This window comes from Pistacia vera, unplaced genomic scaffold (assembly GCF_008641045.1).
Source record: "Pistacia vera cultivar Batoury unplaced genomic scaffold, PisVer_v2 Contig1132, whole genome shotgun sequence".
Taxonomy (NCBI): Eukaryota; Viridiplantae; Streptophyta; class Magnoliopsida; order Sapindales; family Anacardiaceae; genus Pistacia; species Pistacia vera.
Genome location: NW_022195174.1, coordinates 170,142 through 242,230, shown reverse-complemented (window position 1 = coordinate 242,230; position 72,089 = coordinate 170,142). Strand labels below are relative to the sequence as shown.

At 36.4% G+C, this 72,089-nt stretch overlaps 5 protein-coding genes across 5 annotated transcripts; all 5 read right to left on the bottom strand.

Moving 5' to 3' along the window:
• Window positions 1-16,232: 16,232 nt before the first annotated feature.
• On the bottom strand, window positions 16,233-19,537 carry LOC116143405. Its single transcript, XM_031428858.1, has 4 exons — window positions 19,527-19,537; window positions 18,690-18,982; window positions 17,813-17,992; window positions 16,233-16,907 (listed from the first exon to the last, which is right to left on the bottom strand). The coding sequence occupies exons 2-4, from the start codon at window positions 18,942-18,944 to the stop codon at window positions 16,233-16,235; spliced, it is 1,110 nt and encodes a 369-aa protein (XP_031284718.1). The 5' UTR covers window positions 18,945-18,982; window positions 19,527-19,537.
• A 17,912-nt stretch (window positions 19,538-37,449) lies between these two features.
• LOC116143398 (bidirectional sugar transporter SWEET4-like) lies at window positions 37,450-38,810 on the bottom strand. Its single transcript, XM_031428850.1, has 5 exons — window positions 38,788-38,810; window positions 38,387-38,606; window positions 37,937-38,098; window positions 37,707-37,826; window positions 37,450-37,584 (listed from the first exon to the last, which is right to left on the bottom strand). The coding sequence occupies exons 1-5, from the start codon at window positions 38,808-38,810 to the stop codon at window positions 37,450-37,452; spliced, it is 660 nt and encodes a 219-aa protein (XP_031284710.1).
• Window positions 38,811-40,664: 1,854 nt separating this feature from the next.
• Window positions 40,665-61,232, bottom strand: LOC116143387 (bidirectional sugar transporter SWEET6b-like). The gene is made up of 7 exons (XM_031428842.1): window positions 60,953-61,232; window positions 56,845-56,868; window positions 56,565-56,601; window positions 41,602-41,821; window positions 41,152-41,313; window positions 40,922-41,041; window positions 40,665-40,799 (listed from the first exon to the last, which is right to left on the bottom strand). The coding sequence occupies exons 1-7, from the start codon at window positions 60,969-60,971 to the stop codon at window positions 40,665-40,667; spliced, it is 717 nt and encodes a 238-aa protein (XP_031284702.1). The 5' UTR covers window positions 60,972-61,232.
• LOC116142966 lies at window positions 58,357-59,139 on the bottom strand. The gene is given in 1 exon segment (XM_031428385.1): window positions 58,357-59,139. A coding segment is annotated over 1 exon segment (612 nt). The 5' UTR covers window positions 58,969-59,139.
• Window positions 61,233-61,240: 8 nt separating the features above from the next.
• LOC116143258 (pentatricopeptide repeat-containing protein At1g77360, mitochondrial-like) lies at window positions 61,241-63,199 on the bottom strand. The gene is made up of 2 exons (XM_031428716.1): window positions 63,114-63,199; window positions 61,241-62,984 (listed from the first exon to the last, which is right to left on the bottom strand). Exon 2 carries the CDS (start codon window positions 62,950-62,952, stop codon window positions 61,459-61,461), a length of 1,494 nt encoding a protein of 497 aa, XP_031284576.1. The 5' UTR covers window positions 62,953-62,984; window positions 63,114-63,199; the 3' UTR covers window positions 61,241-61,458.
• Window positions 63,200-72,089: the final 8,890 nt, after the last annotated feature.

The following is a 72,089-nucleotide window of genomic DNA, read 5'->3' as shown; positions in this document are numbered from 1 at the left end:
CCACTCAATCTCCTAAAAGAAATATTCTCCTATCCTAAAATAACTTAACCTAATTTAATTCTATTGGAAATAAAATAAAATAGAGTCCTAATAAAATAGGAAGGTGGTGTTTCCAGCTGTAATTTTCGTGCAGCATGTATGTCTTCAAAACGTGCAATAAAAGACTGACTTGCATAACACGCTCCAGGACGTCGGTAATGCAGGTGCGTCAACTTCAAGCTCATTGCAACCTTGATTCAGTCAGTATCTCTAAAAACTCAAAACTGAAGTTGTAGATCTCTTTCTTAGCGTTCCACAGCACTTTGAATCATCTCAATCGGAGCTCGGATGAGAGAATTATGCCCAGAATACGAAGCAGGCGAAACTGTCCGAATTCCCCTAATTAATTCCGTTTTCAATTAACACCTCCATTTGCTTCCTAAACCAAAATAAAGTAATAATGAGTACAATTAGGAAACAAATACATATAAAAGACTAAACATTAAGGGGGTTAAATATGACTTTGCATTCCCATCACATAGCTTGATCAGAAAGCATGGAGAGCTTGATCGACAGCATTGCTCGATCAGAAAGCATGGAGAGCTTGTTCTAAGAGCATTGCTAGATTAGAAAGCATTGAGAGCTTGGTTCTGAGAGCATGACTTGATTAGAAAGCATGGAGAGCTTGATCTGAGAGCATTGTTCGATTAGAAAGCTTGGAGAGCTTAATCTTAGAGTATTGCTCAATCAGAAAGTATGGAGAGCTTGTCTGAGAACATTGCTCGACAAAAAACTTTGAGAGCTTAATCTGAGAGCATTGCTCGATCAAAAGCATTGAGAGTTTGATTTGAGAATATTGTTCGATCAAAAGCTTGGAGAGCTTGATTTGAGAGCATAGCTCGATTAGAAAGTATGGAAACTTGATTTGAAAGCATAGCTCGATTAGAAAGCATGGACAGCTACATCTGAGAGCTTTGCTCGATCAGAAAGCATGGAGAGCTTGATCGAGAGCATTATTTCTCGTCAGAAAGCATGGGGAGCTTGATTTGAGAGCATTGCTCTATTAGAAAGATGAAGAGCTTGATCTAAGAGCATTGTCGATCAGAAACGCATGGAGAGCTTGATCTGAGAGCATTGCTCGATCAGAAAGCTTGGAGAGTTGATTAGAAATCATGATGTTTGATCTGAGAGCATTGTTGATCAAAAGCTTGGAGAGCTTGATCTGAGAACATTGCTCGATTAGAACGCTTGGAAAGCTTGATTTGAGAGCATTGCTCGATCAGAAAGCTTGGAGAGCTTGAGAGCTCGATAGCTTAGGAGCTAGAGAACTTGAGAGCGATTTGGCCACGCGATCTGAGAGCTTTGATTTGGAAATACTTTAGTATTTTGATGATAACTTAAGCTGCAGACCTCGAATTGGATGATTCTTGGACCATCGAAAAGCTAACTCGAAGGGCTACAATTCTTATGTTATTGCTTAGCTAGATTCAGAGTTTATTCGCTCAGATTTATATTTGATAATGTGATTCTAGATTAAGAAGTTGAGACTTGTTGAAGAAGTTGGACTTGCTAGAAAAACATGGAGAGTTGCTATAAATCAGACCCTCCTTTAACGCCAAAAAATTGTACAGAAATCTGCATCAACCAGAGAATTCTGATTGACCTTGTCAGAACCGAATGGATGTGCGCGTGATTAAGATAACCAGCAGTAGATGAATAATAAATGTAATAAGTGAATGGCAGAGAGATTTTTAAAGTGGTTCGGCAAGTTAGAACTTGAGCATACGTCCACTGTTAGTTATTGTTTCTCAGAGCTTACAAAAAACAGTATAATTCCGAGGAAGTTTTGCTTGAACAATTTCCCAGCCCCCTTGAAAATAAGTTATGAGGGTTTATATAGCACCCATTTATGATAGAGTTGAGATAAGATTATGATGTGTTTATATAGCACCTATTATATGATAGAGTTGAGATAAGATTCAAATACATAGAATTAGGAAGTTGCATGATCTTCAGCTGCCTTAGTTGGAGTCTAAGTCAATATGAACATCTTCTTTCCAAATTGAGTCAATCTAAATATTTTTCTCCTAATAGGGAATTATTATCTCCGGATTGACTGCACAACGCATATATATCTCATTTATTTATTATTTCTAGAATAAGGTTCTATCCTCCACATAATTTTGTCTTTAATAGTAATCCTGTCCAAATTGGTCACAACTTTCTACTATGAATATATACCAAAAAAACCGGCTTTTTATTAACAAATATTCAAATTAGTGCAAAATTAAATTGTAAAATAAAAAATAAAAAAAGAAATCTAAGTAGGGCCTGTCGTTTCGAATGCTATGAATCTTTCTTTTGACAATCAAAGGCAATCAACAATAAACTATTGACACTGTTTATTTTATTTAATATATTTAGATTCCAAAGGATTTAATTTAGCCTTCAAGAGACTGAGTTTCACTTAATTAACAAAATTAATTAAAATACTCTTGATTGGCGGCTTTCTATAAAGCAGCAAAAATAAGAGCGGTTGATGTTAGTTTCTTGGAGATGAACATGAAGAGGTGAATTGTCAAAGGGGGTGATGATTCATGTCTCGGAAATTAAATAAGGTTGAAAAGATTGAGACATTTTGTGAGCATAAAGAGAAAAAAGTCAGTGTGTAACGTGACTAAATTAGAAAAAAAATTGGATCATTCTTTATTTATTTCAATCAATAATGAACTAAGACTTTTTTTGTGTTCATTGGACTCTTTAAGCTGCGGCTTGACCTTTGTTCTTTTTTTTCTTTTTGATGTAAAGTAAAGCCAGTGATTAGGAGACAAACCTCTGTTCATCCCACGCGTTTGCTTGCTTCCTAATGAAGAAGACTTCCTTGATCTTTGTAAATCAATTTGAAGAGATTTTGATTCATTCCGAATTAAAGGATTCAGAATACTAGATTGAAAGGTTTTGTTTTCGGAGTTAAAGAATTCAAAATGTTTCGCTTTATCCATTAAAAAATAAAAATAAACTATTTGATATGTATGTGTTGATATCTAAAAATTACCGTCAATACTTGATAATGGGTGACGTCTATATCAATTTTCACATGATCTTCGATATTAGACTTAAAAGAAGGAATTGATAACAAATTGCCTTACCAACTTTAATACAGCCCCAAAAGTAATGCAACATGAAGTCACCACTCACACATGCAACCCAATAAAGCAATTAAGAAAGGTTAAAGGTAGAAATGCACACAAATAGAAATAATATTAACTTGGAGCAACATCTGTTTTGACAAAGGAAAAAGAAGGATAAGCACGAAATTTCAACAATAAATGTTCCCACAAAGACAAATATTCAATATTTCTGTGATCTGTTGCTTCTCCGAACTTATCCAATTCTAGAGGACCCTATTTCATTTAAATTCTCCTTTCGTGACCTGATATTCATGTGAAAGAGACAACCAAATGATGACGACCCGTTACCAGATACAAATATTTTCAAATATTTGGTAAAACAATTAAACATTATAAGAAATGCGGGGATTAATTTATAGCCCAAAGAGTTATAGAACTTTTGTGAGAGAATAGGAGGTTTTAACATAAACACCTTAGTGAAAGAACAAGAGACTCATAGGTTTCGGAATTGAAGGCTTAAAATCATAATTATGAAGCTAATTTCACACAAATCTTGGATACAACGATGAATATACCTTTTTTTCTGTCTTATATCTTGCAATAAAAAGAGTTGATTTTGACATTTGTGAAATGATCGAAATATAAATAATAAAATGTTAAAACTTAACATTGATAAGATATAATGAACTTTTTATTTCTTATTATGTTGACAATTTTACTCTTATACTCATTATGTTTGACAAATATTCGTAAATTATAAGAGTGTAAATAATTCTTGTCGAAACTTCTGGACATATATATATATATATTAGAATTTGGTACTGGTACAGATGATTTCAGCTCCAGCCACACATTTATAGAGGTATAAACTATAAACTGGGCTGGACCGCATGGTGATAATATTAGTTCAAAATATCGGCGAATTTCAGGTACAAATAATATCTCTATATAAAAATAAAAAGGTTTAATAATACAAATAGAACAAATAATATAAAGGACCTTTCGGTGATTTGTTGAAACTAGATAAAATAAATTATAAAAATACACAAATTTCGACCGACAGGATTTATAGGGACTTGTGAACTGCGTTAGGTCCTATTAAATAATTAGCTGGACATTTTGACTCTAATTTTAAGGTCTACTCAGGATCTTGAAAGTCATGTAATTGAACCAGAACTTTGGACTAAATGTGCAACGGAAGGACGTTGGCCTCTAGAGGGCCTTAGTGTGGTCATATTTTATAAAAGATAACTGCTTATAAATCGAATCATATTAAAACTCGTCAATAAACTTACTGAAGACGAACTAAATAGGGGCAGAAGTGTAGTTATATACATCAATAAGAAGTACAAATTATTGAGAAACTTCGATATGAAAAGATAATACTTTGAATACATTCATCTCTTCGATAAGTTTGTAATGAGCAATACCAACCCTATTGTCGTTAGAGAGAAGAACTATGATAATTAAACACTTCCAATTTGCAAGGCAGATTATATAATCTATATTTGGCTATTGATCGAGATATTTCAAAATTGTCGGATTCTCATCTTTCATAACGATACCTTTCAATTAATATATAACATAGTTTTAAAAACACATTTGACATAATAATATTGTTTGGCTGGATTGAAATGGCAATGATATGTTTTCACGTAATCTAATGATCTAACATTGATACAAAATTCAATTGGTGAATTAAGTCTTTAACAAATTTTCTAATAAGATTTAAAGGATTTGATTACAAAAATGATCTACCCAACTTTAAATATAGCCCCTACGTAAGGCAACATAAAAGCACCACATGTCAACCCAAAAAAAAAAAAAAAAAAAAAAAGAAGTTATGATATAGAAATGAAAAAGCAAAGGTTAAGGTAGAAATGCACATGATTTGAAGGTGAACTCATGATTTTGAAGGTCATGTAATTGGAGAAGTATGAACTATCATGTTACCAAAACGTTTGGTGATTCATCATCGTATAAACAATGGCAATAATTAAGGCAAAGATGAAAGATCTCATAGGTTGTTATCCTCTTTACACCACGGAGTTTTTGCTCAAATTGCTAGTTTTCTTCATATTAAGTACTATGAAGATTGCAGAACATCTCTGTCCACACATAAAACCTGCATCACTCAAGTAACAATTACATCCAAATAAACTATAGACTGGAGTAAATCAAGTCTAAACATATATTTTCCATATTATAGTCTTCTCTGTCTAACGAGTAAAAACTGTGACAGAAAGATATTAACATTATACATGGTTGGGTGATTTCTAGGAATCAAGTAGATTAAGCTAGTTGTCCAGAAACCAAACCAGCTCATTGTCTGACCTACAAACCTGATGGTGAGGGGAGCCAACATGCGGGCAACTTTGGCAGTGTTGGGTATGTCAGTGTGCCGAGATAAACAGTTGAGACTTAATAAAGCGACGCATCAGAAGCAGGTTTGTTCTTAATGTGGGAGAAAAACTGAACAACGCTTTTCAGTGACATGCCAACCACTGTGAAAGAGCCACCACAAGTGGCATGCAAGGGTCTTCAGCTTCCAGATAATATTCCAACCAAAAGCGATAACACCGCACTAAAAAGAGACTGTGAAAGTGCAATTCCTCTCTGGTCAAGCACTTCATTCATTCCTATATTTCGTGGGATAATACCAGGTATATAAGAGGGGATGGATTCGCTGCTCGCTGCAATTCCAGTCTTTAAGATATTGAGAAATTCAGTATATTCTTGCTTTCACCTGCCAAGCATCTTTGTGCGTCATCAACTTGGAAGAAGAAGTCAGTCCTTAGATTGGATTTCCATGACGGAAACCCATATGAAATGCCATAGTTGTCAGCAGCAACGCCAACTTTTTGTCCATTGTCTTTGTCATGAACTTTAAACCCCACCCGTTCTTTACCACAAATTTCCTTCAGCTTGAAAAAAAAAAGTTGTATTAGAGAGGCCAACATGTCAAGTCAAGTTTAGAGGAAAAAAGATATAGAATACGAATGTAACACTATTACATTATCTATGCTATCATTCAGTGAATTTGTGTCACTTTTTAAGTTTTTTTTTTTTCTCGTCTATTTTTAAATTGGTGTCACTTTTGAGTTTTTGTTGTATATCATCTAACTTTAAATTAATTGTGCTTATAGTGATTAAATATAATAACTATTTTGCATATGTGCATTGACTTATTGTACCATGTCATTTACACATATTCTCCCCATTTTTAATTGGTAGTGGACACGTACAAATTTTAAAACTAGAAAAGCTATAACGGCCTTTCACATAATATATTAGTTGAATCACTAACTTAGATAATTTTGTGAAATAGAAAGACGAGTGGCAAGTAGAATAAAGGCCAAGAAAAGGCGCCGGTAACTTGGGGGATGTGTAAATTGTCGCATATGGCGCGCTCTATCCCACAGGAGCTGGCAGGCGCTTAAAGAAAATGGGCATTTTCCAGTTTGTCCCTATTGCTCTTTTCTATAATGCTCTTTCCTCTGATATTACTATCACCAATTGCTACGAAAACCAAGTTACAACACAACCCAATGAAATGAAAATAGCCCACCACCAACTTTTGTCTTTTGTCTCCACTATCTTATATCTATGTGGGGGGCAACGGAAATACGGCATTAGAATATGCCCACCAATGCTAAATAATTGTATTTTGTGTTTGGAAGGCAAGAGAATAGAAAAGCTGGAAACAACTTTCTGTGTGTGGCACTGCTTTGTTACCTTTTTCCAAGGAGATTTTTTTTCTTTGAATCTTGCACTACTAGTCTCAGTTTGAGGGGACACTCATTTCAGTTTGGACACTAGTTTAAGGTAAACAGAGTGTACGGTTTTCATTGAAACAGATTTATATACACATTGTATATGCCTGACAAGTGTTTTCCCTACATGGATATGCTGAATTGAAAATTAATGGGTCAAAAGGCCTAGACGCATTTACCTTTGCAAGGTGGTTACCACCAACATCAATAACCTTTGCAGCTCTCAAGTCTGAACAGGTTAAGATTATTGAAATAAGCCAATTTTTTTTAAATCACTAAAGCCCAATCTGGTCTTATTTTAAGTCCAATTTATATTAATGGACCAACATAGGCTCATTTCTGTGTTAAACCCCCCAAAGCTAAAGCCCATTTCAACGACCTTTGCTATCCAACGAGAGCGGAGTTCCATAAGAAGTAAATCATTGATGAAGTTATCAGTTTTTTAACGAATGTTTGCGTTAAAGGCTTCATTTCTTTGTCATAGAGAAGAATTGTTTCCATTGCTTCCTGACCACAAATTAAACAATCTCCTGTGTGATATAACTTCACTTCACACACCATCCAATAAGAGACTCCTTTTTCAACTACAACATACTGGACATCTCTTTTCTGCCCACAATCTTTCCGCCTTAAGTTAATTATATTATTTTCTCACAGTATCCTTTAACTTCTAGAACTCTCTATTTGATCTCCTAATTACCTGCTGATTATCTTTTCCTCTGTAATATTGTTCAAGGACAATAATCTTGTTAAAAAGTGAATATAGGAGCAACTGAGTCCAGAATGCAAGATCATAAAAGATTGTAAAGTTTAAGACCATAAAAGCCTCAACTCGTGAACTTTTAGTCTAACAGAGTCCAATACAACCAGAATAGTCGATGCCAAAATTGTAGCTTGCAACACTCAATCCACAACTTTGTGTAAATGGAACTCTCAACATGCAGACATAGCCATTACAAAGCTAAAATGATTAAATATTAAACAATGACATAAAGAACAGATGAAACAAACTCTACTTTTTTGGCCATGATGGGACTCATTTTCTAGTGCAGTTTATTAAATCTAACAAATTGAAATTCTATGTCAGATGAGACTCATCCATCTACCAAGAACAGAGAAAAAGAGAGATGGAGAAGAAAGAACCAAAAGTGTGTAGTTCATACAAAAATGAAAACTGGGAAAACTATTTTAAACACTCTTAAGTTTTGTTTGTTAGCAAAGAAATATATACATATATATATATAATTAAATTGGAAGAACACCACCAGTCCTGATATGTAAACCCGGTCAAAAAGGAGAAAAACATACTAACATAATCAAATAATCAACATCAATTCTAGAGTTAGACAAATCCATATAAATGACTCGTATAGAAATAAAATCCTAAAACTGAAGCAACCTGGACCACCCTGAACAAAATGAGATACGCTATACTAAACAGACAAACTACAGCCCCCTGCTTTCCTGAAATCCTCATTGCTGCCTCTGATGTCACACCAAACTTGTCTGTAAATCAGTCAAAATCACACTAACAAATAGCGATGATGTGAGGAAATAAGCTGCATGGGATTTAGTCCAGCCATTCGTTTAAGTTCTTATTGTCCAACGTGTAAGAATGTCATTTAATCCAAAACCAACTCCATGTAGATAGTTCCCCTAATTATAGATGAAAACTGGCTTACTAAAACACCAAGTTAACATGCTACTAGTAAAAGCGATAGCTATGAAATAAAAATGAAAGCTCAATATAGAGATAGATTCTCCAACTTATGTTTCCTATCACATCGATTCATTGTCCATAAGTATCCAAATATGAAACTTGAGTCATCACAATATGAAGTTCTACAAGTCTATTATTTAAGGTTAACAGTATACCAAATTATTCAACTTCAGAAAGCGAATTTGGCAACAAATCTACAATAAAACAGTTATTAAAGTGCGAAGTTTTAAGTCTATTATTCAATGATACAAGTCTTCGGTCTCCCCTAAATTCATTTTTTTTTTTTTTTTTTTTTTTTTTATAAACATCAAAGCAAATATTGCATATTCTGCTGGGCAAAATATGTATGCATATATAGCATCCAAAACTAACATAGAATTTGTTCTACTTCAAACTGAGAGCAAATTATACTAAATACACTTAGATCAAGCAATGAGATATACCAAATTCATCTCATATAAATTTAAATTCGTCGTAAAGAGATAAAAAGGATCTAAATCTAAGAGATGTAGATCGAAATTAAACCAAATTATAAGGACCAAATAGCAAAATCCCAACCTGAGATCTGAAGATAAAACACAAGATCCATGCAACCTCTCACCTCGGTCTCCGATTCAGTTGATGCAAGGCGGGATCCAATTTGCTTTTTTTCATTCACTTATTCCACCAATCACAGTACGCCATATGGCTTAAAAATTTTCGATCGATAAATTGAAAAAGAATAAAATAGCAGCCAATCAGTTCCCGACCTGCACCAAGCGAATTAGAGACCGCCGGTAACTGAATCATTTCTCATCTCCTCCGCCAAGCTGAAGCTAAAATGAATGCTCTGAAGAAGATGAAGGCTAATAAAATTTTTGTTTAAAGCCTATTAACCCTATCAGTGGGTTAGGCGAGAGTTAGATGAGGGTTATTTATACATGGCACAGACGAACCTGATACGCACACGTGTCAGAACCAATAAATCCTGTGATTGTTGAACCGCTTTTCCACCCATCCAGAAGAGATCAAAGCGGGAATCCGGAAAAGGGGCGGGACGTTTAGGAGAATTACGAGAGTACCACTACATTGATCCTACGTGGATACACAGTGATTGCACGTGCACGTGGTCTGTAACGGCAACGTCGACTGACTTGTAGAGAGCAAAATTTAAATGTAAATTGTTTGTGGCCGTTAGAGTGGAGCGTAATCTTTGCCTGATAAAATATCTGATTTTTATCTGATTTCGGTTTAATCGAAGAATAATACTATGCATACATCATTCTCATACAATATTTATCATATAATATTATATGGTAAGATATGATTGGATAAAAATTTAATTTTAATTTTAAATTAGCCAATCATATCTTGCCACACAATATTGTATGAGAAATGTTGTATGAAAATTATATATGTGTAGTATTACTCTTAATTGAAAGGCATATTTTAACTAATTTTTAATTTGTTGAAAGTAAAATTTGATTTCATGCTTCTAGATTTTATTAGAATTTATATTCATATTATTGATACAAAAATCTGCACCAACTAGAGAATTTTGATTGACCCTGTCGGAACCAGAATAGATATGCGCGTGATTACGAATAAATAGTAATGGATGAATAATAAATACAATAAAATAAATGGCAGAGAGATTTTTAAAGTGGTTCGGCAAGTTAAAAATTAAGCCTACGTCCACTGTTATCTTATTGTTTTTAAGAGCTTACAAAGAACAGTGTAATTCCTAGGAGTGCGTAATTGCAGTTCAAAAACTCATGTCTTTGATCTAGATGGCTGTCGCACTATAGGCTACAGTCTCGAATTGAAGAACTTGAGTTATGTCTGGCGCAATCTAAAAGATCTGAGAGATCTTGAACACGTGATCTCAAGTGAATGAGCGAGCATATGAGCTTAATCAGGGAGCATAAAGAGCTCAATCAGAGAACATAAAGAGCTTGATCAGAGAGCATAAATAGCTCGATCTGAGAGTGAAAGGAGTTTGATTAGAAAGCGCGAAGAGCTTGATCTAAGAGCATAACTCTATCAAAAAGTATGAAGAGCTTATCTAAGAGCATAGCTCGATCAGAAACATGGAGAACTTGATATGAGACCATAGCTCGATTAGAAAGCATAAAGTGCTTGATCTGAGAGCATTGCTCGATAAAAAAGAATGGAGAACTTGATCTGAAAGCATTGCTCGATCAAAAAGCATGGAGAGCTTGATCTGAGAGCATTACTCGATCAAAAAACATGGCGAGCTTGATTTGAGAGCATTGCTCGATCAGAAAGCTTGGAGAGTTTCATTTGAGAGCATTGCTCGATTAGAAAGCATGGAGAGCTTGATCAAAGAGCATTGCTCGATCAAAAAGCATGGAGAGCTTGATCTGAGAATATTGCTCGATCAGAAAGCATGGAGAGCTTGATCTGAAAGCATTGCTCAATCAGAAAGCTTGGAGAGCTTCATCTGAGAGCATTGCTCGATCAGAAAGCATGGAGAGCTTGATTTGCTTTCTGTTCGAGCATGGCTCAATAAAAAAGCATGGAGAGCTTAATCTGAGAGCATTGCTCGATCATAAAGCATTGAGAGCTTGATCTGAGAGCATTGCTCAATCAGAAAGCATTGAGAGCTTGGTCTAAGAGCATGACTTGATCAGAAAGCATGGAGAGCTTGATCTGAGAGCATTGCTTGATCTAAAAGCATGGAGAGCTTAATTTGAGAGCATGGTTCGATCAAAAAGCATAGAGAGCTTGATCTTAGAGCATTGCTCGATCAGAAAGCATGGAGAGCTTGATCTGAGATCATAGCTAGATCAGAAAGTGTTGAGAGCTTGATCTGAGAGCATTGCTCAATCAGAAAGCATTGAGAGCTTGGTCTAAGAGCATGACTTGATCAGAAAGCATGGAGAGCTTGATCTGAGAGCATTGCTTGATCAGAAAGCATGAAGAGCTTGATTTGAGAGCATTGCTCGATCAGAAAGCATGAAGAGCTTGATTTGAGAGCATTGCTCAATCAGAAAGCATTGAGAGCTTGATTTGAGAGCATTGCTCGATCAGAAAACACGGGGAGCTTGATCTGAGAGCATTGCTCAATTAGAAAGCATGGAGAGCTTAATCTGAGAGCATTGTTCGATCAGAATGCATGGAGAGCTTGATTTGAGAGCATTGCTCGATCAGAAAGCTTGATTTGAAAGCATTGCTTGATTAGAAAGCATAGAGAGCTTGATCTGAGAGCATTGCTCGATCAGAAAGCTTGTAGAGCTTGAACTGAGAACATTGCTCGATCAGAAAGCTTGGAAAGCTTGATCTGAGAGCATTGCTCGATCAGAAAGCTTGGAGAGCTTAAGAGCTAGAGAGCTTGAGAGCTCGATAGCTTGGGAGCTAAAGAGCTTGAGAGCGATTTCTAATCTGAGAGATTTGAGCTCGCGATCTGAGCGATTTAGCCATGCGATCTAAAGCTGAAGATCAGAGTAATCTAAGCACGTGATTTGAGCGATTTGGCCACGCGATCTGAGAGCTTTGATTTGGAACATGCTTTAGTATTTTGATGATAACTTAAGCTGCAGACCTCGGATTTGGATGATTCTTGGACGTCGAAAAGCTAACTCGAAGTGCTACAATTCTTATGTTATTGCTTAGCCAGATTCAGAGTTTATCCTGCTCAGATTTTCATATTTGATAACGTGATTCTAGATTAAGAAGTTGGGATTTGCTGAAGAAGTTGAGACTTGCTGGAAAAACATGGATAGTTGTTATGAATCAGACCCTCCTTCTAACACCAAAATGTTGATATAGAAATCTGCATCAACCAGAGAATTTTGATTGACCTTGTTAGAACCGGAATAGATGAGCGCATGATTACAAATAACCAGCAGTAGATGAATAATAAATGCAATAAAATAAATGGCAGAGAGATTTTTAAAGTGGTTCGGCCAGTTAAAACTTGAGCATACGTCCACTGTTAGCTTATTGTTTTTCAGAGCTTACAAAGAACAGTATAATTCCTAGGAGATTTTGCTTGGAACAATTGCCCAGCCCCCTTGAAAATAAGTTATGATGGGTTTATATAGCACCCATTTATATGATATAGTTGAGATAAGATTCAAATACGTAGAATTAGGAAGTTGCATAATCTTCAGCTACCTTAGTTGGAGTCTAAGTCAATCTGAATATCTTCCTTCCAAATTAAGTCAATCTAAATATCTTCTCTTCTAATAGGGAATTATTATCTCCGGATTGACCGTACAACACATATATATCTCATTTATTTATTTATTTCTAGAATAAGGTTCTATCCTCCAAATAATTTTGTCTTTAATAGTTAATCCATATCCAAATGTTGTCACAACTTTCTATTATGAATATATACAAAAAAAACCGGCTTTTTATTTAACAAATATTCAAATTAGTGCAAAATTAAATTGTAAAATAAAAAATAAAAAAAGAAATCTAAGTAGGGCCTTTCGTTTCGAATGCTATGAATGTTTCTTTTGACAACTTCAAAAGACAATCAACAATAAAACATATTGCACATGTTTATTTAATTTAATATATTTAGATTCCAAAGGATTTAATTTAGCCTTCAAGAGACATTGAGATTCACTTAATTAACAAAATTAATTAAAATACTCTTGATTGGCGGCTTTCTATAAAGCAGCAAAAATAAGAGCGGTTGATGTTAGTTTCTTGGAGATGAAGTCATGAAGAGGTGAATTGTCAAAGGGGGTGATGATTCATGTCTCGGAAATTAAAATAAGGTTGAAAAGATTGAGACAATTTTGTGAGCATAAAGAGAAAAAAGTCAGTGTGTAACGTGACTAAATTAGAAAAAAATTTGGATCATTCTTTATTCATATTTCAATCAATAATGAACTAAGACTTTTTTTGTGTTCATTGGACTTCTTAAAGCTGCGGCTTGACCTTTGTTCTTCTTTTTTCTTTTTGATGTAAAGTAAAGCCATGTGATTAGGAGACAAACCTCTGTTCATCCCACGCGTTTGCTTGCTTCCTAATGAAGAAGACTTCCTTGATCTTTGTAAATCAATTTGAAGAGATTTTGATTCATTCCGAATAAAAGGATTCAGAATACTAGATTGAAAGGTTTTGTTTTCGGAGTTAAAGAATTCAAAATGTTTCGCTTTATCCATTAAAAATAACCTATTTGATATGTATGTGTTTGATATCTAAAAATTACCGTCAATACTTGATAAATGGGTGACGTCTATATCAATTTTCACATGATCTTCGATATTAAGACTTAAAAGACGGAATTGATTAACAAAATTGATCCTTACCCAACTTTAAATACAGCCCCAAAAGTAATGCAACATGAAGTCACCACATGCCAACCCAATAAAGCAATTAAGAAAGGTTAAAGGTAGAAATGCACACAAATAGAAATAATATTAACTTGGAAGCAACATCTGTTTGACAAAGCAAAAAGAAGGATAAGCACGAAATTTCAACAATAAATGTTCCCACAAAGACAAAATATTTAATATTTCTGTTGATCTGTCTTGCTTCTCCGAACTTATCCAATTCTAGAGGACCCTATTTCATTTAAATTCTCCTTTCATGACCTGATATTCATGTGAAAGAGACAACCAAATGATGACGACCCGTTACCAGAAACAAAATATTTTCAATAATATTTGGTAAAACAATTAAACATGGTACCTTAATTTATAAGAAATGCGGGGATTAATTTATAGCCCAAAAGAGTTATAGAACTTTTGTGAGAGAAATAGGAGGTTTTAACATAAACACCTTAGTGAAAGAACAAAGAGACTCATAGGTTTCGGAATTGAAGGCTTATAACTTTATAATTGATGAAGCTAATTTTCACACAAATCTTGGATACAACGATGAATATACCTTTTTTTCTGTCTTATATCTTGCAATAAAAAGAAGTTGATTTTGACATTTGTGAAATGATCGAAATATTAAATAATAAAAATGTTAAAACTTCAACATTTGATAAGATATAAAGAACTTTTTATTTCTTATTATGTTGACAATTTTACTCTTATACTCATTATGTTTGACAAATATTCGTAAATTATAAGAGTGTAAATAATTCTTGTCGAAACTTCTGGACATATATATATATATATATTAGAATTTGGTACTGGTACAGATTGAGTTTCAGCTCCAGCCACACATTTTTATAGAGGTATAAACTGGGCTGGACCGCATGGTGATAATAATTAGTTCAAAATATCGGCGAATTTCAGGTACAAATAATATCTTCATATAAAAATAAAAAGGTTTAATAATACAAATAGAACAAATAATATAAAGGACCTTTCGGTGATTTTGTTGAATAACTAGATAAAATAAATTATAAAAATACACAAATTTCGACCGACAGGATTTATATGGGACTTGTGAACTGCGTTAGGTCACCTTATTTAAAATAATTAAGCTGGACATTTATGACTCTTAATTTTAAGGTCTACTCAGGATCTTGAAAGTCATGTAATTGAACCACGAACTATGGACTAAATGTGCAACAGAAGGAGGTTGGCCTCTAGAGGGCCTTGGTGTTGGTCATATTTTTATAAAAGATAACTACTTATAAATCGAATCATATTAAAACTCGTCAATAAACTTACTGAAGACGAATCTAAATAGGGGCAGAAGTGATAGTTATATACATCAATAAAGAATGTACAAATTATTGAGAAACTTCGATATGAAAAGATAATACTTTGAATACATTTCATCTCTTCAATAAGTTTAGTAATGAGCATACCAACCCTATTGTTTCGATAGAGAGAAGAACCTATGATTAATTAAACACTTCCCAATTTGCAAGGCAAGATTATATAATCTATATTTGGCTATTGAATCGAGATATTTTCAAAATTGTTCGGATTCTTCATCTTTCATAACGATACCTTTCAATTAATAATATAACATAGTTTTAAAAACACATTTGACATAATAATAATTGTTTGAGCTGGATTGAAATGGCAATGATATATGTTTTCACGTAATCTAATGATCTAACATTGATACAAAATTCAATTGGATGAATTAAGTCATTAACAAATTTTCTAATAAGATTTTAAATGGATTTGATTAACAAAATTGATCCTTACCCAACTTTAAAATATAGCCCCCACGTAAGGCAACATAAAGGCACCACATGTCAACCAAAAAAAAAAAAGAAAAAAAAAGGAAGTTATGATATAGAAATGAAAAAGCAAAGGTTAAAGGTAGAAATGCACATGATTTGAAGGTGAACTCATGATTTTGAAGGTCAATGTAATTGGAGAAGTATGAACTATCATGTTAACCAAAATGTTTGGGTGATACATCATCGTATAAACAATGGCATATAATTTAAGGCAAAGATGAAAGATCTCATAGGTTGTTATTACCTCTTTACGCCACGGAGTTTTTGCTCAAATTGCTAGTTCTTCTTAATATTAATGCACTATGAAGATTGCAGAACATCTCTGTCCACATATAAAACCTGCATCACTCAAGTAACAATTACATCCAAATAAACTATAGACTGGAGTAAATCAAAGTCTAAACATATATTTTTCATATTATAGTCTTCTCTGTCTAACGAGTAAAAACTGTGACAGAAAGATATTAACATTATACATGGTTAGGTGATTTCTAGGAATCGAGTAGATTAAGCTATTGTGTCGAGAAACCAAACCAGCTCATTGTCTGACCTACAAACCTGATGGTGAGGGGAGCCAACATGCGGGCAACTTTTGGCAGTGTTGGGTATGTCAGTGTGCCGAGTATAAACCAGTTGAAGCTTAATAAAGCGACAGCATCAGAAGCAGGTTTGTTCTTAATGGTGGAGAAAAACTGAACAACGCTTTTCAGTGACATGCCAACCACTGTGAAAAGAGCCACCACAAGTGGCATGCAAGGGTCTTCAGCTTCCCAGATAATCATTCCAACCAAAAGCGATAACACCGCACTAAAAAGAGACTGTGAAAGTGCAATTCCACTTCTCTGGTCAAGCACTTCAATCATTCCTATATTTCGTGGGATAAAACCAGGTATATAAGAGTGGATGGATTCGCTGCTCGCTGCAATTCCAGTCTTTAAGATATTGAGAAATTCAGTATTATTCTTGCTTTCACCTGCCCAAGCGTCTTTGTGTGTCATCACATCTTGGAAGAAGAAGTCAGTCCCCTTAAGATTGGATTTCCATGACGGTAACCCATATGAAATGCCATAGTTGTCAGCAGCAACGCCAACTTTTTGTCCATTGTCTTTGTCATGAACTTTAAAACCCCACCGTTCTTTACCACAAATTTCCTTCAGCTGAAGAGTTTCATCCTTCAGACACTGCAACTATAGATGCACAAATGTACACAGATTCAAGACCACTGTCAACCAAGCATAAATTAAAAAAATTATAGCATGGCAAATTTCTTATAAATTCCATGCAATAAATTAACAATAAAGGAAAAACAGATAGACAGTAGTAGATTGTACAGATCAAAGCTTTTGAGGTTCATTCGGACTATCTAATTGCAACATAGTTATGCCCTTTCCTAAGCTCTAAGCATCTAAAATCTTTTTTTTTTTTTTTAATTATGTTACAATTAACTAGCATGAAAACTGATGCAAACTGCCATAGTCAAAATTAACTTGAAAGAAAGGCACCTTGCCACCTCTTGCCAAGACTATATATTCATGTATACTTGAAAATAATTTTACTGTAGCACAGCTTACGGAATCAAAAGTTACTTCAGCTAAAAATTTTGAGTAATAGAATATTGTCACTGGTTCAGCATGATTATATTTAGAAAGAAGAAAAAAAAGAAAAAAAAAAGGATGATATGAAGACAGGATAACCTATACCACTCTGTCACATCAGCTGCTATGTATAAAATATGGCAAAGCAGTCGTGGGCTACTTCAGACATACATTTAGGTATTACAGTTAGATCCAAATAGCAATGCAACTTTTGACTCTCTCCCTTTTTTCCAATTTGGTCTGGAAACCCCAGATATTACCATTTCATCAACTCTTGATGCAGTATTAAGCAAGAATTTTCCAAATAATAAACCACTTAACGCATGAAAAATAAAGGCAAACACAAACTGTTTTGCTATGGTGTTATGAATGATACGTGGTAACATCATAAGTATTACTTTAATAACTATAGTAATACATTCACAATCCAAACCAAGGAAAACTAATCACAACGGCAGGCAAAACTTATCCAAGGGCTGCAAGAGGATAATATTTACCTCGTCCTCTAATAATTCAATTTTTGCCATAGCTTTGTCATTTTCATCTTCAAGTTCAGCTAGCATGGACTCCATAATTTTGCATTCTTTAATGGCATTCTGAAGATGGCCTTCAAGTTCCTTCCTATCCCAGACAAGAGTCTCCAACTCTAACTGCATTTCATGCAGTTGCTGTTCCAGCTGTATATCATAAAAGTCCTTATATTACAAGAAACAATTTAAAATTTAGACACCAAGAAGAATTAGGAACTTATAATGGCTTGAGAAAGTAATGCCAATGGAAGAGATATAACAAAACGATTAAAATTGATAGGAAAACCATGTAATAAAGGAAGAGGCAGGCATAACACAAATGTCTTATACTCTAGGAGGCCTATGCATTTTCTCCATCAGAAATTGATTTATATATAAAAAGTATTGCAAGAGGCATCAGACAAAACAGTTCTCATAGGGTTCAGCCTGATGGGAAAAAAAAATGGAGCCTGACTCTGAAAAGACAATTTTACAACTTTTGTAACTCCAGAACCCATCTTTATTCAGTATTAGCAGTCATAACTCATAAGTTAAAGTTCTCCACCTGTTTTAACTATGCACAGCTCGTCCTGCAACCAAACAGGTAACCCCAGCCACCATTCTAGTAAATATTTCTTGAAATAGTCTTATCCATTATGAGATGACATGTCTGTATTACTAATGGAAAATCTATATCGAAGAAGCATAGCTTACTTCCGTTTGCAAACAGACAAAGACATGGTAATATGAATTTTTGTGCTGATTTCAAGTTACTTAAATAAATTTACATTAAAAAAAAAGTACAAATAGATATTAGATAAAAAACTGTAGATACGAGTTATTAAACGAAAATAGTAAAAAATACCAGTCTCTCCCTCTGCAAGGCGGTAAAAACTCGTAGAGGAAGAGTTATAAGAGCAACTGTCCAAGACATTGTTCTGCATATCATGTTCACATGGAAGTTGGTAGTGACATTGACCAGCTCTATCCAGCTATGAAGGACAAAAAAAGTGGTTTTTAGACAAAACAAAATTGCTGACTTGCAAAGGCAAAAGGGCTTCGTCACCAAGATCATTATCATAGCCATCAAATCTTGAAACAAAGACATCAGATACACCATTCTCCAAATATGAAGCTTCTTGCTCCCTCAATCACATGCTGAAAAACACATATTTAATCACTGGCATCCTGCACAAACTATAAATTTTTCAAAATTTTGAAAGAAAGTTATGCCAATAATCACCAAAATAAAAACTAATAATAAGCATCATTAGCACTCGAGCAAGAAATTGATAAAAAGCAAACACAGAAAATCATGACTAAAATTTAAATTAATTAGTAGCATATAAATATTTATTTGAATATTTAGAATCACTTTAAAAACATGCATAATATCATTTCAATTTTCTTTATGAATATAGAACCTTATCGGACTTGCTATTTAAAGATTTATGCGATTTAAAATTAATAATTTACAGGAAAACGTATGAAACCTTACAAACATTGAACAAATTGATAAACAATTAACAATAAAACTTTGAAAAGAAGCGAACAAATCAAATGCAACATATGTCACAGTCTCAGTTTCTGAATATACGAGCAACTCATTAAAACCATCGACAAAAGTTTACGAGTCGTAATAAGAAGTATGAGCTGAACTGAAAAGTAGAGAGCTGAGAAGAGTTAAAGAAGAGAGACTTACAGAGAATTTAGATTAAAGGCAACTGAGTCTGAAGTGAGCAGCGCAGTGGCAACAGAGATTTGATTTGAGAGAAAAGGTTGAAAAGAGAGGAGGTGGCAGCAAGAGCATTGCTGTGTTTGACACGTACCAGAGTTACATGCTGATGGTGCAAAATTTCGTCTCGCCTAACCGCGGACGAAACCGATTAGTAGTGGGCCTGGCGATGGGTGACCACAATTTAAGCCCAGTAATCTGAATAATTTCATTAATTGTGTGAATCCAATCCATCTCCAATTAGACAACTCAATATAACTGAAATCATATAAGAGTTTATTATATAATTTTGGTCATATTTATAGTGTTTTAATCCACTTAAGAATCTTTTGATGACGATATAAGGGGGCGCGGGAAAGGGCCCAGAACAAAATGATGACCTAACAAGGATATAACTATGGTGTAACACCTCATCAACATTGAAGAGAATGATAGGTCTCAAATTCAGAGAATAAAAATGATTAGATAATTTGTCTTTTCTTCGGGTGAGAAACGTACCACAATTTGAATAAAAATGATTGCTTGCCTTCCATTGATAATTTTCGGCTGCTTAAATAAGCAAAGCCACTTACACTAAAACCAAAATAAAAAGGAAATTATTAGCTAATAACTGAACTACGACCCACGTGAAACAGATCATGCAAATGCATAAGAAACAAAACATAACTAACGGAAATGAAATGGATGTAAAACTCGCAACCACTGAGGACCCATTCGCACGTAAAACTCTCAACTGCCATGACCCAGTCCATTCCTGCTCTTCACGTGTTTAATGGTACCATTTGCTAGCATGCAAGGAACGTTCTTCACGTCCCAGCTTATCCCAAGTATTTGGGATTTGGATTACGGCCCCTCTCCAAATGTCGTGGCCTAACAATACCTCCCCCAGCAAGTGGATCCTTGTCCTCAAGGTCCAAATTCGGAAACCTCTCCCTTAACTTCTTTGTTTGCTCCCACGTTGCCTCCTCGGCTGGAAGGTGCTTCCATTGCACTAAGCTTTCTTCGACCGGCTGGGTACCTTGCTTGATCCAACGGTAGTCTAAAATAGTTTGTGGCTTCAATAAGACCACCCCTTCATCGGTGAATGGTGGTAACTCAACCTGTGGCGTTTCAGCGTTGTCCCCGTTGTCTTGGTATCGTTTGAGTAGGGACACATGAAACACTAGGTGAATGCGCGCCCCTTCCGGTAATTATAACTTATATGCGACAGGGCCGATCTTCTCTAGAATCTGGTAGGGTCCATAAAAACTGTTAGCTAGTTTTTGATGGACCTGTTTGAAGACCGTTTGCTAGCGGTATGGGTGTAGTTTCAAAAGTACCCATTCGCTAACATCGAACGAAACATCCCTTCTCTTCTTATTTGCCATCTACTTCATTCTGTTCACCGAGTTTTCTAAGTTGGCTTTCAGTTGTTGTAGCAGTTCATCTCGGCTTATGAGTTGCTGATCAACTTCATATACCGGTGAAAGTCCGTCTTTGTACGTCGGAATGGGGGGCGGCGATCTTCCATATAGCGCTTGAAAAAGGTTCATCCCTGTCGAAATATGGTATGTCATATTATACCAATATTCCGCCCAAGGTAAATAGTCGCTCCATTTCCGTGGTCACTGATGAACAAAACTCCGAAGATATTGCTTGACACAGCGATTGATGACTTCTGTCTGGCCATCTGTCTGTGGGTGGAATGCGAAACTGCGCTGTAGTTTGGTGCCCAACAGCCTGAAAAATTCTTTCCAGAAGTTACTGATGAAGATTGGGTCCCGATCACTAACAATTGATTTGGGCATGCCGTGAAACTTGAAGATGCTTTCCATAAATGTTTCTGCTACAGTTTTTGCACTAAAAGGATGACTTAAAGTAAGGAAATGAGCGGACTTACTAAGTCTGTCGACAACCACCATGATGGTGTTCTTTCGCTGCGAAACCGGTAAGCCCTCAATAAAGCCTAAGGTGATGTCGTCCCATACTTGGCACGGGATTGACAGTGGTTGAAGAAGCCCAATTGGAGCTAATGTCTCGGCTTTTATTTTCTAGCATACCTCGCATCCCATGATATAGTCTTGCACTGATCTATGCATCCCAGGCCAATAAAACTGCTGCCCCAATTTCTTGAACATACGTAAGACGCCCGAATGACCTCCCACCTTGGTGTTATGCATTTCTTGTAACAGTTTGGCCCTTAAGGTGGCATCGTTCGAAACAATGACCCTTCCTTTGTATAGTAATCGCCTTTGGCACTATGTATATGATCCTCCAGGTTGTTTGGTGGCCACACGGACCTTTGACTGAATGTATTGGTCTTCTTCGGAAACTTTTTTTATTTCCTCCCATAACTAACCTGCGGAAAGAAAATATGATGAAGAATGGGACTACCCTGTTTTCGAGAGAGAGCATCAGTTGCAGAGTTCTCACGGCCCGGTCTGTATTTAATTTCATAATCGTAGCCCAAAAGCTTAGCAACCCATTTTTGTTGCTACAGAGTTGCTATTCGTTGCTCTAGAAAATATTTAAAACTAAGTTGATCGGTCTGAATATAGAATTTTTGGCCTAGAAGGTAAGGCCACCAGGTGCGTATGGCTTCGACGATAGCCAACATCTCCTTAGCGTACGTTGACCAGGATTTCTTGGTCACTCCGAGGGCTCGACTCATGTATGCCATTGGTTTGCCTCGTTGAGACAGGACTGCGACCGCTCCAATTCCTTCCCCGGATGCGTCCGTTTCAATAGTGAAAGCATTGTTGAATGGCTAATATAGGTGTGGTCATCATGGCTTGTTTGAGAGCAAGGAAGGCAGTTTTAGCTTCTCCATGCCATCCGAATTGGCCTTTTTTGAGAAGATTGGTAAGAGGCCAAGCTATAATGCTGTAATCTTTGACGAACTTTCGGTAATAACCTGTCAAACCTAAAAACCAACGTAGTTCCGAAATGTTAGTAGGTCGAGGCCAGGCTACCATAGCAACGATTTTATTTTCATCCACTTTCACGCCCTGACTAGTGATGATGTGCCCCAAGTACTCCAATTCTTGCTGCCCAAATGCACATTTGCTAGCTTTAACAAAGAATCTGTGCTGCCTCAATATTTCTAAAGTCTGCCTTACATGCACTAAATGTTGATCCCAATCCGGACTATAGACCAAAATATCATCAAAGAAAACTAATATGAATTTTCGAAGATGATGTCGAAAGATGGAGTTCATGATAGCTTGGAAGGTTGAAAGTGCATTACATAAGCTGAATGGCATAACCAAGTATTCGTAATGTCCATTATGTGTTCGGAAAGCAGTTTTATGGATATCACATGGTTTAACTCATACCTGATAGTATCCCGCCCTCAAATCAAGCTTGGTAAAAATAAGAAGCATCGTAGAGCTCATCCAACATATCATCCACTGTGGGGATTGGAAATCGGTCTTTAATGGTTGTGGTGTTGAGCGTGTGATAATCTGTGCAAAAATGCCAATTCCCGTCTTTCTTTTTTACCAGCAATACGGGTGACGAGAAGGGGCTAGTGCTGGGTCGCACAAGCTCGAATTGCAACATATCTTGGACCTGCTTCTCGATTTCGTTCTTTTGATAATGTGCATACCTGTAAGGCCGTACATTAATCGGTTCGGTTCCTTCCTTAAGGGCAATGTCATGGTCAATCTCCTATGTTGGTGGTAAGCTTGAGGGCTCTGTGAACAAATCTGAGAATTCCTGCAATATCTCATGCATGCTTGAATGAATATTCTCTTACGGTTTCGTATGGGCAACCTGTAAGCATAAAGCAAACAGAGCATGGCTAGGATGAATTTCTTTAGTTAACTCTTCGATTGATGCTGCTTGGATATTTTGCCTGTCGATGCCTGCCAATCTCTTAGTCTAGTTTTCCACATGAATTCCATGGTTAACTGCTTCCAATCACACACCACAGAGCCAAGTAGCTCAAGCCATTGAATTCCCAAAACTACGTCCAACCTTGTGAGAGGTAAGGAATAAAGGGTTAAGGAAAAAAGGGTGTCCTACAAATCGATTTGTACATCCTCAAACCTCCCATGCTCCATTAGCAACTCGGACCGTGAAGGTTTCCGTAGGCACCACCGGTAGACGCAGCAGATTGGCCATACGCTCACTAATAAAGTTGTGCATCGATCTGCTATCGATTAATACAATGACATTGTGGGCACAGGTTCTGGCAGCGATCCTCGTGGTTTTGGGTGCGGTCCATCCTGTTAGTGCATGTAGCGTAATTTCTAGTTTAGAAGGCCCTTCATCATTCTCTGCAGCTGGCTATTCTTCGGTGACATCGTCACATAACAGGTTGTCGCTACCCTCGTAACCCTCCAACAAGAGTATCTGTGGCCTTTGACATTTGTGTCCTACAGTAAAACAGTCATTTCAATTGAAACACAAGTTTTGGGCTTGTCTCCGCTGCATTTCTTCCCAAGTAAGTCGCCACACAAGGACGGTAAGGGCTGGTGGTGCTGCTCGATTAGTAGGGGAAAGAGTTAGAGGAGCTCGCGTTGGTGGTGCAGGCCTTACAAACGTCCTTTGTCTAGTAAGTTGATCATCCTTCATTCTTGCTAAACTGATGGCTTCTTTTAATGTCTGAGGCTTAAACATCTGTATGCCATCCGAGATGTCAGTCTTTAAGCCACCCATAAAAGTTCCTACAAGAGCTCTTTGCGTCCATCCTTGTACTCAATTGCCCAAGCACTCGAATTCCCGCTGGTAATCCCACAAAGAACCAACCTGCCTTATCCTCGAAAGAGCTTTATCAAAATCTTCGCACTCCGAAGGCCCAAAGCGAGCCCAAAGTTTGTCTTCAAAATTTACCCACGTGAGAGCTTGTCCTTCTCCTTGGAACGTCTTGCGGATCCATTGACACCATTGGTTAGCCTCTCCTTCCAAGTGATAGGAGGCCAACGAGACTTTTTGGGCTTCAGGAGTATTCTGGAAGTAAAAAAATTGGTTCACACGATTGAACCACTCCGTCGGATCATCTTGAAAATCGAGGAAATTCAAGCTTTGCTGTTTTGGAAGATACCACCAGTCGTTCCCTATTGTTGCCTTCGCGGTGATGGTTGTCATGGTTGGAGTTCTCCTGGTTTGTGAACAAGACATCGGAGAGGCGGTTGAGAGTTTCTTCCACATGACGAAGCCTGTTGGCCATGCCGAGGTCTATCCTGTGTAACCCATCCTGTACTCCACCAAGCCCAGCTTCCAACTGCTTAATATGCTCTTTATTGGTTCCCATAAATAACCTGGCTCTGATACCGATGATAGGTCACAAATTCAGAGAATAAAAATGATTGGATAATTTGTCTTCTCTTCGGGTGAGAAACGTACCACAATTTGAATAAAAATGATTACTTGCCTTCCATTGATAATTTTCGGCTGCTTAAATAAGCAAAGCCACTTCCACTAAAATTGAAATAAAAGGGAAACTATTAGCTAATAACTGAACTACAACCCATGTAAAACAGATCATGCAAATACATAAGAAACAGAACATAACTAACAGAAATGAAATGGATGTAAAACTCACAACCACCGAGGACCCATTCGCATGTAAAACTCTCAACTGCCATGACCCAATCCATTCCTGCTCTTCACGTGTTTAATGGTCCCGTCTACTGGCATGCAAGCAACGTTCTTCACGTCCCAACTTATCCCAAGTATTTGGGATTTGGCTTACGGCCCCTCTCTTAATGTCGTGGCCTAACAGAGAAACACTCTACCTGTCCATCAGAACCTCAATTAATTCTCCACAACCACTAATTGCTCATACCTCACGCCAATCAATTATCAATCACAGAATTTTAGCCAAAAAGACCTAAACTCAATAACATTTTACAAAAATGGAAATGAGTTTTAGCCTCATCATAAGGATTAGTATCCTTTTTTAAATTTATTTTTAAGTTTAACCTTAACACATAATAATTTATAAATACAATCATAATTAATTGGAGAAAAAATAGGGTAAATAAAAACCATAATTAAATATAGTTATTTTTTTTTATAATAAATAAGATTTAAAGAGAATCTTTTAAAATATAATAGGGATTTTGATCAATTTGATAGAAGGCTCAAAATCCCTTGCTTACAAAAATAGAAATAAGCCCAATCACTAAAAAAGTGTAAAATATTTAATATGTATATATTAATGTTTTTTTATATAAATTATATTAAAAAGAGCAGAATATGTTCGCTTCAATTTGTAGTACATATATTGAAAAAATTGAACAATATTGATAGATATATCTCCATAACATTATGTAATTAATCTGATCAAAACTAAAACTGAAAGGAAATATAAAACTTTTCAAATATAAACAAGTAACATAAACTTTGAATATTCCATAATTAAGGGAGAAATTAATCAAGCCAAATATGGGTCTCCCTTGAACTATATATAGTACTCATTAATCTTTAATATGTGAGTTACATTTTGACAACTACAGAGAGTCCTTCCCTGCTGCATTTTGTCTGATTCATACTATTGTTACCCTTGCATTCGATCCAGTTTGAACATCAAACTTCCCAAGGATGGTCGGATCTGGTGATTCAATCCACTCCCGAAATTGATGAAGGCCTTCTTCCTCAGGGAATGCATTTACAACCTCAATGGCATTGACAATACCAATCCCGTTGCATCAAAATATATCCCATTGAAATTCAAATAACTAATATACAAATTAAGCACGCCTACTTAACAAGGTAAAGAAGCATTTCACTTCCAAAACTAGAAAAAGTAATTGTTAGGTCTAAAAAATCAGGGCTGACATAAGGAAGCGTCAATCAGAGTTCAGGAAGGTTTTACACCATCTAGAGTCTGTCACGTTGCCTAAGACATAAAGAAAATAGCTGTCAACAATCCCACCAACTCAAGTTTTGTCTATGAATGAATTTGGTTAGCACACATGTCAAGCCCTATTTAGTTTAAAGATATTTCTTAAGTTCTTAGCTAATGGGACGTCAAGAGAGATTTGCATGACACCAGCCTACTTGCAGAAATGTAATCATTACCTTGAGCTTAGCGGGTATAAATCGGCAACTCCCCCTCACAAATGGAGATCAAACACTCTAAATTCAACAAAGAAAATAGCAAAGACAAACCACGGGAAAAAGACTAGCTTGATATTCTCTAAGAACACTTAGAACACCAAACACCTGTAACCCAGATCGCATTTCGCGACCTCTTGTAATCTTGGCTGATAACCAAGAACACACTAATGTAAAAGAAAACAGTGGATGTAGGAATCGCTTTAAGCATCCGAACCACTATAAAAACTTTTGTTGTCTCATTTACCTTTACGTCTTTGCATGCTACTATGAGAACAGTATCCCATTCAACTCTCATAATCGTTCATGTGTAATTTCTAAGACTTTCTTAGCACTTTACACGTGCGAAGTCGTTGGTGTCAAAATCCAGCATCAACAACAGTAAACCACAAGAAAACATTCCCCGCTTAGTAGTTCCGCAAAGGAATTTGTACATGAAAAGGAAAATAAGGGCATTTTAAAACCACCTTGTAAAATTGCCCCTTTTTGGAAAAAAAATTAAAATACACAGAAAAGTTTCACCATTATTTTTCATATGCATGTTGAAAATACGTAGTTAATTTCCATGTTTTCTCCATGCTTGAAAAAATAACTGTTTCCAGTCCCCAAAGAGAAAAAGCAAAACAATAAAACAAAATTATGGAGAGCAGCGCAATTCATAAAATTTTCTCAAGCCCCCTGCTCTTTTCAGGAGCTGCTGGTGGTAAAACAATTGCCACTGGTTATGCCATTTAAAATTTTCATGGAGTATGAGGTGCAATGGTGGTAAGGTGGACATTTGGAGCACTTGGCGAGAGGTATTGCAAAGAATGGTGATGTAGGATTGTAGGTTTTAAATAGCAGAACTAGAATGTGTACTATTGGCCTTAGGGGTGTGGAAATCCGGTTAACCAAACTGGATTGCACATTTTTCAAACCGAACTGATTTTTCAGTTCAAAGGATAATCGGATTATCCTTTGAACCGCTTATTAACTGAACCGAATTATCGCTTTGGTTATCGGTTAACCGGTTTTTAAACTGATTTTAATAAAATTTGAAGTTGGACTTTTTAGAATAGCAAGGACACCAAATGGGCGCCTCACAACCGTCGATTTCAAATACCCCAAATCACAATTTAACACTTACATAACAAACAAACCAACACCTAAGATGCACATAATCAGTCTCACTTAGTCTCAGATTGAGACATCTCATAAACAAAAAGGTAGACGCAGAGCTTCCAAACAAACCCTAAAGCTAAAAATATAACAAACCATCGAAGAAGAAGAACGCTGAAGTCTGATCATGGCATTCTCTTCTCGCTTCTTATCCAAATCCAAACAGAAAAGTAGTGAAGGAGAAGAAATGGAGAAGATGAAAAAGAAAAAGAAAAAGAAAAAGGAACAAAAAAGTGAAAGGAGAAGAAGGCAAAAACGAAAAAGGAAATTGGTGAAGGAGAGGAAGAGAAGAAGAAAAATTGAAAAGTCCGAAAAGAAAGAGAAAGTAGCGAAAGGAGAAGAAGATGAAAGAAAAATAATTGAATAGAGAAGTTGACTTGAGAAAATGTGCAGGAGAAGCAGACTGCAGTCTGCATACCCAATACTGTAATGCCCACATGGAGGTACGTAATTTAATTTATGCTCTTATACCGTTAGTTGATTTTATTGCTAAAGTTATTTTGAGAAAATGTGAAGAAAATGCCTTAAACTTGCATTAAGGGTAAAATGGTCTTTTCACTCAACATTAGTTGAAATTGTGGGGAGTGAAAAGAGATAGAATTTCATGGAGAATGCAATAAAAATGAGGGCATTATGGTAATTGAATAAGGGACATAGATGGAATTTTAAAAAAAGTGCAAGGGCAAAATGGGAAACTAATATATAATTTTATGTTATATCAAGGATTGAAGAGTGAAACCCTAGCCATTCTTCAACCCATTTTCACGCCACCTTCTCCTCCAAATCCTCTTAATTTCTTCACTTCTTTTTCAAAAGAATTCATAGATTTTGGGTATTTTTGAGTAGATTTTCAATCCCAAGCAACTTTAGGTAAGATCCTTGCACTAAGAAGTGATTTTTAATTTTTAAAGTGTTGAATTTTGATGGTTTGTGCTTATAGGATTTAAGAGGAAGAGAGTTTGATCAAAGAAGATTCTTAAAGGGGTTGGATTGCTCATATCAAAGGTAAGTAAATCCCACCCAAGTTATGATTTGAGAAATCAAGTGTGTAGAGATTTTACATACATGTATATGCTTATGATTTGATACTTTTTGATGAAATTGATGAATTATTGATGAGTTTGATGATTATTGATGAATAGATTTTAGCCATGAGAAGTGGTTTTGGTTGTATGATGATTAATTGAAGTTTGGTTGAAATTAGAAGAATTTTTGGGAGTGTATTGTTTTGGACAGGTTTAGTAATTTTTTAAGGGAGTTTTACTCCAAATATTGGTGGCTTGAGACAGAGATAAAATTGTAGTCAAAGTAGAGTTTGATTATGCATGCAATATGTTTGATGAAATGTCCAAGAGAAGTGTATGCATGAGTTTTATTCATTTATGAATTGATATGAGTTTGTAGATGGTAGAGAGAAACTTATTTTTATGCTACATGGCATCCTTGCATTTAAACATTTGCATTTAGAAAGAATTATAAGCATGAAACCATCTACATGCATACATCTTCATAAGAGCATGAAAAAACACTAAAATATGTTAAAGAGAAAATAGAAAGAAATGGGAATATTAAAGATATTCAAATCTGAAATTTTAGTTAAAGAAGTATAAAAAGATAAAAAGAAGAGAAGGTTGTTGCGATGGGGAGCTCGTAAGTGACATAGTCCCACATGCACGCCGCCTTTAGTGAGTAGCCTCAGAATTCATAAAGAAGAATTGTACAGTCCGTTAGAAGTGTGTGTGGATGAGGACTGTACCCAGAATTAGAGAATTCACTCACACGGCCAAGGCTCCAAATCCATGCCTCAACCGAGTCTGATCGACAAGAAAAGAAAGAATAGAAAGAAAGAAAAGAAAGAATAGAAAGAAAGAAAGAAAAGAAATAAAGAAATAAAGAAATAAAGAAAAAGAAACAGAAAACAGAATGAGAAAAATACAAAGAAAATGCATAATCTATGCATTTGTGCATTTGCATCATGAATATGCATAATACCATGCTCATTATCGTGAGTAGTGAAAAATTAGAAAATTGAGAGAAAAACAGTGAGCAAAATAGAGAAAGAATGAGAAAAAACAGAGAAAGAACAGAGATAAGAACAAAGAAAGAATAGAGAACACTCGAGAAATGAGTTATAAGGAAAGAAAATTCAGGATTTAAGCAACGGAGAGAGAAGGGTAGCATAGCGGGTTTACTTACTGAGCAATTAGTGCTCACTCCGTTGTTTTCAATGTTTTTGCAGGTAATAGGTGAGTTGCGGTCACTCGGAACTTCACGTAGTGGAAGGGTGGGCTACATTGTCAAGTTGCTATTTTGAGTATATTTTGTAAATATTTGTATATAAAGAAAATTTTAATATGAGCCTATACTTTATTACTCGTTTATATGTGTATTTTCATATATATATTTTTAATGAGTTTTATTGATTATTTTACGAGTATACCAGCTAGAAAGAAAGTATTACAAATACCCAAGAAAAAGTGAGGGAAAAAAAAGTAGCAATATTTTTATTTATTTATTCTTTCAAAATTGGTTTAATATTGCCCTTAAATCGTTAATTGAAGTTATTTTTGAAAACCGAAACTGAACCGGTTAATCCAGAAAATCAGTTTTTTGATTCGGTTTCGATCCAATTTTCCTGTCCAATTGGGTTTTTTTTTTTTTTTTTTTTTTCAGCCCTAATTGGACTATTGGGTGCTGCCATAGATCCACAAGACTAGAGGCATACTTAGAAGAAGTCGATGGCTCGATAGATTGAGGTGGTCCTTCACAAGGGCAGACCCACATGGAGTCACGTGGGGTCAAGTGACCCCACTTGGGTTTTATTTGTTTAAAAAAAAATTAATTTTGCCTCATAAAAAAACTAAATTACAAAATTACGGTAACTTAAATTAATTAAAAATTTTGACTTTCTCTAATAATATTTTTGCCCCAATCCTAACTTTTTCTCTTGCTTAGCGTGCCCCACTCCATCTCTCAAATCCCTATTTTTTTCTAATAATATATTAAAATTGATGCAATCATTTAATTTTATGTTTAGTCTATTTATAATGAAAGATTTACTTAGCTTTACAAATGAACTTTCTCAAGTACTATAAAGAAAGAGATCAAGATATTGTAAATGCTATGAATTTGATTGAAGCGTGTAAGCGAGCTTTACAATTGATGAGGGATAGTTGATGAGAGAATTTACTTAGCAAAGTTTATTCTTTTTGTGCCAAACATGACATTGATATTTCAAATATAGATGACAAATTTTTTATTCAAGGGTGATCATAACGGAAGACTAAAGGTATCACAAACGTGCATCATTACCGTATTGAAGTATTTTATAGTATTGTAGATATGTAGCTTCAAGAGTTAAATAATCGTTTTAATGAGGTAAACACTGAATTATTTATTTGTTTGACATGCTTATGTCTAAATGAAAATTTTGTTGCTGTTGATAAGTAAAAATTGATGCATCTTACTGAACTTTATCTAAAAGATTTTTCTAAGTTAGAACTCATAGCACTTGATTCTTAATTTGATATTTACATTTTGGATGTACGCTCCAATGTCAAATTTATGGAATTGATTGAGATTGGAGATCTTGCAAGAGTGATGGTTGAAACTAAGAAGGATAGAGTGTTTCCATTAGTTTATATGTTGATAAAATTAACATTGATTTTACCGGTTGTCACTGCTAGTGTAGAGAGAGCATTTTCAGCAATGAATGTTACGAAGAATCGTTTGCGAAATAGAATGAGTGATTAATGGTTGAAAGATAGTTTAGTTGTGCATATAGAAAATGATGTATTTGATAGTATTGATAATAAAGTCATTATTTAATATTTTCAAAGGATAAAATCTCGTCAAACACAATTATAAATATGTTAGTTAATGAGAATTTTATTAATACAAATATTTGTGTGTATTTTTATTTTTATTTATGTTAATTGTTACTTTAACTTTTGACCTTCTAAGTTTCATTCCTAGGTCCCTCCCTCGTCCTTCATGCTTCAAACATAGTAATTGGCCAACAGTTTGACAAAGGGGGCAAGAAGACCTTGAAGTTGTGGGGGAGACAATGATTGTGAGACGGTATAGCCGTATAGGCAGTGGCCAGAACTCAAGACATTTAATGATATCAACAAAGTGAAGCTGTATTGAGTTTTCCATGTCCCAGTCATTCAGTACTTATTACGCCATTTTTATACATTAGATGGTTGAAAATCATATCCATGCCTTCACCAAAATGAAGTGAGCAGTACTTACTACTTAGGACATGATTTTAGGTAATTATAAATGCTTTTGTAATTGTGAGGGATTTTTGTGATATGTTGTCACTATTATTTTCAGACATGCTATCCGTTGCATTGCCAAATCTTGAAAATAAAATAAAAAAAGCAATTTTCAGAAAAAGAAAAAGAAAAATTGATAAAACGTTACTAATTGGGCCCTAAATAACTTTAGAAAATCCAAAATGCATAATATAATATTGCAACATAACTAACATAATTTCCAAATAGGAAATATAAAATTGCCATAGCAATTACCTAATCCCTTCAGTATAAATAATCACTCCCAAGAAGCAATGCCATGCAAATAAGTTTTTCTCCTTTTCAATGTTCTAAACCGTTTTCAGCACGATCGCGATGAGAGTTTGGATACTTTATAATACGATATCAACACAATTGCAATGTGTTGTGTATTGTAATATAAAGTCCACATTGCTGATAACAGAGTGTTTAAATAGGACTAGTAAGTCTATATTCATGTTAGATACCCAATCTTAACCAGCAATTGTCACTCACAATAACAACATCCCAGAACACTTCTACAACCACACAGAACTTCAAGTCACACGAGAACAATCCAAGAACAATAGCAAATATTGAATAACATCGATTTATATATGTGATAACCAAACTACACCAAGTCAATTCCATCTTCAACTACAGATCAACAAAAGAAGAAAATAACCATAACTACACTGAGAATAGAATGAAAACCAACTGGACTTCCGAGGCCCAACCCTTTTCCCTTATTACTTTTCTGAAAGAATCCCTCGAAATCCCTGCAATTCTCTTTTATTCTGCTTTCTCACCATAACAGAATTCAACCTTCCCTAATCATCACTTTTTCACTCTCTCATAAAACTGGTACCACACTCACAATCATGCATAATGCCTGACAAGATCGTCCGTCATTCTCCTTTCACGCCTTTATTTTTCCTCCCATACGTTAATATGTTAATGGTCTCATCAATTTAGTAGAGGCGTTTTGGGCTTGAAGCCTAGGAACAAAACTATATTTGCGAACACTACAATATCTGCTGAGCTATTTATAATACACCCGCTGATTTTAGTGCTTTTCTTGTTTTTTTTTTTTCAAGCAGTAATTGAGAGACAGAATTGTCATTTGGTAAGAGGAAAAATATCATGATCGAGTAAAAATTTTTTAGAACCCCCTAATATATATGTTATTTTATTATTTAATATAGGGTATGTCTATCTTTTTTATAACAACATAAAAAAGTTTATGCTTAATAATATTTTAAAATTATAATTAGTACTATGAATCTATGATAATTCTACTATTACAACACAAAATACAGTGACAATGTAAGGAAATCTGGCTCCAGGCAAGAATTGCTCGGAAGCAATTCCAAACACCAAGCTTATACCGCAAAAATAATGGTGTCGGTCAGATTGCTACTCTCACTGGAATCAGACTTCTCGCTACTTTCTTCGTTTAATTTTTAATAGGGAAAGAGCTCCTCTTTCNTCACCAAAATGAAGTGAGCAGTACTTACTACTTAGGACATGATTTTAGGTAATTATAAATGCTTTTGTAATTGTGAGGGATTTTTGTGATATGTTGTCACTATTATTTTCAGACATGCTATCCGTTGCATTGCCAAATCTTGAAAATAAAATAAAAAAAGCAATTTTCAGAAAAAGAAAAAGAAAAATTGATAAAACGTTACTAATTGGGCCCTAAATAACTTTAGAAAATCCAAAATGCATAATATAATATTGCAACATAACTAACATAATTTCCAAATAGGAAACCTAAAATTGCCATAGCAATTACCTAATCCCTTCAGTATAAATAATCACTCCCAAGAAGCAATGCCATGCAAATAAGTTTTTCTAGTCAAACCGAACTCCTTTTCAATGTTTTCAGCACGATCACGATGAGGGTTTGTATACTTTATAACACAATATGAGCACAATTGCAATGTGTTGTGTATTGTAATATGAAGTCCACATTGCTGATAACAGAGTGTTTAAATAGGACTAGTAAGTCTATATTCATGTTAGATACCCAATCTTAACCAGCAATTGTCACTCACAATAACAACATCCCAGAACACTTCTACAACCACACAGAACTTCAAGTCACACGAGAACAATCCAAGAACAATAGCAAATATTGAATAACATCGATTTATATATGTGATAACCAAACTACAATACTACACCAAGTCAATTCCATCTACAACTACAGATCAACATAAGAAGAAAATAACCATAACTACTACACTAAGAATAAATGAAAACCAACCGGCCAACTGGACTTCCGGGGCCCAACCCTTTTCCCTTATTACTTTCTGAAAGAATCCCTCCAAATCCCTGCAATTCTCTTTTATTCTGCTTACTTTCTCACCATAACAGAATTCAACCTTCCACTAATCATCACTTTCACTCTCTCATAAAACTGGTACCACACTCACAATCATGCATAATGCCTGACAAGATCGTCCGTCATTCTCCTTTCACGCCTTTATTTTTCCTCCCATACGTTAATATGTTAGTGGTCTCATCAATTTAGTAGAGGCGTTTTGGGCTTAAAGCCTAGTGTGGGCTGAGAGTTTCACACCTAAAAGGCTAATCTATTAGGTGGAGGGACTCTCCCCATTTATAAGCTTAGAACCTCCCCAATACGCTTCTGATGTGGGATTCGTTACATTTTTCCCCACCTAATCTTGTGACGCCCTCGTCACAGGTGGGCCCCCCTGTCTACCCGTCTATCTCACTCTCGTGTGGATCCACAATCACACGTGAATGCCCCTGCGTGGGCGCTTGACGAGACATCAAAAGACGGATCGAGTCTACTCTGATATCACTTGTCACGGGCTGGGAGTTTCACACTCAAAATGTTAACCTATTAGGTGGAGGAACTCCCCCCATTTATAAGCCCAGGATCTCCCCAATATGTTTTCGATGTGGGATTCGTTACACTATAAACAAAACTATACTAAAGCGGACAATATTTGCGAACTATTTATAACACTACAATATCTGCTGAGCTATTTATAATACACCCGCTGATTTTAGTGGTTTTCATTTTTTTTTCAAGCAGTAATTGAGAGACAGAATTGTCATTTGCTAGAGGAAAAATATCATAATCGAGTAAAGAAAATTTTAGAACCCCTAATGTATATGTTATTTTATTATTTAATAAAGGGTATATTTATCGTTTTGATAACAATATAAAAAAGTTTATGCTTAATAATATTTTAAAATTATAATTAGTACTATGAATCTATGATAATTCTACTATTACAACACAAAATGCAGTGACAATGTAAGGAAATCTGGTTCCACGCAAGAATTGCCCGGAAGCAATTCCAAACACCAAACTTAGACCGCAAAAAACATGGCGTCGGTCAGATTGCTACTCTCGCTAGAATCAGACTTCTCGCTACTTTCTTCGTTTAATTTTTAATAGGGAGAGAGCTCCTCTTTCAAGCTCTCCATTTTTTTCTAATTATTTTTAGAGAGTAAACATTTCATTCTTCCCACTTATTTAAAAACTGTTTTCAAATTAAAAAATATAGAAAACAACTTTTTAATCATTTTCCAATTGTACACTAGTTTTCAGATTGTAACAAAAAAACTATTTTTTCAAACAATTTTACTCATTTTTACCATACATATTTTCACAAGATTTATTGTATCCCTTATTTTAGAAAGTAAAACACTGTATTTGAACTATATCAAATGACCCTCAATAATTTTATACTTGATTATTAAAAAGAATGTGACGTAGTTAGTATGTAAGAGTTTGAACAGTTTTTGAAAAGGCGTTGGTTGTTTGGTATAATGGGACAATACTACATTTATAACTAAAACAATAAATTTTCTTTTACAATCTCAACGTGATAGTTTACAATTAGTTTTTGATAAATTTTTTCATCAAATCAATTGCAAGTTGCCACATTGAAGGTGTGAGAGAGAGTTTGTAAGATTTAGTTGTAAGTTAATTTTTATTAGGTATAATATATGCATACTTAGCGACAAGGGTATTTTCTGAAAATCTAGGGCGATGGTCTGTATTAAGGCAATGAGATGGATATATAAAAAATTTATGCAAATTATTATCAACAATCAGGAGTGCGTCTGGTTCATTATTTGGATAGGATTTTGGGAATAATTTTGGGTAGTTGGATAGGAGAGTATTACGAGGTAAAATTTAAAAATTTATAAAAAAAACCCCAAGGTTTGTTAATTTAATTAAACACCCAATATGTAAAATGACAAAAATACCCCCACCACCCGCAGTGCTAAATTCTGGCCACCACCGCCGGAATCTGGCCGAAATATTTCGTTACGACATAGACCAGTCGGATCTGTGCTGTAAAGCATCGCTGTGGTGGATCTGACCGAAAAAGGCCAGATCTACTCTCAATTGAGAATATGAGTAGAAATACTTAACCAAACACACCCCAGAGTGGCACAACGGAAGCCAGGTGGGCTCAAAACCCGTAGGTCTATGAGCGAAACCTGGCTTTGACAGATTGGTTTTCGTTTTTTTTTTTTTTTTTTTTTTTTTTTAGCCTGAGTCATAAGCTCGTGTAATGTTTGGGCCTCAATCATAAGTTTGTACAACTTTTGGGCCTGAATATCAGGCTCATCAGCCTTGAATAATTTTTGGGCCTAAATCATAAGTTTGTATAATTTTTTAGTGTGAATCATAGGGCCAGAATCATCAGGGCTCATCAGCCTTGTACAAAGTTTGGGCCTGACTCATCAGCTTGTGTAATTTTTGGGCCATCAGCTTGTGCAATTTTTGGGCCTCAATCATAAGTTTGTAAAACTTTTGAGCCTGAATCATCAGGCTCATCAGCCTTGTGTAATGTTTGAGCCTGAATAATCAGCTTGTGTAATTTTTGGGCCTGAATCATAAGCTTTGTACAACTGTTGAGCCTGAATCATAGGGCCTGAATCATCAGGCTCATCAGCCTTGTATAATTTTTGGGCCTGAATCATAAGCTTTGTAAACGTTTGGGCCTGATCATGGGCCTAAATAAAGTTTTAATTAGACCAATTTCATCAAGTTAATTTTCCTCACTACACAAGTTCCTCGCTGTTGAAAGTAGACATAGTTGAATGAATCTCATCAGATTTGCATTACTTGCGCTTTATAGCATCAAAATCATATTTTCATCCATACGGTTTTGAATATAAAAGAAGGCAATATCCTGCTACTGAAAAAATGTTGTATCTCAGGCTCAGGCATACATCAACTAAACTACTCTTTGTACTAAATCCTGAACCATCTTGAATTTGTGATTAATTGTTAGCAAAACATAAAACTACATAACATACAACACAAATGTTATTTTGATAAAAGAAAAAAAAGAAACAATATATGATTGCACTTTCTAAAACGACAATGGCTTGAATCTTGATCGATCGTTTTAGACTGCAACTTCAGTAGATAGTTGAGCCTCAGTTGGCTTGTCGTCTTGAACTTTTGTCGGTGTTGATCTATAGTAAAATGCATATATTATGAGTTGTGCAAGACCTAAAATTGTTCCAAGACCATTGCTTATCTGCCATTGTTAACCAGATATAATTGTATTAGATCCTCCTGCAGCTAACTTATTTGGGTATTAATATTTTGTTAAACTACTATTACTGTGATTAAATTGGCTGCTGGGATTTAAAGTGTTACCAGAATAAAATAGTCCAACTTGATGAGAGCATAAGCAGACCAAATGCAACCATTAACAAAGCCTGCTAGTGAGAGATAGAACGGCATGTACTCCACACTCTTGGTCTTTATAACTTTTCGCTGTTAAAATCAAGGAGAGACAAGGAAAGATTCAAGAAATGAAATGAATTACAAGTGTAGTTGAGTATTATAATAAAAAGCTTATGGAATTGGATTCAGGAGATGCATACCACAATGGTGAGAGGTGAAGCATACATAATAATGTTGAAGACAACACATATAATTCCAACCAAAAATGATCGGCTGGTATGGGTGTGAAAAGCCAGCATATTAATGGTAGCAACGGCTGCAACCAAAACGAACTCACCTATAAGACCAATTGCAATCTTCTTCTGGAAATAGAGAAAGAGATAAATAGCAAAATCAGCATATGCATTTCCAGGTTGCATAAACTGTACAAAGTATCATGCTGGTTATCCATTGGTCTAGATTAGACATGCCTGTATTGAATCAATTTCACCTATGAGATAGACAAGTTATATTCTATCAATAATCGAATCTGTTGAAGTGACATCTTTTTACTGATTGGTTTCATTCTCTAACTCAATTGAAGGGCTATAGATTATACTTGTCAGAGCAATGTGTGACAAAATTCATACATAAGGCAAAGGCAAACCTACCCTTGCTTTGTTCTGACGATCATAGAGGCAGAATATTGCTAGATATATCAACTCCATTGCAAGCCCAACAGAGTTGATGGTGATGACCAGTATGCTGTCCGGATGAACAAATGGCAGACCATAAAGGATCCAAAACATACAATTCAAACATGTTGCAATATAAGCATACGGCTGGAACTCCTCCACCGATTTCCTCTTGATTATATGCCAAAAAGTTGGACTGACACAATTATATAATTTCAAACCATAAGATTAAAAATCAATCTTGTTGAAGTTAATTAAAAAATTGATACTCAATAATCCATTTCACAAACATTTAGCATTTGCTACGAGCTTGGGTTGAACATAAAATCAGTAATAAAAAACGCAGAAATGATATTTTTTTACTATTTTTCAGTAACATTTTTGCAAAACAACAGTCCATTCTTTACAAGCAGAGATAATCAATTATCAATTCAATAATCTCGAAAGCTTATTTCAAATTTTCAATTGACCAAAGAGTAAAACTTAATTACAAAATATAACGCTTTTATTTCTTTTAAAGTCGTAATAAATCAGTTCTTAATGGCCTAATTTTCAAAATCTACCTCAGTCAAGAACTGTAACACATGATTAGGAACTAAACTAATAATTAGTAAATTCAACTAAGTATCAGAGCTTATATTATTAAAGCGAGTTTTCTGATTTAGTGATTAGCTACTTTCTTCGTTTAATTTTTAATAGGGAAAGAGCTCCTCTTTCAAGCTCTCCATTTTTTTCTAATTATTTTTAGAGAGTAAACATTTCATTCTTCCCACTTATTTAAAAACTGTTTTCAAATTAAAAAATATAGAAAACAACTTTTTAATCATTTTCCAATTATACACTAGTTCTAAGATTGTAACAAAAAACTATTTTTTCAAACAATTTTACTCATTTTTACCATACATATTTTCACAAGATTTATTGTATCCCTTATTTTAAAAAGTAAAACACTATATTTGAACTATATCAAACGACCCTCGGTAATTTTACACTTAATTATTAAAGAAAATGTGACATAGTTAGTATTTAAGAGTTTGAACAATTTTTGAAAAGGCATGGGTTGTTTGGTATAATAGGACAATACTACATTTATAACTCAAACAACAATTTTTCTCTTACAATCTTGACGTAACAGTTTATAATTGATTTCTGATGAATTTTTCCACCAAACTAATTATAAGTTATCACATTGAGGTTGTGAGAGAGAGTTTGTAAAATTTAGTTGTAAGTTAATTTTATTAGGTATAATATATGCATACTTAGTGGCGGGGGGGTATTTTCTGAAAAATCTAGGGCGGTGGTCTATATTAAGGCAATGAGATGGATATATAAAAAATTTCTGCAAATTATTATCAAAGCCGGGTGGGCTCAAAACCCATAGGTCCATGAGCGAAACCTGGCTTTGACAGATTGGCTTTTGACAATTTTTTTTTTTTTTTTTTTGAGCCTGAGTCATAGGCTTGCGTAATGTTTGGGCCTCAATCATAAGTTTGTATAACTTTTGAGCCTGAATCATCAGGCTCATCAGCCTTGAATAATTTTTAGGCCTGAACCATCAGCTTGTGTAATGTTTGGGCCTCAATCATAAGTTTGTACAATTTTTGAGCCTGAATCATAGGGCCAGAATCATCAGGCTCATCAGCCTTGTACAATTTTTGGGCCTCACTTATCAGCTTGGCTTTTGATTGAATAATTTTTGGGACTCAATCATACAAAAGTTTGTATAACTTTTGAGCCTGAATGATCAGGCTCATCAGCCTTGTGTAATGTTTGGGCCTGAATCATCAGCTTGTGTAATTTTTGGGCCTAAGTCATAAGCTTTGTATAACTGTTGAGCCTGAATCATAAGCTTTGTAAACGTTTGGGCCTGATCATGGGCCTAAATAAAGTTTTAATTAGACCAATTTCATCAAGTTAACTACACTAGTTCCTCGCTGTTGAAAGTAGACATAGTTGAATGAATCTCATCAGATTTGCATAACTTGCGCTTTATAGCATCAAAATCATATTTTCATCCATACGGTTTTGAATATAAAAGAAGGCAATATCCTGCTAGTGAAAAAATGTTGTATCTCAGGCATGCATCAACTAAACTCTCTGTACTAAATCCTGAACCATCTTAAATTTGTGATTAACTGTTGGCAAAACATAAAACTACGCAACAAACATTATTTTGATAAAAGAAAAAAAAAAAAAAAACAATATATGATTGCACTTTCTAAAACGACAATGGCTTGAATCTTGATCGATCGTTTTAGGCTGCAACTTCAGTAGATAGCTGAGCCTCAGTTGGCTTGTCGTCTTGAACTTTTGTTGGTGTTGATCTGTAGTAAAATGCATATATTATGAGTTGTGCAAGACCTAAAATTGTTCCAAGACCATTGCTTATCTGCCATTGTTAACCAGATATAATTGTATTAGATCCTCCTGCAGCTAACTTATTTGGGTATTAATATTTTGTTAAACTACTATTACTGTGATTAAATTGGCTACTGGGATTTAAAGTGTTACCAGAATAAAATAGTCCAACTTGATGAGAGCATAAGCAGACCAAATGCAACCATTAACAAAGCCTGCTAGTGAGAGATAGAACGGCATGTACTCCACACTCTTCGTCTTTATAACTTTTCGCTGTTAAAATCAAGGCGAGACAAGGAAAGATTCAAGAAATGAAATGAATTACAAGTGTAGTTGAGTATTATAATAAAAAGCTTATGGAATTGGATTCAGGAGATGCATACCACAATGGTGAGAGGTGAAGCATACATAATAATGTTGAAGGCAACACATATAATTCCAACCAAAAATGATCGGCTGGTATGGGTGTGAAAAGCCAGCATATTAATGGTAGCAACGGCTGCAACCAAAACGAACTCACCTATAAGACCAATTGCAATCTTCTTCTGGAAATAGAGAAAGAGATAAATAGCAAAATCAGCATATGCATTTCCAGGTTGCATAAACTGTACAAAGTATCATGCTGGTTATCCATTGGTCTAGATTAGACATGCCTGTATTGAATCAATTTCACCTATGAGATAGACAAGTTATATTCTATCAATAATCGAATCTGTTGAAGTGACATCTTTTTACTGATTGGTTTCATTCTCTAACTCAATTGAAGGGCTATAGATTATACTTGTCAGAGCAATGTGTGACAAAATTCATACATAAGGCAAAGGCAAACCTACCCTTGCTTTGTTCTGACGATCATAGAGGCAGAATATTGCTAGATATATCAACTCCATTGCAAGCCCAACAGAGTTGATGGTGATGACCAGTATGCTGTCCGGATGAACAAATGGCAGACCATAAAGGATCCAAAACATACAATTCAAACATGTTGCAATATAAGCATACGGCTGGAACTCCTCCACCGATTTCCTCTTGATTATATGCCAAAAAGTTGGACTGACACAATTATATAATTTCAAACCATAAGATTAAAAATCAATCTTGTTGAAGTTAATTAAAAAATTGATACTCAATAATCCATTTCACAAACATTTAGCATTTGCTACGAGCTTGGGTTGAACATAAAATCAGTAATAAAAAACGCAGAAATGATATTTTTTTACTATTTTTCAGTAACATTTTTGCAAAACAACATCGTTTCACTCAAAACTAGTTGATTTTGTGGGGAGTGAAAAGAGATAGAAAATCATAGAGAATACAATAAAAGTGAGGGCATTTTGGTAATTGACTAAGGGACAAAGATGGAATTTCTTTCTAAGGGACAAAGATGGAATTTCTAAGAAAGAGGAAGGCAAAAATGGGAAAGTGAGGTTATAAAATAAAATGTTAAAGGGTTTGAACCCCTATTTCGTTCATACCACCCCCACACTCCCTCCTTTTTCTCTCAAATTTTCATTCACTTCTCCAAGAATTGAGGGCTTTTGAGTAGATTTTCAGGATTTTGATTAAGGCATCAAAAGGTAAAGATTCATGCTCTTTATCTATGTTTTATTTGTGTAAAAGTGTGAGTTTTTGAAGTTTATGATAGGGTTAAGAGAAGGTTTGAATCCAACAAGAGTAGAGAGCTTAGGGAGAGACTACTCAAGCAAAAGGTAAGTAAATTCCACTCAAAATCCAACTCAAGTTAAAGTTTAAGAAAATCAAGTGAGTAGAGATTTCTTTAAATATGTAAATGTTATGATTATTGAGAAATTGAGATGAGATGGATGATTATTAGCTGTTGTTGGATATAGTTGAATATGAGGAGTGTATGTAATGGTTTGATGATGGGTGTGAAAGTGGAAGAATTGGAGAAATCTTTTGGAGTGTTTGTGCCGTGTAGGTGTGGTGATGATTCTCTCAATTTGGATGATTTAAGAAACCAATTGAACGATAATTGAATTAGGGTTTGTTTATGCACAACTATTGTTTGATGAAATGCCTAAATGAAAACAGTTACCAAAATGCCCTGTCACAGCCGTGGACTTCTTAGTGATTTTAGGCATCTTGCAATTGAACTGGGGTAGACCAAAACATAAAAGTTATAGCCCTGTCTCTAAGCTTTAAAACGAGATAAATATCGTAGCAATTCGATGTGTTAAACTCAAGTTATGCCTTATGAATAAGACTGTGCAGAATGACTACTTGATGCAACATTGCATTTGTGGCATTTCATAAGTGCATTTAAGTAAGAAATTTTAAACATGTGCCATCCATATGCATATAATTGTGATTGTGTAGAAACATAAGAAGAATAAAGAATAAAGACTAAAGAATAAGAATAAAGAAAGAAAGAATAAAACACTTAAGATAAAAAGAAAAGAAGAATAGCATTAAAGAATTAAAGAGTGTAAAGAAAAGTAAAGAATAGGTTGGTGATGGGGAACGTGAGTGTAAGAAGAAAACTCCCACATACACGACACCTTAATTGGGTGGCATAAGAAGAAGAAGAATTGTACGACCTGTAAGAGTGTATGTGGATGAGGGTTGTACCAAAAAAGAATTGCTACATGCACGTCATCTTAATTGAGTGGCCTAAGAAGAAAGAAGAATTTGTACGGTCCCCAAGAGTGCATGTAGATGTGGACTGTACTCACTCACATGGCCAAGGTTCGAATCCATACATCAACCGAGTCTGATCAGCAAAAGAATAAGAAAAGAAAGAAAATAAGAAAAGAAAGAAAAGAAAAGAAAAGAAATAGAACAAGAAAAAGAGATAAGAAAGAAAACATTTTTGTACATTATTGCATATGCATTTTATTCATGTACATTGCCATGAATTTCATCATGGTTAGGAAGAATAGAAAGAATAAGAAAGAAAGAATAGAGGAGAAGTAGAAAAGAAGAAAAGAACAGTGAGAGTAAGAAACATAGAAAGAAAAAGAAGAGAAAGAGTAGAATAAGGAAAGAAATTAAAGAGTGATGCAGGGGAAGCGGAGTAGAGAATGAGCATTTTTGTGCTCATCCCGTTGCTTTCTATGTCTTTGCAGGAAATAGGTGAGGATGCGGCGTCGGATGGACGTCGGCAAGCAGAGACATGGCTACACTGTCACACATTTTCATAGTTTTTGTATATGTTATTTTGTACTGTGTAAAGAAGTATATATTAAGTAAAGAAAAAACTTGGGCCCAACTACTTTTAGTCAATATATAGTATTTTTATTAAGTTATTTTAGAGCATATTAGTAGAAAGAAGTCATTACATTTTTGGTATCAAAGCAAAAATTTGGGATTTGACAGTGTTGCCATTCTCACGGCCGTGATGTTCCGAAGCCGACCACTGTGAGTTAAATTTCTTTCCTTACTTTAAGTGTTGCATATGTTGATTAAATGTGGTTGGTTTGTAGATGAGAGGTAGAGGTAGAACCCGAGCAAGTAGTAAGAAAACAATGAGTATGGGGGAACCTTCCAACCCACCAGAACTTACTCCCCTACCCTTGAGTGAAGCTAGAATTTGGGGGATTGTACAGCAAGTCTTAGGAGAAAGATGGGGAGAGTCGAACCAGAAAGAGAAAGAATTGAAAACCCGTTCAAGTACTGCCCAAGAGAAGAAAGAGAAAGGTCGGTACCCGACAGTACAGAATCGGATTGAGCGCGATTTATGGGCTTCCAAGTCAACATCAACCATTAGAATTTAAAGGTACAACGGATCCTTTAGTGGCAGAAGAATGGCTTAGATCCGTTGAGCGTACGACAGCATTGTTCTTATGATGGACAGGGGGAGGATCCGGTGTGTGCCAGTTTCTTGTTTCGGGGTGATGCCCGAATTTGGTGGGAATTAATGGAGAGACACCCATGATGTTTCTGTGATGACACTAGGGTGAGTTCAGAAGAGAATTTGAAGCTGAGTATAGAACAGAAGACTGAGTTCATGAGAAGGTTCAAGAATTTATCAGCCTACAGCAGGGGTCTAGCAGGTTGAAACTAAGAAGGATAGAGTGTTTATGGAATTGCATGGGATTAGAGATCTTGCAAGAGTGATGGTTGAAACTAAGAAGGATAGAGTGTTTCCATAGTTTATATGTTTGATAAAAAACATGATTTTATCGGTTGCCATTGCTAGTGGTAAAGAGAGCATTTTTCAGCAATGAATGTTGTGAAAAATTGTTTGCGAAATAGAATGAGTGATAATGGTTGAATGATAGTTTAGTTGTGTATATAGAGAATGATGTATTTGATAGTATTGATAATGAGAGTCATTATACAATATTTTCAAAAGATGAAATTTCGTCAAGAACAATTATAAATATATAGTTAATGAGAATTTATAATACAAATATTTATGTGTATTTTTATTTTTATTTATATAATTGTTACTTTAATCTTTGACTCCTCTAAGCTTCATTTAGCTCGTCCTCGTCCTCCATGCTTCAAACATAGTAATTGGCCAACAGTTTGACAAAGGGGGCATTGTGAGATGGTATAGCCGTATAGGCAGTGGCAAGAGCTCAAGACATTTAATGATATCAACAAAGTGAAGCTCTATTGAGTTTCCATGTCCCAGTCATTCAGTACTTATTACGCCATTTGTTATACATTAGATGGATGAAAATCAGATCCATGCCTTCACCAAAATGAAGTGAGCAGTACTTACTACTTAGGACATGATTTTAGGTAATTATAAATGCTTTTGTAATTGTGAGGGATTTTGTGATATGTGTCACTATTATTTTCAGACATGCTATCCGTTGCATGCCAAATCTTGAAAATAAAATAAAAAAAGCAATTTCAGAAAAAGAAAAAGAAAAATTGATAAAACGTTACTAATTGGGCCCTAAATAACTTTAGAAAATCCAAAATGCATAAATATAATATTGCAACATAACTAACATAATTTCCAATAGGAAATATAATTGCCATAGCAATTACCTAATCCCTTCAGTATAAATAATCACCCAAGAAGCAATGCCATGCAAATAAGTTTTCTCCTTTTCAATGTTCTAAACCGTTTTCAGCACGACGCGATGAGGTTTGGATACTTATAATACGATATCAACACAATTGCAATGTGTTGTGTATTGTAATATAAAGTCCACATTGCTGATAACAGAGTGTTTAAATAGGACTAGTAAGTCTATATCATGTTAGATACCCAATCTTAACCAGCAATTGTCACTCACAATAACAACATCCCAGAACACTTCTACAACCACACAGAACTTCAAGTCACACAGAGAAACAATCCAAGAACAATAGCAAATATTGAATAACATCGATTATATATGTGATAACCAAACTACACCAAGTCAATTCCATCTTCAACTACAGATCAACAAAAGAAGAAAATAACCATAACTACACTGAGAATAGAATGAAAAAACCAACTGGACTTCCGAGGCCCAACCTTTTCCCTTATTATTTCTGAAAGAATCCCTCGAAATCCCTGCAATTCTCTTTTATTTCTGCTTTCTCACCATAACAGAATTCAACCTTCCCTAATCATCACTTTTCACTCTCTCATAAAACTGGTACCACACTCACAATCATGCATAATGCCTGACAAGATCGTCCGTCATTCTCCTTTCACGCCTTTATTTTCTCACCCATACGTTAATATGTTAATGGTCTCATCAATTTAGTAGAGGCGTTTTGGGCTTGAAGCCTAGGAACAAAAATAAATTGCGAACACTACAATATTGCTGAGCTATTATAATACACCCGTGATTTAGTGCTTTCTTGTTTTTTTTTCAAGCAGTAATTGAGAGACAGAATTGTCATTTGGTAAGAGGAAAAATATCATGATCGAGTAAAAATTTTTAGAACCCCTAATATATGTTATTTTATTATTAATATAGGGTATGTCTATCTTTTTATAACAACATAAAAAAGTTTATGCTTAATAATATTTTAAAATTATAATTAGTACTATGAATCTATGATAATTCTACTATTACAACACAAAATACAGTGACAATGTAAGGAAATCTGGCTCAGGCAAGAATTGCTCGGAAGCAATTCCAAACACCAAGCTTATACCGCAAAAATAATGGCGTCGTCAGATTGCTACTCTCACTGGAATCAGACTTCTCGCTACTTTCTTCGTTTAATTTTTAATAGGGAAAGAGCTCCTCTTCAAGCTCTCCTTTTTTCTAATTATTTTTAGAGAGTAAACATTTCATTCTTCCCACTTATTAAAAAACTGTTTTCAAATTAAAAATATAGAAAACAACTTTTTAATCATTCCAATTATACACTAGTTCTAAGTTGTAACAAAAAACTATTTTTTAAACAATTTACTCATTTTTACCATACATATTTCACAAGATTTATTGTATCCTTTATTTAAAAAGTAAAAACCATATATTGAACTATATCAAAGCCCTCCGGTAATTTTACACTAATTATTAAAGAAAAGTGACATAGTTAGTATTTAAGAGTTTGAACAATTTTTGAAAAGGCAGGGTTGTTTGGTATAATTAGGACATACTACATTTATAAATCAAACAACAATTTTTCTCTGACAATTTGATTAAAGTTTCAAGTCTCTTAGTTGCAAATCTCTCAAGTATCTTATATTTCTCTCTTTATTAAGGATATTAGGAGGTAAAGTTCAACTCCTTATCTTATATAAATATTGTGTATTTCAAGTTATTGAAGTTTCCTTATAATTTGTGTTAGGATAAGGGTCAATTGGAGATAAGGAGGAGGAAATTTGCAAAGGAGTATGGTTTCTTGACATAAGGTAAGGGAAACCTCCCTTTAATAGGAAATAAAAAATCAGGTTTCTAGGTTCAGTAACCGTTAACCAAACCAAAAATTCGGTTTAGTTGTTTTTGAAAACCGAAACCAAATCGATTAATCCGGAAAACCAGTTTTTCGATTCGGTTTCGATCCAATTTTACGGTTCGGTTTTTTTTTTTTTCTTTCAACCCTAATTGGCCTATTGGGTGCTGCCATAGATCCACAAGACTAGAGGCATACTTAGAAGAAGCCGATGGCGGGATAGATTGAGGTGGTCCTTCACAAGGGCGGACCCACATGGGGCAAGTGACCCCACTTGGTTTTTTTATTTATTTATTTGCCTCATAAAGAACTAAATCACAAAATTACGGTAACTTAAATTAATTAAAATTTTTGACTTTCTCTAATAATATTTTTTCCACAATCTCAACTTTTTCTCTTGCCCAGTGTGCCCCACTCCATCTCTCAAATCCCTATTTTTCTCTAATAATATATTGAAATTTATGCAATCATTTAATTTTGTGTTTAGTCTATTTATAATGAAAGATTTACTTAGCTATACAAATGAACTTTCTCAACCACTACAAAGAAAGAGATCAAGATATTGTAAATGCTATGAATTTGATTGAAGCGTGTAAGCAAGCTTTACAATTGATGAGGGATAGTTGATGGAAGAATTTACTTAGCAAAGTTTGTTCTTTTTGTGCCAAACATGACATTGATATTCCAAATATGGATGACAAATTTTTTATTCAAAGGCAATCACAACGGAAGACTAAAGGTATCACAAACGTGCATTATTACCGTATTGAAGTATTTTATAATGTTCTAGATATGCAGCTTCAAGAGTTGAATAATGTAACACCCAACATTGAGGTACATGGTTTAAATTATGTTGTATAGCCCTTAGTTAAATTTTGTTAGAATTATTTTAAGAGAATATGAAAAAAATGCCTTAAACTTGCATTACAGGGTAAATATCTTCTTCACTCAACACACTAGTTGTTTTTGTGGGGAACGTGAAAAGAGAGAGTGAAAAATCATAGAGAATACAATAAAAGTGATGGCAATGTTTTGGTATATGGACTAAGTGGACAAAGATGGATTCTCTTTCTAAGTGTCCAAAGATGGGAATTTCTAAGAACCTTAGAGTCAGGCAGGCATATACATGGGAATGTGCGTTTATAACACTAAAATGTTATAAGGGTTTGAACCCCTTATTTTCGCTTCATACCACCCCACAACTCTCTCCCCTTTTTCTCTCAAATTTTCATTTCACTTTCTCTCAAGAATTCTGAGGCTTTGTGAGTAGATTTCAAGGATTTTATGAAAATAGGCATCAAAAGGTAAAGATTCCTGAGCTCTTTATCTATTGTTTATGTGTGTAAAGTCGAGTTCGTTATGAAGTTTATGCATGAGGCGTTAAGAGAGAGCGTTTTAGCATTCCAACACAGAGTAGAGAGTTAGGAGAGGACCTACCAAGCAAAATGAGCAGTAAATTTCCACTCAAAATCCAAACAGTTAAAGTTTAAGAAAATCAGTGGTAGAGAGATTTTTTTTAAATATGTCATGTATGATTATTGAGAAAATTGAGATGAGTATGGATGATTATTTATGCTTTGTTGTGGATATAGTTGCGATATGAGGAGGTATTTTTGTATGTGGTTTGATGATGGGTTGAAAGTGGAAGAATTGGGAAATATCTTTTGGGTCGTGTGTGCCGTGTAGGTGTTGCTTGATGGATTCTTCTCAATTTGGATGATTTAAGAACCAATTGACGTCATTATGAATTAGGGTTTTTTATCACAAACTATTGTATATGATGAATGCCAAATGAAACAGTTACACCAAATGGCCTCTGTCCAAGCAGCTGTGATCCTTCTTAGTGATTTTTAGGCATCTTGCATATTGGACTGTGGTTAGACCAAAACATAAAAGGTATATAGCCCTGTCTCTACAGCTTTAAAACACGAGATAAAATGTAGCTTCGAGTCGTGGATAAACTCAAGTTATGCCTTATTTGAATAATACCTGTGGCAGACATTGACTATCTTTGATGCAGACCATTGCATTTGGGCATTTCATAAGTGCATTAGTAAGAAATTTTAAACAATTTCGTCACATTCCATATATGGGTATGTATTTGTGTCGCACCCTCGTCGGTAGAATTTAAAATATAAGAAGGAAAGACTAAAGAATGAAGAGTAATCAGAAGGAAGACAAGAATCCAAATCTCCAGAATAACAAAGAAAAGAAATAGCATTAATTAAAGAGTGTTGAGAGAAAGTAAGATAGTTTGGTGTATGGGGAAACCGTAGATGTTAAGAAAACTCCCACATACCGACACCTTAATTGGGTCATAGAGAAAAGAAATTGTACGACCTGTAGAGGGTAGTGGAGTGGAGGTTGTTTCCACCAAAACAGGTTTTGCTCACATGCACGTCATCTTAATTGAGTGGCCTAATGAAGAAAGAGAATTTGTACGTCCCCAAGATGCGTAGATGTGGACTGTACTCACTCACATGGCCAAGTTCCGTCTCCATACATCAACCGACTCTGAATCACACGATCAAGAGAAACTAAGAAAATAAAAAGAAAAGAAAGAAAAGAAAAGAAAAGAAATAGACACAAGAAAAACTGATAAGAAAGAAAAAAGCATTTTTTGTACATTATTCATATGCATTTTATTCATGTACATTGCCATGATTTTCATCATGGTTGGAAGAATAGAAAAGAAATAGAAAGAACGAATAGAACCGGGGAAGAAAAGAAGAAAAGAACAGTGAGTAGTAATAACTAGAAAGAAAGAATGAAAAGATAGAATAGGAAAGAATTAAAGATGAGCGGGGATAGCGAGTAGAGTAGCATTTTTGCTCATCCCGTTGCTTTCTATGTCTTGCAGGAAAAGGTGAGGATTGTCGTCGAGATGGACCGTCAAGCAGAGAGCAATGGCTACACTGTCCACCATTTCATAGTTTTTTGTATATGTTATTTGTGTTTTTTCGTATTTTCAGCTTTAAAGATATTCGATTTTAAGTGCAAAAAAACTTGGCCCACTACAATTTTTAGTCAATATATATGTATTTTTTATTATAGTATAGTGATAGCTATTAAGTAGAAAGAAGTACTTACTTTTTGGTAATCAAAAAGCAAAAATTTTGGATTTGACAGTGTGCCATCTCTCACGGCCGGTGATTTTCCGAAGCCGACCACTGTGTGTTTAAATTTCTTTTCTTACTTTAATGTGTTTGTCATATGTTGATATAATGTGGTTGGTTTTTAGATGAGAGGTGAGGTAGAACCCGGCAAGTAGTAAGAAAAATGAGTATGGGGGAACCTTCCAACCCACCAAACTTACTCCCCCTACCCTATGATGAGCTAGAATTTGGGGGATTGTACAGCAGTCTTAGGAGAAAGACTGGGAGAGTCGAACCGAAAGAGAAAGAATGAACCCCGTTCAAGTACTCGCCCACTAGAGAAGAAAGAAAAGGTCGGTACCTCAGACAGTACAGAAGGATTGAGCCTGCGATTTATGGGCTTCCAAGTCCAACATCCACATTAGAATTTAAAGGTACAACGAGTCCTTTAGTGGCAGAAGATATGGCTTAGATCCGTTGAGCGTACGACCAGCATTGTTTCTTATATGGACAGGGGGAGGATCCGGTTGTGCCAGTTTCTTGTTTCGGGGTGATGCCCGAATTTGGTGGGAATTAATGGAAGACACCCATGATGTTTCTGATGACCTATGGGTGAGTTCAGAAGAGAATTTGAAGCTGAGTATAGAACGAAGACTGAGTTCATGAGAGGTTCAAGAATTTATCAGCCTACAGCAGGGGTCTAGCAGGTTGAAACTAAGAAGGATAGAGTGTTTTATGGAATTGCATGGGATTAGAGATCTGCAAGAGTGATGGTTGAAACTAGAGATAGAGTGTTTCACATTTATTATATGTTGATAAAATTAACATGATTTTATCGGTTGCCATGCTAGTGTAAAGAGAGCATTTTTCAGCAATGAATGTTGTGAAAAATTGTTTGCGAAATAGAGATGAGTAGATGAGTTGATATATAGGTGTGATATGATTAGATTACAATATTTTCAAAAGATGAAATTTCGTCAAGAACAATTATATATATTAGTTAATGGATTTTATTAATACAATATTATGTGTATTTTTTATTTTTATTTATATTAATTGACTTTAATCTTTGATCTCCTCTAAGCTTCATTCGTAGCTCCGTCCCTCGTCCTCCATGCTTCAAACATAGTAATTGGCCAACAGTTTGACAAGGGGGCATTGTGAGATGGTATAGCCGTATAGCAGTGCAAGAGCTCAAGACATTTAATGATATCAACAAAGTGAAGCTCTATTGAGTTTCCTGTCCCGTCTTCAGTACTTATTACGCCATTTGTTATACATTAGATGGATAAAATCAGATCCATGCCTTCACCAAAATGAAGTGAGCAGTACTTCTACTTAGGACATGATTTTAGGTAATATAAATGCTTTTGTAATTGTGGGGATTTTGTGATATTGTTCACTATTATTTTCAGACATGCTATCCTTGCATGCCAAATCTTGAAAATAAAATAAAAAAGCAATTTTCAGAAAAAGAAAAGAAAAATTGATAAACGTTACTAATGGGCCCAAATAACTTTAGAAAATCCAAATGCATAATTAAATATTGCAACATAACTAACAATTTCAAAATAGGAAATATAAAATTGCCATAGCAATTACCTATCCCTTCATTATAAATATACACTCCCAAGAAGCAATGCCATGCAAATAAGTTTTTCCTCCTTTCAATGTTCTAAACCGTTTTCAGCACGATCGCGGAGGAAGTTGGATACTTTATATACGATATCAACACTTGCAATGTGTTGTGTATTGTAATATAAAGTCCACATTGCTGATAACAGAGGTGTTTAAATAGGACTAGTAAGTCTATATTCATGTTAGATACCCAATCTTAACCAGCAATTGTCATCACAATAACAACATCCCAAACACTTCTACAACCACACGAACTTCAAGTCACACAGAAACAATCACAGAACAATAGCAAATATTGAATAACATCGATTATATATGTGATAACCAAACCACAACCGTCAATCCATCTTCAACTACAGATCAAAAAGAAGAAAATAAACCATAACTACACTGAGATAGAATAAAACCAACGGACTCTCGGGCCCACCCTTTCCTTATTCCTTTCTGAAGGAATCCCTCGTCCTCTGACAATTCTCTTTTATTCTGCTTTCTCACCATAACAGAATTCAACCTTCCCTAATCATCACTTTTTCACCTCTCTCATAAAACTGGTACCACACTCACAATCATGCATAATGCCTACAAGATCGTCCGTCATTCTCCTTTCACGCCTTTATTTTTCCTCCCATACGTTAATATGTTAATGGTCTCATCAATTTAGTAGAGGCGTTTTGGGCTTGAAGCCTAGGAACAAAACTATATTTGCGAACACACAATATCTGCTGAGCTATTTATAATACACCCGCTGATTTTAGTGCTTTTCTTGTTTTTTTTTTTTTCAAGCAGTATTGAGAGACAGAATTGTCATTTGGTAAGAGGAAAAATATCATGATCGAGTAAAATTTTTTAGAACCCCCTATTATTATGTTATTTTATTATTAATATAGGGTATGTCTATCTTTTTTAAACAACATAAAAAAGTTTATGCTTAATATATTTTAAAATTATAATTAGTACTATGAATCTATGATAATCTCTAATTACAACACACAAAATACAGTGACAATGTAAGGAAATCTGGCTCCAGGCAAGAATTGCTCGGAAGCATTCCAAACACCAGCTTATACCGCAAAAATAATGGTGCGGTCGATGCTACTCTCACTGGATCAGACTTCTCGCTACTTTCTTCGTTTAATTTTTAATAGGGAAAGAGCTCCTCTTTCAAGCCTCCCATTTTTTTCTAATTATTTTTAGAGATAAACATTTCATTCTTCCCACTTATTTAAAAACTGTTTTCAAATTAAAAAATATGAAACAACTTTTTAATCATTTTCCAATTATACACTAGTTCTAAGATTGTAACAAAAACTTTTTTTCCAAACAATTTTACTCATTTTTACCATACATTTTTCACAAGATTTTTGTATCCCTTATTTAAAAAGTAAAACACTATTTGAACTATATCAAACGACCCTCGGTAATTTTTTACACTTATATTAAGAAATGTGACATAGTTAGTATTTAAGATTTGAACAATTTTTGAAAAGCATGGTGTTTGGTATATAGGACAATACTACATTTATAACTCAAACAACAATTTTCTCTTACAATCTTGACTAACAGTTTATAATTGATTTCTGATGAATTTTTCCACCAAACTAATTATAAGTTATCACATTGAGGTTGTGAGAGAGAGTTTGTAAAATTTAGTTGTAAGTTTATTTATTAGGTAAATATATGCATACTTAGTGGCGGGGGGGTATTTTCTGAAAAATCTAGGGCGGTCGTGTCTATATTAGGCAATGAGATGGATTATAAAAAATTTCTGCAAATTATTATCAAAGCCGGGTGGGCTCAAAACCCTAGTCCATGAGCGAAACCTGGCTTTGACAGATTGGCTTTTGACATTTTTTTTTTTTTTTTTTGAGCCTGAGTCATAGGCTTGCGTAATGTTTGGGCCTCAATCATAAGTTTGTATAACTTTTGAGCCTGAATCATCAGGCTCATCAGCCTTGAATAATTTTTTGGCCTGAACCATCAGCTTGTGTAATGTTTGGGCCTCCATCATAAGTTTGTACAATTTTTGAGCCTGAATCATAGGGCCAGAATCATCAGGCTCATCAGCCTTGTACAATTTTTGGGCCTCACTTATCAGCTTGGCTTTTGATTGAATAATTTTTGGGACTCAATCATACAAAAGTTTTGTATAACTTTTGACCTGAATGATCAGCGCATCAGCCTTGTGTAATGTTTGGGCCTGAATCATCAGCTTGTGTAATTTTTGGGCCTAAGTCATAAGCTTTGTATATACGTTGAGCCTGAATCATAAGCTTTAAACGTTGGGGCCTGATCATGGGCCTAAATAAGTTTTAATTAGACCAATTTCATCAAGTTAACTACACTAGTTCCTCGCTGTTGAAAGTAGACATAGTTGAATTGAATCTCATCAGATTTGCATAACTTGCGCTTTATAGCATCAAATCATAATTTCATCCATACGGTTTTGAATATAAAAGAAGGCATATCCTGCTTGAAAAAATGTTGTATCTCAGGCATGCATCAACTAAACTCTCTGTACTAAATCCTGACCATCTTAAATTTGTGTTAACTGTTGGCAAAACATAAAACTACGCAACAAACATTATTTTGATAAAAGAAAAAAAAAAAAAAAAACAATTATGATTGCACTTCTAAAACGACAATGGCTTGAATCTTGATCGATCGTTTTAGGCTGCAATCTCAGTAGATAGCTGCCTCAGTTGGCTTTCGCTCGAACTTTGTTGGTGTTTGATCTGTATAAAATGCATATTATGAGTTGTGCAAGACCTAAATTGTCCAAGACCATTGCTTATCTGCCATGTAACCAATTATTTGATTAGATCCTCCTCGCTACTTATTTGGTTATTAATTATTTGTTAAACTACTATTATGTAATTAATTGGCTACTGGGATTTAAAGTGTTACCAGAATAAAATAGCCAACTGATGAGAGCATAACAGACCAACAACCATTAACAAAGCCTGCTAGTGAGGAGTAGAACGGCATGTACTCCACATCTTCGTCTTTATAACTTTTCCTGTTGTTAAAATCAAGGCGAGACAAGGAAAGATCAAGAAATGAATGAATTACAAGTGTAGTTGAGTTTATAATAAAAAGCTTATGGAATTGGATTCAGGAGATGCATACCAACATGGTGAGAGGTGACCATACATATATGTTGAAGGCACACATAAATCCAACCAAAAATGATCGGCTGGTATGGGTGTGAAAAGCAGCATATTAATGGTACAACGGCTACCAACGAACCACCTATAAGACCAATGCAATCTCTCGGAAAAGAGAAAAGATAAATAGCAAAATCAGCATATGCATTCCAGGTTGCAAAATCGTCAAATACTCTGGTTACCTGGTCTAGATGGACAACCTGTGAATTGAACATCACCATGAGAGACAAGTAATCTCCAAACGAATCTGAAGACATTCACGATGTTCTATTCTTTAATCAACATGTGAGGGCTATAGACAACTGTCAATGAAGTGCACAAACTACTAGGCAAAGGCAACTCACCCTTGCTCGACGATCAATGAGGCAGAATATGCGATAATATATCAACTCCATTGCAAGCCAACAGAGTTGATGGGGATGACCAGTATGCTGTCCGGATGAACAAATGGCAGACCATAAGGACCAAAACACAATTAAAACATGTTGCAATATAAGCATCGGCTGGAACTCCTCCACCGATTTCTCTTGATTATAGCCATAGTTCTGCAGCCACAATATATAATTAAACCATAAGATTAAAAATCAATCTGTTGAAGTTAATTAAAAAATTGATACTCAATAATCCATTTCACAAACATTTAGCATTTGCTACGAGCTTGGGTTGAACATAAAATCAGTAATAAAAAACGCAGAATGATATTTTTACTATTTTCAGTAACATTTTTGCAAAACAACACACAGTCCATTCTTTACAAGCAGAGATAATCATTATCAATTCAATAATCCGAAAGCTTATTTCAAATTTTCAATTGACCCAAGAGTAAACTTAATTACAAAATAAACGCTTTTATTTCTTTTAAAGTCGTAATAAATCAGTTCTTAATGGCCTAATTTTCAAAATCTACCTCAGTCAAGAACTGTAACACATGATTAGGAACTAAACTATAATTAGTAAATTCACTAAGTATCAGAGCTATATTATTAAAGCGAGTTTTCTGATTTAGTGATTACGAGAGCAGAGTTCTTATAAACTTGGAAACAGAAAAAAAGTTCTGAGCATAGAGAGAGAAATTGTTACACCGGGGAGAGGAAGAGGCCGAAAGAGATCACATTCCCTGCATAACAAAAACAAAACTATATCAAATTACTGTAAAACCGAAACGTGTTTTTCATAGTCATAGTAAGAAATCATAATAAAAATCAGTAATTTGCCACAATTCTCATTCCAATGCACCGAACTCAATCGAAAAGACGAAATCATGAAAACAAAACAAAATCTCACAACCACATAGATTGTTTCTGAAATGGGAAAAAAAACGAAGTTAAAATAACACAAAAAGAAAAGGCATTACACGTACCGATGATGCCAACGATATAGGGAGGTATCGGGTGTCACCATTTTAGAAAATTCAAGAAAATTGAGTTTGTTACTGATATTTTTTCAAATGACCGTGTGAGAAAGAGGTTTTAAATTTATTATGGGGAAATGAAATGAAGAACTGCAGTTAGTATTTAGTTTGTTATAGAAGCGAGTATCGCATTTGCATGAAAATTGAAGGTCTCGTCCACCTCAGTTTGTTAGCAGTTATAACTATATTTCAGTCTGCCTGAATTACTGTTTGCTGGCTCTGATAATTTGACTAATTACTCATGACTAATATTTAATATTAAATTAATATAACATTCTCTTCAATTTGTAGTACTAGTACATATATCGACAAAATATATGGCTAATCAATTAGTAGAAAACGAATTCCTTAGACTGCTTTTAACATTACCTAGCATCCATTTCCTCCACTGATTATCGCAAGTTGACTGTCAAAAACATTTTGATTTCATTGTTTTGACAATCCACGTTTTGCCGTATTGTTAAGACGAACTCGGTGGAGGTCAATTATGAATGTGATAAAAAACAAGTTTTTATAGGAAAATTAAAGTTTAGAATGAGTATTCATAGTTTTTTTTTTTGTTGCAACCTAAAATTTTGTAGGTAGGAAAGGTACGTTGATTGATATAACATGAAAGAACCCAAAAGTGGTTGCTTATAACAATCAAAACACAAAAACTAAGTTTGAAATTAGAAAAAATAAGGGCAAATAAAACTTTAAGTAACCTAATGATATTAAAAGGCTTAAAGAAATGTTTTTAAAATAAATAGAGTGTGATTTGAATTTTGATAAAGGTGTATGTAGAAATGGGTGATTTTATCAATTTGATAGAGGGCCAAAATCACTTCCTTACAAAATAGAAATAAGCCCAATAACTAACCCAGAAGTGGAAAATAGACATTGGGCTTAAAGCCCAATAATTCGGGTTCCTTTGGGTTCAAAATGGGCCGGGTCATATTGGTCTAAAAACCTTTTCAATAATTTTTATTTTATTTCAAAATTAATTAGGATCATCCAAGTTCGTTGAAATTCTCTTGGAGCTAGTATTAGTTAGCCATTGCAGTGAAAAGATATTGCAGAAACGAAAGGAAAAGAGTTGGCATAAAATAGCCCAACAAAGGAAAAAAGAGATGATCTCTTTAATTACTTGGTATCTTTTTTGTTCAGCTATTCTATTTCTGCCTTGTGGCAGCAGCATTTTACTCATTAGAATTGAAAATAATATCCCTAAACTATTGCAGTCACCACTTGTGCATAAAATGACAATTACAACTTTGGGCGTAATTAAAGACCAATATAGCTTCTTCAAGAAAGTACGTTTTATTATATCATTTGATTGAAAGAGAAAAAGAAGCCTAAACTTAAGAGAGAAGAATTGTGAAGAACCTGATCCTCTAGATATTAAGTACACATAGCAAATAATCATCAGCAGTGTTGTGTACATAACGTTCAAATAAAGAAACAACAACAATAATAATAAAATTATTTTGCCTTGGAGCTGCATCATGAAGAAGGCACGTAAGAGCCATTCAAAATATGAAACCGAAGTTGACAATCCAAATGACACCAGAATTTTACAGAGCCAAGAGGCCCTACTCTCCATCTAGCTCTTGAACTTCCCTTCAAACCAAACTTAACATCATCCTTCTTCAAAGAAACGTCCACGAGCTCTTGCAGGTTTGGATCTAATGGTATTGGATTTGACTGAACGACGTAATGAAAATTAAGAGAAATGTTTTTACTTACATCGAAAGGGAGAGCGACGAGTTTGGCAATTTCGAGTCCATCAAATGAGAGAATGAGGCTGGTATCGGAGAAACTAGCGTGAGCCCTTTGGTTACCATTCTTCATGTTGAGGATGATGGTTATTTGCGTTTCGAGAAGGCCGGCGAGGTCATACTGAAAGAGGTCGAGATGAGCGTCCATGACGCTCATAACGGGGACTCGAGGGTGGAGAACTAGGTAGCCAATGAAGACGACAATGCCTACAACGATGACAGCAATGGCGATGATGGTGCAGATGATGGCTGCAAACCAAATCAAGGGATGGGTCTTGCGGCGCCGCATATGAGGTTCTAAGTACGTTGATTTCATTGGAGGTGAAGAGCTGGAGCTGGAGGTGGGGGTGTAGCTGAAAGAGTGACAACATGAAGAAGAAAAGAGAGAGGTTTTGAAAATGGGTTAAGTTTTATTAATGGGGGGATGGCGAGAGATGGGGAAGGAAAAGAATGTTAGGTTGGGTACTTGGGTGTCATTGGTGGGGAAGGTTTTGGTATCTTCCTTTCCTGATATTAAAGCTTTTGTATGGTGCTATTTGTAAGCCTCCCTGTTAAGGAATCTATGGTCACTTTTGCTTATGGAAAAAATACCAAACTTGCATTGCTAATTACCATATCTTTGCCTTTCTTCTTTCATCAAATATACAAACTCACTTCCACTATTTCATGAATTGATTAAGATCAACGCTTGCTTTGCTTGAGAGATTCAAGTACAATCATTTTCCTTGAGCCCAAATGAAGATACTAGAGCAAGCTCCTAAAAGAAATGGAAATATAATACTTTAGTTTAGGCAAGTTATTATATTAAATATGGATCGGGTTAACATTTTTTATTTTCAAGAAACGGCATTATTCTTAAACCTTAAGGAAGTGTCAGTTACCCAAATAATTATTTTAACTTTTTCATACTTTTAATTTAACCTAAATGACAGACGAAGTTTATAATCCACTCGATTAACCTCTCCTACCTTGCTATATTCAGTTAGTTAACATCATTGAATTGTACAAAAAATAGCTCATCTCCAAATCCAAGCCACTAGAAGAACAGAAAATAAACACCAAAAGTGCATCGAAAAGAGAAAGACTACAAGGATAATCTCTCTCTCTCTCTTTTTTTTAACACCCAAAACACAGTGGGTTACTCACATTTTCGTCCCTAAGGTTTTTGTCTGAGTCCCATTGTTTACCTCAGAGAAGTCCCGGCAACAAATTATAGTCAACATAACAGAGAAGGGTAATTATTGTACAGATGATGAATAGAAAATTTATTTTTCTTAACTTGAAACTACCCAAACAATGTATCAATGAGTTTTCCAATCCCGAAAACTGGAGCATAAATACAATGAGTTTATGGTTATCATAGATACATAAAAGGACCATCTCAAAAGTTTACGTAAGTTGTACAAATGCACACAACATCTTAATTGGCACCAACTCAAGCAAACCAAACTATATAAGAAACCCACTAGTGGCTGCGCATAGGTATCTTTTCACGATAAATAATACACATAAACAACAAACAAGTTCATATAATCAATAAAAATCAAGAATCCCAAGAAAGGCACCATTCATTCACCAATATTTTTCAATAACAGTTAGCCAAAAACTAAAAGGAAGAAAATGCCTTTTTTTTTTATTATTTTCAAAAATTAAAGATCATAGACCCTCAAGAACCTTAAAACTACATAAAAGTTCAGGTCTTACCTTGAGATAGAGCGAGTTCAAAAGAATTCTGGAGGCAGAGATCTTCAATCAGAGGTGATGAGCTTCAGGACTTGCCTGACATGGTGCATCCAAATTTGTGTTTCAGCCTTTCAGGTTGCTTTAATTTTAACTGTATATTCCCAAGTTTTTTATTCAATTTTTTCATGCTTGTAGTTTATAGAACCAAAGCAGCTTAAATTTTCCAAACTGCAGCACACTCCCGTAAGGTTTTGGGAACTGCAGTATAACAGAGAGGTTTCCAACATGTATTGATACCTACCCCAAGTTCTTCAATTGACGGTAGAAATTAAATGATCATGGGCATTTCACTCGTTTTTATTCAGAGTTAACTTTCATAAACAATAAAAACCCCTGAAACAGAAGCTTCAAGTGCTGCTTCTTGGTACTAGTGTGCATGGCGAACAAAATAGAACCCAATGGAAGCCAAGTGCGCCAACTCCATGCACCAGGACATCATTACCAAAACCCCAGTCTTCTTTAAGCTTTATGCTGTAAACCCAATCCTTTTTAAGCTCCACCCTTCGTTTGTGCTAGTGGTGTAGGCCACAGTGTCACAGTGGTCACACTGTCTAGATAACTCTCATTGCTAATCATCAGGGATGTATCAGTATATTTTGGAAACTGTTGGGTTTTAAAACACTTCCCCAAACCTCAGGTAAGTATAACGCAACGAATGACTCCTCTTCTAAATAATTAAAAAAAAAGCCTCAGTTCTGAACTGATGAACACATAAAACTAGTTGCAAAGATTTTGGCTATAGCAATTAAGAATACAACAAGACAATAAAGATAAAAAATAAAAGGGAAATACCACAATTCCCTACAGCATCAAAAGCTTGGACACAGAGAGAGAGAGAGAGAGAGAGAGAGAGAGAGAGAGAGCAGAAGCTGGGCTTCTAGATTTGAGTAGCTAAAAGGCAACCCATATTACTGATGGAATAAAATAGGGCAATGGAAGCAAAAAAACCTTGTTGTACTTGAAAGTATCTTCATTTACTAACTGCCAGAAATCTACAATATATTCTTCTCAAGAGTACCATGAGTAAAAAAGTTAAGACTACACAACAAGATACTTACACCGATCATATACGAACTGTTTTCCATTTCCTTGCAAGGCTATCATACTTATCCCTCATACTTCTATTCTCCTTATAGAAAGCATTCTTCAACTTCTGCATCGTAACTTCATATACAACAATTCTTCTATCAAGCATATCTTCTGCAAATCTCCTAACCTCAGACAACCTACGCAAATTACGAAGCCCAATAAGCAAGGCATTGGCACTCTCTTCAAGAGGCAAGATACCATTATCTACCATATAGTTCCATATCTCTATTGCTGTTTCAGGTTCATCACAGTCAAACAACATGGAGATGGCTGCAGCACAATTTAAATGTGTTGGTGGCCACTCATTCTTGATCATTTCACAGAAAAAATTTCCCACCTCATGAACTCTCTTGTTTTTTATCAAACATTTAAAAATCATGTTATACGTCAAAGAATCTGGAAAGGCTCCATGAAACACCATCTCATCAAGAAATTGAAAAGCCTTATCTATGTCATTGTTGTTGCAGAGTAATCCAATCAATGCATTATACATAATCAAATTGGGCATCAAGTCAATGCCTACCATTATATCCCATAGCATGACAGCATTGGCAGAATCATTTTGCTTAACAAGAATTTCAAGAGCATTAGAGAAAAATTTAAAACCTGGCAAGCAATTTTTCTCTATCATAACCCGAAGAAACTTCAGGGCCTCAACCGTCTGCCCCCCACGAACAAGCATAGTCAAGAAAGTTTCATATGAAGAAATGTGCTGCAGACTCCACCCAAATTGTGCCACCATATCACCAAAAGTCTTCTTGGCCTCCACCACATTGCCTTCTTTATCCCATCCTTCCAACAAAATTGCAAAAGAATCCACATCAAGAGGAACACTGTCTTTAACTTTACCAAGAAATTCCAATGCTTTCATCATCTGTTTGCCTTCTCGGCAAAACACACTTAAAATGGAATTGACTGCGACAACATCTTGTTCAACACCATACATGCTCATAACATCAAAACTCATAAAAGCTTCATTGTATCTACAAGCTCCACAATAGCTATCAAAAACCGAAGCAAATGTTGCCAATGACAAAATACCTTCTTGCTTCATCGATCGAATTGCATCCCACATTTGTTCAAACATCTCATTCTTCCCCAGAATATCAACCATCAGATTCCACGCAAATGGCAAAAGCTTCTGGCCTCGTCCTGCCCACCTAAAAAAATTAACAGCAGAGGAAGGTGAATTGTAGGAGAGCTTCAAAACTTCATTGACAAGCTCATGAGTGGCGACAATTTCCATGCCGGAGAGCGCGGATTCAATGTCGTCTGGCGAGGCGTGAACTAGGGTTTTACAAATTATTCGAGCAGTCGGGGAAATATCCGGCACGTCATAGTATGTAGAAAACCGGGTTCTAGGGTTACGCGATGGGGAGGTGGTAGTGGAGGATGAAGTTGGGATTATTACTTGATTCCGAGCAGAAACTTTGATACTGTTATTAGTGTTTTCATCAATTGCCTCCATTTATGGATTAAACAAGGAAACTCAGATAAACCCTAACGATATCAATGTTATGTAAGAGCATTGCAACATAATTGAATTGATTGATAAATTTATTGATACATTAAATTAAATTTAAGGAGAAAACTTTGGACAGATAAACTAAGAGAGAATGAAGAGAGAACCTTGAGAGCCTGGAGTATCTTGGTCTCTTCAATGGTGAGATGAGTTTGAGCCTCAGTGTTTTACTGTGTTCTGCGTAACGGGAGAGTGTTGGACTTGGGAGAGCGTTGAAAGAGGGAAATTTTAGTTTAGGTTTTCTTTTTTTTTTGGGTAAGTGAAAAAAATGTATTTGTGTTTTCAAAATTTTGAAAATGTTTTGTTTGAAATTTGAAAACGAAATTGTTGATGCCTAATTTTGACACCAACTAATCACACGTGTGAAATGCTAAACTAACTCAGAAGACACACATGTATATGGGGGGATTGAACTGATTAAGAAAAAAAGAACAATGTTTAAAGTGGTTCGGATGCTTAAACAAGCGAATCTTACATCCAATGGTATTGTATTAATATATGAGATCAGGTCACATTCAACGAGCTGATTTATAGTCTAGAGAATACAAGTGAATACACTAGAGACAGAGAGAATGTATGTTGTTTTATAGAAAAATTAGCTAATCCCACAAACGGGAGAAGAACCTTCTATTTATAGTGGGATGAATTGAGGTAATGATTACTAAATTTGCAAGTGGGTCAAGCTGCCATGCAAATCCTTCTTTGTGTCTCGTTATTCACCTACTCGAGAGATTTCCTCGACTTGCGTAGAGATTGGACAAGTGGAATGTTTCCAACCTTTCGCCAGCCTGGCGTATACCCACTACACTGGTAAGAGTAGACCGCTCACGTCAGCATGCGACGTGGCTGCGTTTGAACCGTTGCAGAACCTGCCCGAGTTTTGACCGCTCACACTGACAAAGCTTGGCGTCAGCCCTACTTTTTTAGGCATAACAGAAGTCCCCTAGTTTTTAAGGTTTGAGGATCGAACCTTGAAAACTACACAATTATGCCTTGATTTGATGCGTCGAATGGACACTAGTCGATCCGACCTGGTTGCAAAGAAGCAGCAGAAACATTCCCATGCGGACGACCTGAAATGTTCTTTCTCAAGGTCTGCGACCTGACCTAGGTCTTATTCAGTGCCATAACGATGACTGGTCTTCGACCGTGGTTCTCGACCTGATTACACTTGGCGAATCTTTTGTTGAAAGCAAAGTCACGTCGCTTTGCAATTGACATGCGACGAGGGCAAAGAGTCACGTCGCTTCGCGACTGACGCGACGAAGAGTGGTTAATGTAACGACCTCTTCAGATGTTATCCGTTGCACTTTTGCAGCTGATACATTAAATGAAACACCTTTTGCTCTGACAAACATGTCCTGTGCGCAATAAGTGCCAACCATGCACATTAAATGCGAGCCATGCTGAAACGACATTCCCTATCAGAGCATTAAATGCGGATGTGAGCGCATTTAATGTGGAGGAGGGAAACGAGCCGTCGCTTGAGTGTTGCAATAGAAAAGGACGACGATTTGGTTTCTCGAAGCGTGATGGTCACTCTTCTCCGCCAATTAGCGACACGTGGTCGCAATCAATGGTGAGAAGAGATTTCCGCCCAAACGTCGTTTGACTTCGGGAAAGCCAAACGCCATTTTCTTCACTATAAAACCTCAGACTCGCCTCTGGTAATGTCACAATACTCACATCTTCAGAGAGAGCAAGAAACTTTGGTGAGCCTTGATTTTTCGTCTTTCAGACTAGTGCGCGCTTGACACTTAGAGCAAGAGGATCAATCTTCATATTCAAGAGGTAAGGATGATTCTCCTATCATTTTCCTTTTTCTGATTTTTTGACGATAGCCATGCGATAACGATGATCGTTTACTGGTGGTTGGCTGGAGAATAAGTTTTCTCCTAGGATTTGAGCCATTGGGGGTGGTTCAAGGAGTCTTTTAGGGGTTTTTCTAGGGTTTAAGGGAGAAACAATTATTTTTTCCTCCACGTCATCGTACGAAACAGTGTAGGACGACTGAGTGATTCCTACATGTCATTTTTTCAGACCATAGAGGAATAGATCCTTCAACGACCAGGACAAATGAGGGAACCAGCTCGCCGGTGTAGGATGCCCCAGCAGGTCCCTCTCAGGAAATCCTATCGACAATCATTGCCGAGGAGATTTAAAAGGTGGTAGACCAATACGCCCTCAGCGTAGAGGTCTTCTAGCATAGAACGTACACAGCTCGGAGTACGTTAGAAGGAATGGCTGAGATCTCCGAGAATATCTTTAAGAGCAGGGGGTTGATCCCTTTCCACCCCTTCGTTAGGTCGGTCCTGAATCGCTTCGGGATCGTACCGCTATAGCTTACGCCCAATGCGTTAGAGCTCGGTTGCTCGTACATCCTAAAGAAGAGTAAGGACAAGGATTCATTCTATCTCTCGAAGCGACCTACAATCGAAGTGGGAATACATAGCTATCCCAACAATGTTGTGGCATACGAGATGAAGTTTTTCTTCTTTCGATATGATGACATTTGCCAATTTCAGGAGCCGAGTAGGTTTTTCTTCCTTTGAGTTCGTGAATTTCTTTTTAGTCTTCACTAATGAGCTTTTTTCTTCTTCGCAGTTAACAAGACGACCAGGTTATCGGCTCTCGAGGATTCTGACAGAATTACTGCTTTCGGCTTTTTGCCCGAAGAAAGTCACGACGCAAGATTGCTCGTGACAACCGCGAATTTGCAGAAATACGGTTTCTTCAATCCCAAGGCGACCTTAGAGACCATACCGAGTAAGTATCATAACCTTAGCTTGTTCTTTTTTAACTTTGCATGCAGCGAACTGTTTCACTAACGATGTTTGCATGCAACGACCATGCCTCCCAAAGTGCCCAAGTCGCCACGACCAAGGCAGTTCACCTTCCCCCGAGTAAACGTCACTGGACCAGCTGGAGTGGCTCCCAGCGGTCCCCTCGTCAGAGGAACACCGACGGGTGCTCCGGCTCGACCTGTAAGCATTCCCTAGCCTTCAGCTGTTTGCCCGAAGCATAAGACCATGACCCAAATGTCCAAGAAGTGAAAGTAACTTCGGACCGAAGAGTCAGAGTCCGAACTGGAGGGCCTGTGCGTTCAGCCTGAGAGGTCGTAGCCTTACGAAGTGTTCCGCTCGGGAGGGCCTTCTAGGGGTGCGTCTGACATCTCCATTGCTCCGAAAGAGCCTCGAACAAGGCATAGTGAGGTCGCGGATCATGGGAGGAGATCGGGCAAGGAACCAGCTAGCGATATGCTTCTTGCTGTAGGTATAGGCACGAACACACCTATGCTGGACTCGATGGGGCAACTTCCGGATCATCTGCACCCGGTGGTTTTTACCTTGCTGGAGTGCGGGCTCGTGGAGGCGTTTGAGAAGTTCGTGGCTTCCAACCCTGTGGACCTGATGTCCATATCCCTTCAGCACTTGAGCCAGGTAGAGTGAGCTGTCCTCGGCGAGGACCTTACATTATTCTTTTCAGTAGCAAGGAAACTGACTTGTTACTCTTTTCGTTCACAGGCCCTGCTCTCCATGCACTTGTCCCTGTAGAAGGTCCAGTTGGGAGCTGCTGAGAGGCTAGTCGCGCTGAGAGAAGAGAACGCGTGGCTTAAACGGGACTTAGAAACCGCTGAAGCAGAGAAAGACTTATCCACCGTTTCAGCGAACTAGTACCTAAATGAAAGGAATGATGCTCTTCACAAGGTGGATTATCAGAAGGCCAAGCTGGAGAAGCGAGGAGAGGAAATAAAAGAGCTCTAAAAGACAGTGGCCAGACTCACTAGGGAGGCTGGCGAGAAAGAAAATGAGCTACAAATGAACTCCGAGCGAGCCTTGCAAGTAGAGCGGGAAAGGACGGAACTATGGGAGACCACCGAGAAGCAAAGGTGGGCGCTTGAGGCCGAACTCCAACTTAGTCAGGGTCGCGTCACTTTGCTGACCGAAGAAATGCGGCGACAAGAGTTGGAGATTGAGAAGAAGGCTGCTGAATGGGCAATTCAGTCCATTTATGCCCTATGGCCGAAGAATCCTGAAATCGATCTGACCGACCTCTCGGAGGAATACCAAGACATCCTTACTTCCTTGGCGCGGATTGAGGATGAGGAGGCAACAGAGGCCGCTTGAGGACCTGACCCAAAAGAGCATTCGGAATATGTCCCAAAGGAGCCCGCGATCAGCCAGATGGTCGGCGACCAGACTGGGAACGATGAGGTCGCACCTCCGAGACTTGGGGATGAAGGCCAATGATTGCCTTTGCTTTTGTACTGCCCTTCCCATGCTCGCTTTTTGTACTTCTTTTTTATTTTTATTTATAATAAATAAAGACATCACTTCCTAAATCTTTTGTGAGTACTTATAATTTTTCGTACCCCACAAACGTTACACATGAGGTCGCATTCTAACTGCTTACAGTAGCATTTGTACAAACAATATCTATGCGAACAGAATTGTATATGCGGAGAAAAGCGATTACAAAAGAACTTATATTATTTACAAAGCTTGAGAAAAGTAAAATCTTTACAAGGAAAAAATGAGTTCAGATTTTACTGATAAGATGGGCGGAGATGCTCAGTATTCCAAGCTCACGGTGCTTCAGAATCGTTTAGCCTTTTGAGGTGATAAGTCCCCGGTCTTATCACTTTGGCAACGCGGTATGGGCCTTCCTAATTCGGCCCCAATACTCTCGCACTTGGTTCTCTCGTATCGAGAAGGACTTCTTTTAGGATGAGGTCGCCGACCTGGAAGTCTCTTCTTCTAACCTTAGAGTCGAAGAACCTTTTCGCATGCTGCTGATAGGTTGCTATTCTTAGCTAAGCCTTACTGCGATGTTCTTCAACTAGATCTAGACTTGCGCGCATGAGCGCCTCATTGTTTGCTTCGCTGAACAGGTCTCTCCGAAGTGAACCAGCTCCTACCTCCATAGGGATCATTGCCTCGCAGCCATATGCTAGTGAGAAGGGAGTTTCTGAGGTAGAGGTTCTCGGAGTTGTTCTGTATGCCTATAGGACTTCAGGGAGGTCGTCGGCCCAATTTCCCTTGGCTGCGCCAAGTTTGGCTTTCAGAGTGTGCTTGATGGTTTTGTTGACAGCTTCAACTTGATCATTTGCTTGGGGTTTTGTGACTGAGGCAAATTTCTTATGGATACCCAGCTCGTCGCAAAACTGGTTGAATTACTCGTTATCGAACTGCTTCCCGCTATCGGAGATGAGAGTATGAGGAATCCCATAGCGGCACACAATGTTCTTGAAGACGAAATCCTTAAGCTTTTTGGTGGTGATCGCGGGCAATGGCTCTGCTTCAACCCACTTGGTGAAGTAGTCTACTGCGACCATCGCATACTTGACTCCTCCTTTACCAACTGACATAGGTCCAATGAGATCGATTCCCCACATGGAGAATAGCCAGGGGCTGGACATGGTTATCAGCTGGTGGGAAGGAGCTCGCAGTACGTTCATGAACCGTTAGCACTTGTCACACGTTTTAACAAAGTTGTAGGTGTCTTCTTGAATCAGGGGCCAGTAATACCCTTGACGAACAACTTTGTTGGCGAGGGAACGTGCGGCCGTGTGATTACTACATATCCCTTCATGTATCTCCCTCATGATATAGTCTACATCTTCATCAGTTACACATCGGAAAAAAGGGGCGCTAAACCTTCGCCTATATAGCTGATCCCCTATAAGTGTGTAACGAGCAGCTTTGGTTCGTAGGGTTCTTGCCTCGACCTTATCGTTAGGTAAGGTCTCATCTCGGAGATACTGAATGATAGGGGTCATCCAAGAGATTGACTCGATCACATTCACGGCCTGTTCAGGCGAGCTGATACTAGGGGCCTTTATGAATCGAACAGGAATGCTCTCTAGCGCGTCCAAGTCCAACGATGAGGCTATATTTGCCTAGGCATCTGCAACAGAATTGCTATCTCTAGGAATCTGCGTGATCGTGAAGTGCTTAAATGGCTCGAGTGCGGCCTTAGCTTTCTTCAAATAGCTGATCATGTTTTCTTCCTTGGCCTAATACTCCCCCAAAATCTGGTTGACAACCAGCATGGAGTCGCTGTGGATGCTGATCGCGGTTGATCTCATTTATCTTGTGAACCGTAATCCAGTGAGTAGAGCTTCATACTCGGCCTCATTGTTGGTCGCTTTGAACCCGAAATGGAGAATGCCATGAATGCAAGTCCCTTCGGGACTTAAGAGGAGAAGGCTTGCCTCGACCCTTTTCCTGTTCGAGGATCCATCAACATAGAGGCTCCAGGTCGATAGGTTCTAAATAGTTTCCTAGGAGGCTTCGCTGGCTTGTTGCTCAGATTCCTTCATCGAATGATATGAGAATTCTGAGATGAAATCGGCAACAGCCTATCCTTTGATGGTTGCTTTCGGTCTATATTACAGATAGAACTGACTTAGTTCCATGGCCCATTTGAGCAATTTACTCGATGCCTCTGGCTTCTGGAGGACTTGCTTGAGCGGGTAACATGTCAAAATATGGATTGTATGGGCGTGGAAGTAAGGTCACAACTTTCTGAAGATGATCAGTAGGGCATAAGCCAATCGCTTCATTTTCGGATACCTCATCTCGGCATCTAGCAGACACTTGATCGCGTAGTATACTGGCCATTAAACCCTGTTTTCTTCTCGAACTAAAGCTGCATTGACCGCGTACTGAGAGATTGACAGATACAGGAAGAGAATTTCCTACGGGAGAGGCTTGGATAGAAGAGGTGGCTTTCCAAGGTGTTCTTTAATGCTCTGGAATGCCTGTTCGCACTCGAGAGTCCACTCAAACTTTTTATTGGCCTAGAGTATATTGAAAAATGGCAAGCAGCGATATGTTGCCCTCGATATGAAGCGATTGAGTGCTGCTATTCGCCCATTGAGACTCTGAACCTGTTTTCGGTTGGTCGGGCTTTTCATGTCGAGGAGAGCTTGGATTTTCTCGGGATTGATCTCTATTCCCCTCTGGTTAACCATGTACCCCAGGAATTTTCTTAAGGATACTCTGAATGAGCATTTAAGAGGATTGAGCTTCATTCCGTGCTTCTAAAGTATGTTGAACATCTCAGCGAGATGTGCTATGTGATCTGAAGCGACATGCAATTTGACCAGCATGTCATCAACATAGACTTCCATAGACTTTTTGATTAGCTCGGAAAACATCCGATTAACTAGTCGTTGGTAGGTAACTCCAACATTTTTTCGGCCGAAGGGCATAACCTTGTAGCAATACAGCCCCCGATTTGTAACAAATGAGGTATGCTCTTCGTCCGACGAGTACATTGGAATCTAATTGTATCCCGAGTAAGCATCCATAAAACTTAGCAGCTCATGCCTGGAGGTGGCATCAACGAGTTGGTTAATCTTTGGCAAGGGAAAGCTGTCTTTTGGACAGGCTTTATTGAGGTCGGTGAAGTCGATGCAAGTCTGTCATTTGCCGTTGGGCTTCTTTACCAAAACTGGGTTGGCAACCCAGCTCGAGTAGAGCGCCTCCTGGATGGATCCATTTTGAAGGAGATTATCTATCTCAATTTTTAAGGCAGCATATTGCTCCGGATCCATTACTCTTCTCTTCTGGCGGACCGACTTGGCTTCACTATCGATGTTCAGGGCATGGCAAATGATATACGGGCTGATCCCGACCATGTCGGCATGAGTCTATGCAAATACATTGATATTTTCCTTGAGGAAGTTAGCTAGGTCGCTGGCGAGATGGGGGTTGAGATTGCTTCCGATTCTTAACACTCAGCTCGGCTCGCTTTGATCGACTGACACTTCAGATAAATCCTTAACCGACCCACTGGAAGGGCCTTCCTGAATATGAGGATCTAAGTTATCCTCTGCTGGACCAGGCTGTGGTTCGATCCGACTGATCACCATTGCCTGTTCGGGAATGCCATGCTGAGTGTTTTTCCCCTTGCACGTCATCTACACTGCCCTTACATAGCAGTCGCAAGACACGCGCTGAGATCCGCTTACTTCCCTTAACCCGGTCGGGGTGGGGAACTTCATCTTGAGATGGTAACTCGATTGACTGCTTTGAAGTTTCTCAGTAGAGGTCGCCCGAGGATGCCATTGAAAGCGGATGGGCAATCCACTATTAAGAACTCAGTTATCTTGGTCACCTCGTCATAGTCACCCAATGTGACTGGGAGCAAGATCGTCCCCTTAGGGATTAGGTGATCCCCGGTGAAACTATATAGAGGGATGGAGGCTGGCTTCAGGTCGGTTTCATCCAGCTTCATTCTTTCGAATGCTTGTTGGAACATGATGTTCATAGCGCTTCCGTTATCCACTAACATTCAGTGGATGTCGCAACGCCCTATATGGGGCATGATGACGAGAGCATCGTCATGAGGATGATGCAATCAGACTGCGTCTTTTTGGGAGAAAGTAATTTCCTCCTCCCTGCGAACCTTTAACGGCCGCGACGTCGTGCTCATTACATGGATGGGGTCATGATGGGTTGCACGAGCATACCTCTCTTAGGCACCTCACGAATTCCCTCCGAGGTGTGGTCCCCCAAAAATTATTCCTACGCTGCAAATACCCTTGCGATCACAACGCTTCTTACTCGGTCCCTCTTGATTTTTCTCCCGCACGGGAGCAGAGACATCTACATACTCTTTGAAGTGCCCCTACTTAATGAGGTCTTCAATTGCTTGCTTAAAGGCCCGACACTCATCGGTGTGATGCCCATTATCCCGATGGTAGCAATAGTGTTAGTGTATATTAGTGTATGCCCTAGAAACCATTCGTGTTGTCGGTTTCAAAGCATTTTGTCTTGTATCTATATATATCATAAATAATAGAAGAAAGAGTTCTTCAATTCATATATGTAAATTGCTTCCTTTATTCAGTCATGCATTTAAAATAAAGTATGTATATGAATTGTCCAGATGATTCATTTAATAGGTAAATGAATTATCGAAAAGGGTTCCCTACGGAAGCAATATAAATTTGGGCAACTATATTGTACAGTAGGCATACTGAATGCTTCCGAAAGATATCATGAGTTGATATAAGTACGGATGACAATGATAGTCATGTCACTGGGGCATTGGTATGGATTAACGGTTGGTGA

What these genes read in the sequence shown, in the direction of transcription:
- LOC116143405 (XM_031428858.1), bottom strand. Translation starts at nt 18,944, where the DNA reads ATGGTGTATCTGATGTCTTTGTTTCAAGATTTGATGGCTATGATAATG. An exon ending in CCTTGCAGAGGGAGAGACTG is followed by an intron (nt 17,993 to 18,689) that starts GTATTTTTTACT and finishes TATGATATACAG; the next exon opens with CTGGAACAGCAACTGCATGA. An exon ending in TTGAATTATTAGAGGACGAG is followed by an intron (nt 16,908 to 17,812) that starts GTAAATATTATC and finishes GTGCATCTATAG; the next exon opens with TTGCAGTGTCTGAAGGATGA.
- LOC116143398 (XM_031428850.1), bottom strand. Translation starts at nt 38,810, where the DNA reads ATGGACTGTTGTTTTGCAAAAAT. An exon ending in ATCGTCAGAACAAAGCAAGG is followed by an intron (nt 38,099 to 38,386) that starts GTAGGTTTGCCT and finishes CTCTATTTCCAG; the next exon opens with AAGAAGATTGCAATTGGTCT. An exon ending in AGTTGGACTATTTTATTCTG is followed by an intron (nt 37,585 to 37,706) that starts GTAACACTTTAA and finishes TAACAATGGCAG; the next exon opens with ATAAGCAATGGTCTTGGAAC.
- LOC116143387 (XM_031428842.1), bottom strand. An exon ending in GGCCTCTTCCTCTCCCCGGT is followed by an intron (nt 41,822 to 56,564) that starts GTAACAATTTCT and finishes TAATTGTGTCAG; the next exon opens with TCCAACTTTTTGGCATATAA. An exon ending in ATCGTCAGAACAAAGCAAGG is followed by an intron (nt 41,314 to 41,601) that starts GTAGGTTTGCCT and finishes CTCTATTTCCAG; the next exon opens with AAGAAGATTGCAATTGGTCT.
- LOC116143258 (XM_031428716.1), bottom strand. Translation starts at nt 62,952, where the DNA reads ATGGAGGCAATTGATGAAAACACTAATAACAGTATCAAAGTTTCTGCT.